The 72,089-nt window shown below is 43.6% G+C and overlaps 1 long non-coding RNA gene across 1 annotated transcript; it reads right to left on the bottom strand.

Moving 5' to 3' along the window:
• Positions 1-22,759: 22,759 nt before the first annotated feature.
• On the bottom strand, positions 22,760-71,455 carry LOC143659708 (uncharacterized). The gene is made up of 3 exons (XR_013163659.1): positions 71,242-71,455; positions 67,479-67,519; positions 22,760-22,879 (listed from the first exon to the last, which is right to left on the bottom strand). It is a non-coding gene; the product is annotated as an uncharacterized LOC143659708 (long non-coding RNA).
• Between the last annotated feature and the right edge of the window lie 634 nt (positions 71,456-72,089).

Genomic DNA, 72,089 nt, shown 5'->3' with positions numbered 1-72,089 from the left:
CACAGAGTTCCTGACCCATAGTTTCTGCTTCTATAAAATGGAGTGTATAATAACCATATTGCAGAATATCATGAGCATTATACGTATATAAAACACATGTACATAGTATGTATTTAATAAAAGTTATCTGCTATTGTCATGCCTATGAGTAGAAATAAATAAAGAACATACAGAATGAATAATGTCAGGATAAATTGAGACAAACAGCCAGGTTTACAAGATAAAGAAGCATCCCAAATTGTTTGTGAGATTAAAGCCCACCTCTTAACATTCTCCCCTCTTGCCACAGGCAGTACAATAGACTTAAAAAGTGAATACTTATCTCAGAGCAGATCTGGGCTCCAAAGACAAGTTTGGAGACTCAAGCGCTCTGTGCAATTCTCCACCTTTACATTAGTAAGGCACTCACTCACCCACAAAGCAACTGGTATAGACACTTGAGACAGGGGTTTTTAACCTTCCTTCTTGCCTTCTTTCTCACCTCTTAGCCCCTGCTCTGACTCAGCTTCTAAACAAAGTGACGGCTACGTGACTATCAATGAAAAGTCATTGAGTGTCTTTAAACAGAAATTTTTTAAGATCAACTTTGTACTTTCTCCCACTTTGAAAATTATTGCTTTTTTATTTCTTTGCTTTGTGTATATGCTATATTATACAATTAAAAATTTTAAATACATATATATCTCCAAAACTGCCACATGGAGGATGGTTTAGAGATGGGTAAAAGGTAGACTTGGAGGAGTGGGATAAGAGGCTATTAAAGTCATACAAGCAAGATTATGGTCCCTCAGACTAAAGTGGTCATGATAGAGCTGGGAATGGTGGGGAGATATGAGATATTGAGGAGGTGAAATTGGCAGGACTCAGAGATGGACTGGCGTGTGGAGTGAGAAGGAAGTTAGTGTAAAGAATAATTCTTGGGTTTTTTGCTCATGTAACCAGATAGTTGATGTCCCCTTTTACTGAATTAGGGAGCATCAGATGGCAATCAAGCTTGAGAGTAGGGTAGGATTATGAATTCTGTTTGGAACATAACCTCTTCTCTGAGTGGCCAGAATGAGTCACCGAAGAGACTTTTTCAATAGAGTCTGTGATATATATTAGAGTATAATGGAGTGTTACACAACTAGAGAAGGGTCCATCATTCCCCTCATGACAAGTTGGTCACCAGGAATGGACTGGAAAAGCAGCACCAAGAATAGTCACTTTAGATTCCTGGGGGCTGGGGATTTCCACAAACATCATGGAACCTCCAGAAGTAATCAATGTTCAGCACGTGGCCAGGGCTTGCATGAAAATTTCCATGAAGCAAAGGGGATGAAGAATAGATGACCCCAAGGTATAAAAAGATGGAGACTATAGCCATTCACAAGCAGATGAAACACACAGGAACCCCAATGAACTTGGAAGAAAACTTCTTTGAAAATTTTTCTAGTGGCAGGTAACCCAAGAGATTCCTGTATGTCTTATTCTCATACCTATGGTGCCATCCTGGACAGAATGTCATGGTCCTGGAGAAATTTTTCTTGCCCCTAAAGCCACAGTATTCTTATCTATAAGAGTTCAAACTTATTGAGTCATTTTGAGAATCAAATAGGGCAATGTATATTGAGGGACTAGTGTAGCTTCTGACATGTAGTAGGTAATCAATAAATGTTGGTTCCCATCCCCATCAGCCATCTTGGAAAGCTGATTTCAATTTAGCCCCTTCAATTAATCAGCATTGACAGAGCCTTTGGTAAGTGTTAAATGCAAGAGAAAGATCAAAATAAGCAACTGACAGGGTTTCCACCCCTAAGGAGCTCACAACCCAACAGGTAAAAAGGATATGTAAAAAAAGGGGGGGGAGGTATGTAAACAACCTTCTCCAATAAAGGTAATAAAAGGAAAACAGTATTATTGACTGACCACAGTCACTCTGTCTCTAAGAAAGGACATAGTTTCCTCTAGAGTGGATTGCTTTTTTAAAAAAATGTCTGGATAGGTACTTATGGGTGGGAAAGGTGGCCTCACCATACCACCATAGCTTGTGTCTGGGAAGGCGAATGTGAAACAGAGAGAGACAAGAAATGTTTAAGATTGCTTAAGAAATGATTAAGGATTATAAATGGTCCTTGGATATAAGGAAGAACTGCAAAAGAAGTGAGCAAAAAGTGCAAGGGGTGAGGGGAGCCAAGTAAGAAGAGACCAATATGACAACAGTAGAGTCTCTGGGTGGGTGGTGGCTGGTCCTTTTGGCCAGGGCACTTTCATAGAAATTAAATGCCTAATATCCACTTTCTAAAAAATATTTTTATTAAGAAATCTTCACACACCTACAGCCCTTCCACAGTATAGAATTAATGGCTCACAGTATCATCACTTAGTTGCATATTCATCACCATGATCATTTTTAGAGCATTTGCACCACTCCAGAAAAAGAAATAAAAAGGAAAAAATAAAAACACTCATACATCCCATACCCCTTATCCCTCCCTCTCGTTGACCACTAGCATTTCAATCTACCCAATTTTTACTTTTATCCCCCCCCAATTATTTATTTAACGTTTGTCTTTATTTTCTTACTCATCTATCCATACCCTGGATAAAAAGAGTATCAGACACAAGGTTTTCACAAACATACAGTCACATTGTAAAAGTTATATCATTGTATAATTATCTTCAAGAATCAAAGCTATTGGAACACAGCTCAGCAGTTTCAGGTACTTCCCTCCAGCCACTCCACTACACCATAAACTAAAAAGGGATATCTATATAATGTGTGAGAATAACCTTCAGGGTAATCTATCGACTCTCAAATCTCTCAGCCACTAACACTTTATTTTGTCTCATTTCTCTCTTCCCCTTTTTGGTCAAGAAGTCTTTCTCAACTCCTTGATTCTGGGTCCCAGCTCATCCCAGGAGTTCTATTCCATGTTACCAGGGAGATTTGCACCCTGGTATGGGGGAGGGCAGTGTGTACATCTGCTGAGATGGCTGAGAGAGAGAGGCCACAACTGAACAACAAAAGAGCTTCTCCGGAGGTGGCTCTTAGGCCTACTAATAACCACTTTTAAGTTCATTTCTGTGTCAACTTGTAACATAATCTCCCTACTCCAGCATTCTCTAAACGTCAGGCTGCCACACACAGTCTTGGTTGCTGGTTCTTTGGGGAAAGTGAAAGCACTGGGATGGGTCCAGTAAAGGCCCACTCAGCTTAGGAAGTATGTTCAAGATGGGAGAAACTGATTGGACTGAGGTGACTCTCTAGAAGAAGAAAAATGGAATCAGAAGTGAAAAAAAGAAGATAAAATCTCCCTAAAATCCTTGGGGATACTGGAAGCTGACTGGATTTCCCACCAGCTGAGCAATGGGGATCTTGAAGGCTAAGACGCTTAGAACCTGTTGGGTAACGACACTTGAGTTTACAAAGGATAACCACAACAACAATAATAATAAGTATGTGTGTGTTGACTGAATGGTAATCAGATGCCCAAGTCATGTACATGCTAACATGGGGATACTAATGCTATTACTGGACTCTTGGTAGCCCTGAGACAAGGCCAAGCCCCTTCATCTCCTGTTTTCAGCACCTGAGTAGAATGTTTCATGAGCGTCTTTAACACATCCACAGTCCAATTTGAGGGGCTTAACACACTGGTTAGGACTGCAGGCTTTAGAGCCAGACTGCCTGGGTTCTAATCCTAACTCTACCTCATATAAGCTGTGTGACCTGGAACAAGTTGCCTAACCTCTTGGTGCTGTGTTTTGCTCATCTATAAAATAAGAATCAGAGTATCTGTTACATAGAGGATTGTTGTGAGGATTGGGATGAGCTAGCCCACCCGAAAGGCTTAGAGCAGTGTTTGCCCTACAGTAAAGGCTTGATTAATATTACCTAGAAGTAGCAGTAATAGCAGCTGGAGGGAGAGTAATCAGAATAGCAGGAGACGAGACCCACTGACATGGTAACCTGGAGACCTGGACCCACACTCTCCAAGCACTGGCCTTGGCTCTTGCTGCCCCCTCAGAAGCCTCCAACCACGCCATCTTCACCATCTTGGGGAGCCCCCAAGATATAATCCAAACCCCTGGCTTTGCCAGGCAGGCAGTCTCACAGTCTCACACCTGTAAGGCCCAAACTCCCCTGGCTTTTAACCCCACCTCTCCTGAGGGCTCTGGGCCATCTCAAATATTCAATGGGAACAAGTCTGCTTGAGTTGTTCTGTCCGAACTTCTCTCCTCAAGGGGCCTCACTTCCACCACCAAGGGTGGCCACAGCGGGCACCAGCAGAGGCTGCTGCTTGGGGAAGCTGGGGCAGTGTGGAGCCTGGGCTGAGAAGAGGGGACGGGAGCAACCCCTTTACCTTCACTTGCCTCTGCATCATACTTTGCCCCGGACCTGGAGTAGTGCTGCCTGTACTCTCGAGTCTTACAACTCCTCCAGCTCCTGCTGTTATCCTCCATGAACACAGACAGCAGGGGACAGAAGCCAAGGAATCCTGCCATGCTTCTCTCCCCATCCACTCCCCTCCAGCTCAGACACCTACACACACACATGCACACACACACACACACACACACACGCATCACATACACACACAACCTCTCCCCTCAGCCTTCATCCAAATAAACTGAAGCCGTAGAGATAATGAGTGGGGTGATGTGGTAGCATCCTTTGCTCCCCACATGTACCTACATCTCACCTCTGGCCCAGGCAAGATGTGGGGCACAAAAGAAGGAGACCATTTTCGCTGGAAGATTAGGGAGGGCTTCATGAAGGAGGTGGCCTCTAGCCTCTGGTGTACAGATGTTGAGGAAAAGCCCGAGTGGTTTGGAGCATGGGTACTGTGAGGGAGAGTGGCGGGAAAGGCAGCTTGGAATTTAGGTGAGGACTAATCCTAGAGAAACTTCAAAACATGGTGGATCTAAATATTACCCTTCAGGATGGTATTTCTTAGCCAGGTTGGTTATCTGGGAAGAGCGTTCTAAAATACACATCCCTACCTCCCCTCTCCGTTCCCTCCTCACATCACTTCCAACAGTTTACATCTGGGGTGGAACCTGGAAGTCTGCATTGTGATCACACATCCATAAAATTCTGGCATGCACTCCTCACCTTCAACATCCTCCTGCGACACGGGGAGCCATAGAAGGTGTTTGAGGAAGGAGGGGGAATGACCCAACCTGTGTCCAAGGAAGATGCCTTTGGTATTTGGAGCAAAGTGTGGAGCAAATTATGCCTCAGTCTACAAGCCCACCATTAGCCTATATGGTCCATCTGTGCCATTTGGAACAGGGGTGCTACCCTCAGCAACATTGTTTCAAGTTAGTGTATTAACTTGCATGACCCTAAGAAACCTGGCTTTGGAATGGCAGGACACATGTGGGCAGATGGCTTCTCTAGCTGTTAGGTGCCCCTGGCAGGGCCCTCATGGGCAGAAGGGGATGGGGGGAGAAGGAAAGGGAGGGGCAGGGATAGGGTAGGGAAGCCCTGGCCCTGACTTGAATCAGCCTCATCAGCTAAAGCTCACTAACACAGACATTCCACATAGCCAATTTCTTTTTTAAAATCCAACTTCTTTTTCAATCGATGGTCAGCGTATGTATACCTTGTTAAGAATCGGGTGGATCTCTGCTGTAGAGGCTTGGCCCAGGGGAGATTTCAGAGGCCAGTGGGCCACCGCACCCATACCTTGTCACTCTCATGCCCACCGGGCACCTGTGTCTATGCTATGCATGCATGGCATAGACACAGCACATTCTCTGAGACCATTCTCCCATCTGTCAGATGAGGCGATGTTGTCAGGTTCAGAGAGAAAGAGGCTGGGAACCAGATACTCAAGAGCAAGAGGTAGATGAGCTCAGGAGTCATGCAAAATGCGGTCAGGACAGGGCAACCACGCATGTGTGCATTCACCTGTGTGTGTTATCTGAGGGCTAGCTGGGCGGCCTGGAGTCTCCATCACGTGAGCGTCATGTTGTGCGTGTTTAGCCTGCATCTGTGAGATGAATGGTGTTCCCTCAGATGTGTTGCCCTTTCTCAGTGCACAACTTGAACTTGTGCCTACAATGGCTCTGATTGTCCAACGAAGTGTCCTATGTATCTGCCTCTCTTCCAGGACTTTTGGGAGGATCAAATGATATGAGATGGAAAAGCAATTCGATTGTAGGTTTTAATATTATTATTTCTACTGTCCTAAAAATATGTCCCTCCTGGGTCTTTGAATTACCTAGACCATTTCTTCCTCTGCTCACATTGGATCCCCAAGACAGAATCATAATTTCAACAAGTTGTAGTTGCTATAGTTCATAAAATGATAGAATGGCAGAGCTGGAAGACACCCTAGGGATCTTCTAGTCCTACTTTCATTCAGATGGGGAGACAAAAGACACAGAGATGGAGCACCTGGCCCAAGGATAACCTGGCTACCTTAAGCCCCACACCTTGACCTACTTGCATAGCTCCATCCAATGGCTCTGAGGTGGGACTATTGCTCCAGAGGTCACAGGAAGTCCTGCTTCCCCATCAGTTTCCGGTCCTCGTGCATCCTCTCCTCTCTGAGGCTCTTTCCAAGGGAGCATTTGAGAGCTGAGCAGGGTGGGGACCCTCTCTCCCTGTCAGCAGCTGACGCAGCAAGCTTGAGTCCACTCAGAGCTTGCCCAAAAGGATGGACACAGATGTTCACAGGACAAGATTGTCCTTACACACCACCCTTCCCGCCTCCAGTGCTCAAACACAGTTAACACTTCACATGGAATGCAGACAGAAATACGCCATTTCATGCAGAGTTCCTGACAGGCTGCTGGGAGAGTCTCAAAAGAGACAAAGGGAGATTTATTAGAAAGAAAAGAGAAGACAGTTGGGATTGTATGAAGAGTAAAACAATTTAAAAGGAGGTGGTTCTCGTGAGTAGGTGTGCTGGCTAACAGGCAAAGAAAGCACCGACACTTTCGATCCTTCTTGCTCAACAAACTGCACCTCCATGATGCCTTTCTAAACAGAATGATTTAATTTTCCCATATTAAAGGCTCCCTGTCACTGCTGATTCCTAAAGAGAAGAGTGCAGTTATAGCTCTAGGCTGGGGATTAAGTCATGTGCATATTCAGGTCTCAACCCCTGGTCCCGTGGGTGTGAACTCACTTCTAAATAAGACCTTTGAAGATGTTAGAAGTTATGTTCTCTCCAAACTGATTGGAGGTGGGTTTTCCTCCAACATGGCTGAAGTCCTTATAAGCAAAGGAAATTGGACACGGTTTGGAGAAGTCACAGGAAAAGCAATGGAACCCAGAAGAGAAAGAAACCCAAATATTTTGGCCAGCCAGAAGATACTAACCCTGCAAGGAAGCAAGCCTTCTAACCTCCGAAACCATGAGCCAGTAAATTCCCACCTATTGATTGGTATTTGTTTAAGCTTCGAGAAACTGAAACACTTTTTTACCATAGAGGCGGCCTTTTGGTGACCGACTTTATGATCAGAAATATCCTTATTGGACTACTCTGCCTCATCCTAGTTTGTATTCATCTTGTCCCAAAAGCAGATGGTAAGCTTCTCCTCCTGCCGGTGCCAAATTATTGCAGGGACCTTTCCCAGCATCTAGCCCAGGACCGTGAATACAGTAGGCATTTAATATAATCTTGGAGGGACTTTATCTAAAAACAACACATTGGCTCATCAGATCTGAGACGTACAACTGTCCTTTGGAAAACCGAGATGGAATACTGGAGCTATTTGCTTGCCTACAATCTTGGGACATGTGAGCAAGGCATATGCATATTGATGCAAATATATTTATATATATAGTATATATTTATATTTTTTATGGATGGGAAATAATGGCAAACAAAATAATGTCAGCAATAGTACGTGCCTTTCTGCCCAGCAGATCATAAGGTTGCCTTCCTAATTTCCAAGTTTTCCAATATGGACTTAAGAATTTAATAAATATTTAATGAACACCTGCGGTAGGCCAAATATTTTGCCAGTCTTCTAGGAAACGATATACAAAAACAAAGAAGATATCATCTCTGCCCTCAAAGATATCAGATTCTAAGGCAGAGAGCTGGGGACAGATGCAGGAATAAAGAGAATCTATGCAGTGCAGCCATTGATATTGTCCTGGGCTAACTGAGCAATGGGCTCTGGGAGCAAAGAGGAGGGCCCCTAACTCTGCAGGGGGTACAACGGGGTTGGCTTCAGAGAAGAGAGGACTTTTGGGTTGAGTCTTGAAGGATGAGTAGAGGCTTGAGAGGTAGAGAAGGAGTCTGGAGGGATCTTCCAGACAAGAGAAAGCACAATATATAAAGGCAGAGAGAGCTTGGAGAGACCAGGGATATTGAAGCAGTGGCAGGAAGTTCAGTGGGGCTGGGGTATGGGGGGTGTGTGGTGAGGATGCAGCTGGAGACATTGGAGGGCCACGAGTACATGGCTGGAGAGTTGAGGCCTTGTCATGAGACCGTGGGAGAGGGGGTACGAACAGAACAGAACCCTGGCAGAAAGGACTAGGATTGCAGGAGACCCCCAGGCAGGAAGCCATTTTCTCACACCTGGAGAGATTTTGAGGGTTGCTGCCTTAACAACGAAACTTGAAAGCAGAGCTAGATTCAGGAGGTATCCCTAAGGGAAAAAAAATAACAAGACTTAATAACTATTTGGATGGAGAAATTTTTAAAAGGGGGTTCAAAAAGAGGAGGTTTCCAGCTTTTATAAGTAAGTAGCTACTGTAGATATTCACGAAATTTGGAAATAAGGATTGAGTGTCCAATTCAGGGGGAAAAAAGTGAGTACACACCTGCCCCCTTCCTTGGTTGAAGCCACTGGTGACTGACATTAAGGGGGTGCCCCATTATTAATTACTGTTACTGCCCACTAGAAATTTATATTCACTTTTAAGGAGGAAGAAATGGACATAAATAATGTGATACAAGGCAGATTGTAGTACCCTTGAAAATAGAGCCGTCTTATAAAGCAGAAGAAAGAAGAGGATTCTAGCTGAGGAAATCAGAAAAGGCTTCCTAGAAGAAGTGGCATTGGCTTGGGGCCTTCAAGGGCAAATAAGAGTTCAACCCACTGGGACCTGAGTCAAGGCAACGAGGAACAGTGGGTTAAGATAGTCTGGCAATAGTATAGGGGCATAGAAGGGAATTGTGAGGAAAAGCAGAGAATACTTAAAATGCCAGAAGGTGTTTGTGCCAAACTGGGAGCACTACAGAAAGCCACTGAAGGTTTTTGAGCAAGGAAAAGACCCCAGACTCAGAAAGTCACGGCCAGTAATAACAGAGGCCCCGTCTGGAGGAAGCTTGAAATGTGAAAGGAGAAAACGTCTTTCTGACCTGCCCATCCATCCTTGATGGGTTGTCAGTTCTTGGGCTCATGATAGCCCTCTTCGGGGACCAGCTCAAGGAAAGCTCTCAGAGCTAATAATTTTCCATCAAGTCTTGTGTAAAACCAGGTTGGATTAATTATTGATGCAAACTTAGGCAAATGAAGGCTTGCTCTGGCTTGGCAAGGTTCCCCTCAGCAAAATTAGCTTACGCAGATCTGGCTGCCTCTTGGGGAGAGTAAGGCCCGCCTGTCAGTGGCTTCCAACCCACAGGTGGAGGGACAGGAACTCGAGGGGCTCACACATGGAGGAGCTTTGAACCTCTGACTTCAGATCTGTGCCCAGAATCTCAGCCACTTCCCGACACCATCTGGGCTGGGGGGTGGGAAGCAGGCCAAGAACGAACAGGGAGCTCGCTCCCAGGCCTCCTGCGGATTCCCTCACAGCCGGTCCGTGTGCAGAAAACAATATCAGCGATAACAACCTTGCAGATCCAATTCCATTCCATTTAATTAAATGGCTTCAGCGCTCACAAATTGCAGCCATAGATGCTAGCTCATGCCAGACACACAGCTGCAGACCTGCAGCACAACGCACTTTGGAAGGGGCGGCAAAGGCCACTTCCCGCCGCTGGGAGAGCCCAGCACAGGCCATGTGAGTGACCAGCGTGAGGCCACCCCATCCACACCCCTCCAGGAAAGGAGGAGCTTCATTCATCTGTTCCCTTAACAGTCATTGATTGAGCTCCTGCTAGGTGCCAAGCCCTGTTCCAAGCATTAGAAATGCAGGTAAAGGAGGTGGTCTTGCCATCAAGGAATACAACGTGTCCTGGGTACGCAGAGGAGCAGACAGTGACACTCGGATGCAGTAGGAGTTTTGAAACGAGAGCCCAATCTTGGGGTTCCAGGGAAGACCTCCTGAGCAAAGAGGCTGCAATAAGTGATGGCACCCACTTGTGCACCCTCATCCCTGCCTTGTGAGCTATGCCAGGTATTGGGACATTATCTTGAGTAGATCAGAGTCACGGGGAGGGGAGGAGGTAAACAAAGAGCATATTTATGAAGCATAGCTCACGTTACAGGCACCACAAAAGGAACACTGAAGGGAACAAGACATTCACACTTCTTGCCTCTCTGCCAAGTGCATCTGTCCTTCCTCCCAGGCAAATGTCCAGCCTGTGGGAGTTATAGGAAGTGGATCCCCACACAGACCAGTAAAGAGGAGTAAATCCTGCAGTAGGTTAGCCAAGAGAAAAAAATATATTAAAGCAGCAGTAGAGGATCATGTAACTTGCCTCAGGCATTTTTTTCCCATATGAGAAGTGCGTACAATGCAATGCCTACTGACTACCCTTCAGGTTTGTTGCAAGATTCAAAGGTAAAAGGCCAGGCACACAGTAGGCACTCAATACGTGTGAGGTCTTGAATGCAATATGGTAGAAGTTCTTGGTCAACTGGAAAGCACTACAAAATATAAGAGTTCAGCCCTGTATTTTCTAGTCTGTTGCCTCATTTGTCAAGAGTGTGCAGTATCTGTTGTTCCTGCTAAGATCGACAATTAGTTGCACTTTACAGTCTACAAAAGAGACTATGGATTGGGAATAGCATTTACTGAGCATTCATTCATTCATTCATTCATTGAATATTTATGAGCCAGATATGGTCTTGGGCTTAGGATGAGCAAAACAGGCCTGTTGGACTTCATAGTCAGTGAAGAGGCGGATACCAATGGTTCAACAAGTGAAAACAAAGTTACCCATGATGGTGAGTGGGCCCTGAAAGAGAAATGTAAGGAAATGGAATAAAGGTAAGAAAACAGTGAGATGCCTTCCTGTCCCAGGCTTTTGCCTGTTTTCCTGTTCCCAACTCTGGACAAGGGTGTCTCCTCCCTGCTCTCAGACCTCACCTTGGATGCCATCTTCTCAGAATAGCCTTTCCTGACCACCCTCCAGGCACTCTTGAACATGTCTGCACTCATCATCATCTGATGTTTTCTTTCTCATGTGTTCCTTCATTTGTTTATTGCCTGGTTCTGCTGACCGAATGTAAGCTATGAGAGCTTCTCAGTCTTCCCGGTGTCCAGCCCAGGACACAGTCAGAGCCAACAAACATGACTCAATCCATGAAGCTACAATCAAAAATTTGAAGCTGACTTTGAACATTACCAGAGAGATTGATTAATTTTGTTGACGGCTTCTCAGCCTTGTTTTCCTTAGATGTGAAAATCAGTTAGAAGATTCCCATTCCTAGGTCCAATGAGGCTGCCCACTATTTCCCATTCATCACTGAGTAAAAAGTATGATCTGATAGAAAAAAAAAATCCAGGATTAGAAAACAGGCTGTCCTGGGTTCAAATTCTGTCTCTACTCTTTACCACTGACTAGAATCTGAAGAGCTACTTTGACCCTGAGCCTTACTGTCTTCATTAACAAAATGAGAACAAGAGCTGCTTTATGGGTCTTTTGAGAGGATTAAATGACACTTCCTAACATCGTACATACTATGGAGGGCAGTGCTTGGCACATAGTAGGTGCTCCACAAATATCAGTCACCTACTCTTGAGTTTGCTCAGATGGAGAAAGTTGCTGAAGTTCTACCCTGGATCCTAAATAACTTTCATCTCCCTAATTTATCCGTAATGTTCTGAGCTCCGTTGGCCATAAACCTACCCTGCTTGTGCCTTGGTTTCCCAGCTTCTAAAACTGGAGTAACCAATATTTTTTCTAACCTAACTAACTCCTCCGAGAAAGTGCCTCATGGCACATGTACTAAATTAAAACACGAGCTCAACAATGATTAAAATGGAAGAAGAAATATATAATAAAATAATTCCTATATATCTAAAGCACACCCCAGCCTTGGTCTTGAAGGTTTCTGGGCTCAAGGATGGCTTGAAAACTGACAACCAGGAGTTTCTTTCTCGAAATTGGGTTGAGTATTTGGGGGGGCTACAAGTATCCAAAAGATGTGCCTTTGAAATCTTTCAAGGTCAAAGTTCTGAAATATTGGCAGAATCCCAATTTTTTTCCAATCAATCATTCCAATATAAGTATCTGGTTTCATGCAGCTAGGTGCTGGGAATACAAAGAAAGAGCTTTCTTCTTTCATTAAACCCTCAGTTCTAATGTGCTACTCCATGTCAGTCCTTGTGCCAGACCCTGATGATGCAGAAGTGATGACGTGGTGCCCACCCTCTAAGGGAGCTTGGAGCGCAGTGGTCAGGCAAAGTGAAGCCAATGTAAAACGGAAGTCAAGAAAGCCCAGTGGCCTAGCTCCCACTCCCACTGATGCTTCACCCAAATGGTGAAGCGTCTTACACTCTTTTTCCCTGGGCCTTTACTGGGATCATTTCCCTTATTTTGTTCATTGCTTATCTACAAATTCTCCTCCTCCCTCAGGGTGCTCAGAGCCTTGAGCAGCCCACCCCAGCAGAATGCTTCCACCTCCCAACCATGTGCCCTGTTCCCTGGAAGCTGCACTCATTGCCCATGTTGATACATGTATTTTGATAAGTGAAGATTGCACAATAGGGAAAATTCAGAACCAAAAGCGATCTGAGAGATGATCTGGGCTGTTGCCTTTATTTTATACATGTGGGGCCTCAGAGAAGAACCAATAAGCTCGCAGCGACACATGAGATGTAATCTGTTAAAGGTTTAGCCCCCAGGCTCTTGGCTCCCAAGCCATGCTCTTTCTGTTCCTATTATCAAGGTACCCTGCCCCAGCCCCTTCACTGGTTGCCTTGTTCCTTCAGGTTTCTGGACTAATAAAAAGAGAGGGGCTGAAGTGGTGGCAAGATTTTGGGTGGCCAGATTTTATCCCCTAGCATCATTGCAGTAGCAGGCTGTGGCCATCTCTGGCCTACCTCAATGGCTTGTGTTTTGCAAATATCACCTTCTCTAGGAAGTCTTCCTTGTTATCCCAGTCTGTCCTGAACTCCCTTTTATGAGGCCTGTCACCCAGTTCAGCAGCTCCTAAAGAAGAGGTTCTGACAGATTCTTACATTCCTATGTTCCCCAACTTTGCTGATCCCAAGGTGGTTGATTGTCCGTGAATGAATGTCCTGTACATATGTGATAAATGGGACTTTGAGCAGAAATCAGACTCTCCTGTTCATTAGTTCTCTGACCTTAGGCTATAAAAGAAAGAAGAGTCAAATAGCCTGGGTTTGAGTTTCATTTCCGCTTCTTGCCTAAGCTTCTCTCTACTTTACTAGGTTCCCTCCTGGTTGGGTTTCTTCTCTTACCATCACCATAAGAGCCAGCATCCTTCGGTGGCAGGTGGTTAAAGCATTACAGGGTGGGATCAGAGGAGCAAGCCCGCCAATGGAGCACAAGCTCCCACTTGCAGCCACAGAGTTCTCCTTTCATTTTCTTGTGGCCCCTTGGAGGATGTTTCAAGAATCTGCCTATGAATACTGAAAAAAGGTCTATATAGCACCAGGTTTCATTTCACATCCTGACAAATTGAGAAAAGCCTCAAATGAATTTAGGGAGCTATTCTGGACTTTTAATTTAGGCAGCAGAGGTTCTGGAATCAAACCCTCTTTGGTTAATATAGCTCTTTGGTTCTTCCAAATCAGGAAAATTTACAGCCCTGGGTCAACCAGCCTATGCCTATCTATTCAGCTATACCTTCAGGTGATAACCTCTATTTGATTTTCTCTTAGAATATTTTGTCTTTACCCACATTGATATTGCAAGTCAATGTAAATTGGTCTGAACTTTCCTTGTGCCCTCCTACCTGAGCAATAAGTGCAGGTAGTGAAATAGTGTGAGGTTTAGCATTGAGCAAGCCTGCATTCAGGCACTTGGTCTATCCCCTCCTAGTTGTGGGATCCAGAGAAATCCTAGTATCTCAGGCCTCAGTATCTTCATCTGTAAGATGGGAATAACAATACTTACTCTCTCCTGAACTTGTAAAATACTTAGTAAAGTGTCTGGCATATAGTAAGTGCTCAATAAATACTTGCTATTTTAACTGGCTATATCATCATCACTATATCATGATCAGTGTTAGGAGTAGTTATTGTAGTATTAAGAATTATAATTAATTCAGTGTGCATACTGCTCCTGTCAAAGAGAATGCCAGCAGCAGAAATCCTTACCAAAGTCTAGATGTTCTTTCAGTATAATCTTCAGCATGTACAGGTTTCTATAGTTATAGAACATTTACTGGAGCTCATATGAGTTTCAAATTTGATTTAACATTTTTAAGCACTTACTGTGTGCCAAGCCCTATAATAGGTACCTACAAAGCTGCATAAGACAGCCTTTGCCCACACTCCTGGGAAACAAACAAAGATATATTTCAAAGTGTTAGATTCTTGTAGGATAGTCACTCATCCTTTATGGCATCAGCTCCAACCTCACCTCCTCCAGAAAGCCTTCCCTGATTACCCCAATATCCTGGATTCTTTCCTATAAGGTCTCCACTGTCAACAGGTCCTTGATAAATAGAAATGATCATTTCTTATATTTTATGCATTCAGGTCTCTGCTGATCTCAAGATGGGTGATATTTGGGAGCCCATTCCTTTTGTTTTTTTTTTGTATTTCATGATAAGTTCAATATTTGGCAGAAACTGGATTCCACTTCTGTTTCTTAGTTTCCTGGCCTCATAATCTAAAAGAAATGACTCAGTCTGGAGCCCAATAGCCTGGTTTGAATCTCAAGTCAGCCACATCTCACTTTTAAAAGACTCAGGAAAGTCACTTCCTTCTCTGGATCCAAAAATCCTCATCCCCAGAATGAGGTCTGCTAGGATGACTGCACACCACGAGCCATGATTGGTGGCACATAGAATGACTTTCAACGTGTCATTTCCATTCTTTCCTGGTCCTTATCTCCAGAAATGCCACTGACCAGCCACACATCTCTGCAGAGCCTCAACCCTAGGCAGGGCCGGACAAGTCTCATGCAATTAAAATTTCATTACCATGACCAAGCAGAGTACAGTACATTTACTAATATAATTACACTGAATTGTCAAAGTCAGTGAACAACGTGCGTTTACAATGTAGTGTCCTTGATAATCACAGCCCCCCCCCCCCTTCCTAATCCACAGTTTCTGGTCACTGTTGACCACTTCATACCACTCAGGGGAATAGTCTGACTTTCCTGGAAGATATATTGAGGAAGGGGGATCCTGAGGCTGCCTTATTTTTCCTCTTTGACTATTCCAGACATCCTGTTGTCAGAGAGAAGGGAGAGGAGAAGAAAAGGTCAAGACAACCTTTGCTTCTCTTCTAAATTCCACTGTCATGAAACTCCCTTCATCTTGTTGGGGTGAAAGCTCATGCACAAGAGTTTCTGGTGCTCTCTGCCAGTGGATATACCTAGCCTGAGCAAATGTCTTCTCTGTGTTTCCTATGTTGAGCTGCTATTGCTCAACAGAGGCCATCTCAGAATTAGGTACATTTTATAATATCTGAAGAAAAACGAGAGCTCCACCCAACCCAAGTTGCTTCCCTAGGAAAGCTGTGACAATACTGAAACCCCAACATCACACTACCGTATGACTAAGCAATGAAAGACTTTCATTCGTGTAATCATATCTATGATATGCAAGGAACTGCGGACTTTGCAAATTTTTCTCACGCATTACCTCATCTGATTCTCACACTGCTCAGTCAGGTGGGTGTTCTTCCCAATTCTCAAGCTTGGGAAAGAGGCCCAAAGAAGTGAACTGGCTGGTCCAGCCAGGAATTTGTAGAGTTGGGATTCAAACCAAGTCTCCTGTGGAACTTGTCCTCTCTGTGGTTGGAAATGGGAAGAGCCAAGGCTCTCCCAGCTCTGAGCTTCTCCAATGGGGGAAGCTGGTTTCCAGCCTTGGCACTGGCTCACTGGGAATTTTCTGCAAGTTACTTTACCAGTGCACCTGTCATAGTCCCCAAATCATAATTACAGGTTTACTGGCATGTTTATTGTTTATTATTTGGCTTCCCCATTAGATCATAAGCTTCCATGATTGCATTGATTTTGTTCACTCATATATCCTCAGTACCTAACAGAGTACTGGATCCACAGAGGTGTGTAATGAAAACTTATTAACCGACTGAGTGAATGAATAAATAGATGACCAAATAAATAACACTCATTAGCTGTGTAATATTGGGAAATATACTTTCTGATCTATAGTTTCTCCATTGTAAAATGTCAACTACCCATGTCCACTTTGCTAAGCTTTTGGAAGAATTAGAAATAAGGTATATTAAAGCATTCGACTTAGTGCCTGACACACAGTAGGTACTTAATAAGTGGGGGCCATTATAATTATATGTAATGAATTCAGACTTTAAGGCAAAGTCTCACACTCCCCGCGTCACCTCTACCCTCAAGAAAATGAGGGCTTCAGAAGCACTATTGAGGGGACGTGCATTGTATCACTGACATTTTCATACAGGGAAAGGAAGTCCATAGTGCCAGCCCCTGCATACTGGTAGCTGACCTGGTAAATTACTTTCAGCAGTCATGCTCAAACCAGGCCCCCGGTGCCCCAGTACTTGCAACAATGTGAGCTGAATTCTTCAGCTGTTAAGGAAGTACACAAAAATGTTCTTTGAATAAAGGTGATCTTTATTACAAAGGGAGCACTGTCCTAGGTGATACGGAGCCCAAGAGGCTGCCCCACAATTTGCTGAGTGCCCTTGGCTAAACCACTACTATTTCCGGGCTCAGTTTGTTCATCTGTAAAATGTATTACCATTCCCCTTTTTCAGATGAAAAACTTGTACAGTACAAGTCTACAAAGTGCTTTCACCCATTATCTTAAGTGATCCCTGCAACTCTGCAGGGGAGGAGAGGCTTAGAAAGGTTAAGAAACATGCCTGAAGTAGCCCCAAGGCAGGCAAGTAGCAGGACAAGGATTCAAACCCAGAATCGTAACCCAGGCTACACTGTATCCTGATCAAGATGGGGTTGGACAAGGTTAGCCGCAAGTGGACAGGTGACGCTAATGTTCTGTGACTTGGTTTCTAATTCTGCCATTAACTTGGACAAATCACATTCAGGGTCCCAGTTTCCCCAAGTGTGAATTTAAGGCGCTTAAGTGATAGCCAAAGCTATTTCCCATTTAAATAACGTGGACTGAGATGTTTGAGGTGTAGGGACTCCTATCAGACAGAGATGACTTATCTGGTTCCCGTAAGCCCTACTTAAAAGCAATACAACGTAATATAGCAAGTATGGTGCCCGAGTCAGGCCTGGGTTTGAATCCCAGCCTCGGTTCCTTCCTGGTGGGCAAACCCCACCACCATAACCTCAATTTCCCCATCTATAGAATGGAAATAATACAGCTGTCCTCATGGAGCACTGTGAGGATTAAAGCCAAAGTCCTCACACTAGCCTATGAGGTCCTAAACCTCCCTCTACCCCCACTTCTCTGACCTCATCTCCTCCGAGGCTGACTCTCGCCCACTCTGCTCTGGCCACATGCTCCTGCCTCAGGGCCTTTGCACCTGCTCATCCCTCTTCCTGGCCAACCTTCCCCCAGATAGCAGCTTGTTCACCCCCTTATCTCTAAGTCTTTGCTCAAATGCCACTTTTTCTTAAGGCTTTTGCTGGTCATCGTATTTAAAATCACAAACCTTTCTTCCTACCCATCTCATACTCTACCAAGCCCTTCTAACCCCTGATTCTGTTATATTTCTCTCTGTAACCCTATCATCATCCAACACACTATATATACTATATATGTAGTTTGTTTCTCCCCACTAAAACGTTGACTTCATGAAGGCAGTGTCTTTGTTTCACTGCTGTCACCCCAGGTCCTTTTAACAGTTCCTGGTATGTAGTTGGCATTCACTAAATAGTCACTGAATTACCAAATGAATGAGCAGCATTATTTGAGGAATAAATATCCATTCTTTTCCTTCTCCTTCATAATAAACCTTGCCATTTATTGAGCAATTATTATGAGCCAGACCCCATGCTAAGCATTCTACTAATAGTAGGTACATGTGACATCATTTCAGTATGCGGGGTTTCAAATGACTTGATCATCCAGTAATCAGAGATGTCCCATCCCTACCTGTCATTTTCCGCATCCCTGGTTCTTCCAAAACCAGTCTCCTAGCTGTGTTCAAGGAACCAGTGAGTCTTTTAATTAAAACAGTCTGCTATGATGAATCTGTTATTACAGAGCCTTACCTATGTAAAACATTAATAATACAAATTTCATTTGTTTATGTCAGTGCCAAGCATTAATTTTTAATAGCAAAATGTATGAGTTATGAAAGGCATTAATGCAAAACAAATCACCAGCTGAGGATGAAAAGGAAATCTATTTTTTAGGGTAAGCAATGGTGATGAAATATTGTGGTTTCCAAGGTGGTGGGGGAGGGGGGGAACAAAAATATTTCTTCACCCTTCAGCAGCAATTTACAAAAAAAAAAAAAAAAAGCCCAAGTGAAGAGAGGACTTTGTCATCACCCTAACATCCATTCTAAATTGCAGCAGCGAGCTGCCCCTTTTATCCTCCTGAATCTCTGGTGGCAATTTCAAAGCAAGAAATTTATATAAAATTGTCCTAATTACCCTCCTGGTCACATCAATACTACTGGAATAAATTATTAATAATAATTTGTTACATTTGTACAGAGCAAGTTTACAAAGCACTTTCATCCATTATCTGAAGTGAGCTCTGCAACTCTGCAGGAGAAGAGAATTTATCCCCATTTTTCAGATGAGTTTACTAAGGTGCAAAAAGTTTTGGTGGCAGGGATGGGAATCACCAAAAGTATTTAAAGAATGAGTGAAGGGATGTGGGCAGCCAAGAAGCCAGAAAGAAGAGGAGGAAGGATGGAGAAAAACAGATCCGCAGATCAGCAGGGGTGTCGGGGAAGCAGAAGGAAAAGGAGGAGATGGAGCCAGGAAGCTTAGTGTGCAGGTGATTTGCTACCTGACCCTACAGTTACCTGCTGCAACTGGAGGCAGGTGCTGCCATGGTGGAGGAAGAGATAAGAACCTAAAGATTCCATGAGAGCCCTCCTGACAAAGAGAGTTGGCAAACATGCTGTTTGGACACTCTATATTAAATTGTTTAAATATTTTATAGATTTGTATATGTATGCTATTGCTTGATGACATTTATACATTTGCATGTTGTACTTGTGAAATAGTTATTCGTATCCCTGTTTGTAGATGAGGAGATTGAAGTTCAGAGCCTGTGAACTAATCTGCTTTTCTAGGGACATGCAGTCATTAAAATTATCATTGTTATCTATACTTGCCTTTTATGGAATGCCGACTCTTGACCAGCATACTGGGCAATGATGTGTATCACCACGCTGAATCCACCCCACAATCCTAGCAGGTAGTTGCACTCAACATTCCCATTTTACAGGTGAGACAATTGGGGCTTACGTCAAAGGGCAATGTGTCCATTTGAACCCGGATTTGCTGACTCCAGAGCACACGCCGCTTTCGGTGATGACACAGTGAATCCCACTCAGCGACGTCACCGTGTTATGTTGGGCACCACATGCCACAGGCCCTCTCTATCCCACACTTGGCCCTGCCACGAGGTGACAGCAATGATTCATTCTCAGCCACCCTCCAACACTGCAGCACGTTTGCTCCAACAGTTCCCGGGGACGGATTAAAGGCCACGTCCTCCCTTAACCTCCTTCCCCACCCACATGTCACATCTCTGACGCTCATGCCTACTTTTAATCTCACTGAAGACTGAGATAAAAAGATAAAATTCAGAGATGTTCAAAATGATTATTCTGGGGAAGGAATTAATCCTGTCATCCTTTGGACCTGAGAGCATTTTTTGATTAATTTTGACTTTACGTTTTGAAGCTGTCGTTGTTACAATATCAAGTGGTAGAGAAGGGAGTAAAGTGAAAAGAGAACACTATCCCTCACCCCACCCAGCTCCCATCCCACTCCTCCGAAGTGGCCACGATGTATAATTTGTTTTACATTCCCTCCACCACCATCCTGGAAATTTTAATATATTTAATACAAACGGGGTTGTGCTAGACAAACTGTTCTGCAGCTTGGCTTTTCTGCCTCTGGCAATGTATTTATGCCAGAACCTATACTTCTTTCATCTATTCAGCAGATATGCACTGAACATTGCGCTGTGCCAGGCATGATGTGAGGTGCTGCGTATACACTGGTGAATGAAACAGCCTTAGCCATCGTCAGCATCGTCCTCGTCCCAAGCAGCTGCCATGCACTATGTGTACCACGCACCAGGAGCTATGCAAACCCCTCACTGAGCCCTCTTATTTTATTATTAGAATAACCTACAGCACAGGTGCTCCTAACATCTCTACTTTCGGAATCGGAAATTGAGGCCTAGGAAAGCTAGGTAGCTCAACTAAGGTCACTCTGGTAGTCTCTGGTTGACCTGGGATTTGACCCCTGGCAGTCTGATTCCAGAGCCCATATCTTTAAGAATCCCCCAAACTACCAAATCGCTTTGCTCTTCATTGAGTGTGCCATCTGGGAGGTGAAGGGTGGAGTAGCATACAATAAATATATATGGCAAGTGCTATTTAATGAAAACAAACAAGTTGCATAATATTCCTTTTACATTTTATCATCGTTTATTTAACCATTTTGCAGTCAAGAGACATTTGGACATATCCAATAGTTCATGTTTATGAACACACAGTAAACATTCCGGTGTACCTGCTGCTGGGCAGTTATATCCACAGGATAAATCCCTAAATGCAGAATTACAGAGGCAAACAGTATCTGCATTTTTTAAAATATTGATAGATATTTCTAAATTGCTCATTTGAGCTCCTACATGCTGTGTGCATGCATTCTCATTTCCACATCTTCACCAGGACTGACTATTAGGAATCATTTTAATCTTGGGTGAAAAATCAAATTTCATTCCTGTAGTCATTTTCATTTCTTTTCCTTTGAGCATACTCTATGTATTTGTGAACTTTGGTCTTCTCTTGATTTTGACTCATTGTCTCAGAAGATTGTATGACATAATGGAAAGAACATGAGATCAGGACTCAAGGAACATGGGATTTGGTCCCAGCAACAAAGCTTACTAGCTGGGTGATCATGGAGGTGTCAAAAGCCTCCAGGGATAGAGAAGAGCTTGGGGTTTGCAGACTCAGGGGCCACCATAGTGAGGCATCGAGGGGACCCCTCCCCCCCATCTGAGGGCTCTGGGTCAAAACTAGCCAAAGCAGATCTGCTAGAGAGCTGAGCCAAGCCATGCAAAGACTTGCAGTGCCTAGAGGACAGGCTTGGGTTAGTCTTTCAGCAGTGGGATTTGTTGGGGCCACCCATGTCCACTCTGAGCTTACAACACACAAATCTGATCTCTAATAACCCCCTGACATGAGAGAAACTTGCTCTCCATGGGTGAAACATCCTCTTTCTTCTTTTCCCTCTTCCCTCCTCCTACCTCAACACCAGAGGGGACCTTACAGGGCTGAGGGAGGGGTTCATGTGAGTGAATAGATCTCTCGTCCCAAGTGCCCCCAACCTAATCACTGAAATCTCACTTCTAGACTTGGCAGGGTGGTAAAGGGAGCTTGGAATCTAATATGAAATTGACATTTGAAAATAAACAGTTTTGAATATTAATCATCAAAAGACTATTTTAGTACCCAAATCTTGGAATCAGCCTGAGTTGTCATTGAGAGAGTCTCTACTCCATGGAAAAGTGGGGATGCAGCAGGCACAGTTGGAAGCAGATAAGAGGGGTTGAAATTTTAAGCATATCATGTTTATATTCCAAGCAGTTAAGGCTCTTCATTATTAGTAAATAACGAGAGGATTAACACAGCTGATCTTTTCTACTTCTCCAATTCTGAGATTACATGATTTATTCATTCATTCAGTACACATTTAAGAAGCACTATGTACCAAGGGTTGTGCCGAACTATGATACTACAGGCAGGAAAAAGTATTATCTTTACCCTCTTGAAACTTTACATTTGTGGAGAAGACAGAGGTGCAACAAAAGAAATTGCCACACTATGTGCTAAGTAAAGCAACAGAGCTGCGTGCAGGGAGGAATGGAAACAAGGAGCCAGAGACACTAACAAGAAGAGGTGACCTGAGTCTTGTATGATGAGAAGAACTTTGCTGGTATAAGAAGAGAGGAGTGAATACCACAGAGAAAAGGCCTGTGCTCAGGTACAATGGCATGGAAAGCTTGATGTACTGGAAGAATGGCAAAGAGTTCAGGGTGGCAGGAGCAGAAGCAAGCAGGTGGAGGGGGGGGAGGGTGGTGAGCCCAGAGAGTGCAGGGAAGGAGGGGGCCAAGGAGCTTGGACTTGATCCAGAAGGAAAGGGGGAGTTGTGGAAAGGTTTGGGGGCAGGCGCATGCCACAATTAGAATTGTGTTTTGGAAAGATGACTCTGGATCCTGTCTGGAAAAGGGGTGGGAGGAATTAAGGAGAGAATGGAGGCAGACTAGTCTCTGCTTCTGCCATCGTGGATCACTGAGTGCCCTGAGGAAGTGAGGCAAGAAACATCCCTGTTTGCCTTTTCTCCTGTTACCACAAAATTAAGCCAAAGCACAGCAATTTCCTTTCCTTTGCAAAGGTGCTACGCCAGCAGTGTTGGGTCCTGTCTACACCACCAACCTGAAACAGAAGAGATAGCAGAGAGCAATGAGGGGAGAGGCACTTGGATTTCACATCTATAAATTCTGTCATATTGGATTTCTCCCAGAATATCACATGCAGCAATGTTGACTGGACTCCCTGCATGCAATACAAACCCTAGACATGCCAAGCAACAGTGTTGGAATCTTCCATGAAGACTCACATCCAGCAGGGTACATGAGAAGTAAGAGCCAACCTTGGAATTCACAGCAAAACTTTGGAGAGAGAAGGAAAAAGAATTACCCTTTTGTGAACACTTTCTGCTCACAAATCAGTATCCTATCTCAATGACTTTAAACGTCCCCAACAATCTTGCAGAGCGTAAAAATTTATCCTTGTTTTATTAGTGAATAAACTGAGATTCAGAGAGTTTCACTGACATGCCTGATGTCTCCCAGGAACTGAGATACAGAGCCCAGATCCCAACCCAGGCTTGCTTCCTTCCAAAGTGAGAGCCTTCAATTTGCTGCCCTCCAAGACCACTGCAGGGGCAGAGCCGAAGCAGGCCCAGGCTGCTGCATGTTGGGAGAAGGGACAAAATAGGCTTCTCTGCTTGATCATTTGCAGCAGCTCAGCAACTGGCCAGACCTTAAATTCTCTTTGGTTTGACAGGCATCCAAAGTTCTTCCTATACTCATTCAATTCTGACTTACAGAGGCAGGAGAGCAGAGCAGTTAGGAGAGTGCCTGAGTTTGAATCTTGGCTGTATTACTTCCTAGATGAGCTTCTTTGGGCAATTTACTTCACCTCTCTGTGCTTCAATGTCCTGGAATGAGAACAGCATTACCTCTTAGGATTGCCATGGGGAATTAAATGAGTTAACTGGGTTAATGAGTAAATATAAAGGGCTTCAAAGAGTAAAGGACCTGGGCAGTGCAATGGTGGCTCAGCAGCAGAATTCTGTCCTGCCATGCTGGAGACCTGGGTTCGAATCCCAGAGCATGCCCATGCCAAACAAAAAAAAGAGTAAAGGGCCTGATCCATTCTGAAAGCCCAATGAGTGTTGGATTGTTACTAATCACACACCCAGTGGGAGCCCTGTCAGGCACCAAAAGGACACAGAAGAGAGTAAACGGAGCATCTGAGGCTAGAAAGAACTTAGTGTGTTCTAGAGCCCAAAGGGTAAGGTGATGCGTGGGGTGATGTGTGGGGAGGGTTACACGAGATGGAGTTGGGGCAGTGGGCAGGGTCTCTCGAAGGAACTTGGAATTTATTCCATGTGCCATAGAAAACCAGAGCAGGGGTTACCAGGGAGCAGCCTGACATGCTATAAACTGCACTCACTGGCTGCTGTGAGGAGAAAGGACAGGAGAGAGAAAAAGCAGAAGCAGGAACACCGGTTAGGAGACTACTGCAGAGTTCAAGTGGACAAAGACGGAGACTTGGAACCGGCAATGCCCATTTCCCAAGCTGGGCATTGCCGAGCAGCTGGCTTAGCCGGTTTCTGGCTTTATCTTCTGCCAGAAGTTTGCCAGAGCTGCAGTAACAAAGAATAACAGACAAGTTGATTTAACAGGAATTTATTATATCACTCAGATCATGCTTTCTCTGAAGTCTGTAGCATTCTGGTGCGACCTGCCGGCCACCCACCCTCGGTCTCTGCCTCTGTCACATGGCCCTCTGTCTCCTTCCATCTCCTGCTCCTCCTCCTGTGTCCAGACCTCCCCTGCTTATGAGTCTAGTCCTATTGGGTTAAGGTCCACCCCGATTTGGTTTGGCTTCATCTTAGCTAATAGCATCTTCAAAGATCCTAATTACAAATGAGCTCACACCCACAGGACCAAGGATTAGGACTCAAACATGCCCTTGTGGGAGACATGATCCAGTTCACAGCACCTCGGATGAAGCCTGCTGCCCACCCAGGGCCAGGAAATCTACTGCTGCTCCCCACACCAGGACTACACACAGCCAAATACTCTCGAAGGGAGAAAAACAAATAAGCTAAGAAAAAATGTCCCATACAATGGGATGAGCCTTTTCAGACAAAATCACCCATCAGTACAGCAAACACCCATCAGTACAGCAAAATATGTACTGTAGAAACTATTGAACTTGATGAGCTGTAGAAAAAGGCAAAAAGTACAGCAACTTCCCAATGGATGTTAATGACTAGATTCCCACACTGCAGATGAGCAAGTCGAGGCGCAGAGAGGCTGCAAGGCTAGTATTATACCTATATACATTAGCATTATCCTTGATCTTTTAACTCCAGATCCACACCTACTGGGTTGAAGGCAGAAGCTTCCAGCCAGGTCCCCGTCACTGTAAAGGAAATCATCCTTGGCTTTTGTGTATGGAGCCAGCAACGTGGCCCTCTCTAGTGACAACCCAAAGAAGGAAGCAGGCTTTGTCCTCCACGCTGTTTGGTGTCCCCTGCCTCATTTTGCATGTAAACCCAGCACAACACCCTGTATGACGGGAGGGATGGGTGGTGCAGCCCTCAACACAGCTGTTATTTATTATTTGCTATCAATACACACACAACGTCCCACAGAGATCTGGGGAATATCGAATGTGGCCCCTTCCTTCAGTTTTTAGCAGTTAAGTAACAACTCATAAAGAGTCCCCTGGATGACAGAAATATGGACGTGGCTTCTGTGACATCCTCACGCTGTGGTCCCCTCTCTGTTCACAGGAACGAGGCCTTAGTCCCACACTCCCGGAGAGCTCCATGTAGCGCTCTCCTCCGGTTAACACAGACCCTGCTTGCATCCTCTCTCTCTTTTTCCTTGGTCCTTTTCTATTAACTACACACACACACACACACACACACACACACACACAATAATCCCTGCTTTATCTTGGGCCCATGATTGTCAATAATTTTTATCAACATCTGGTTCTTTTTCAGGATATGATATTTAGATCATGAGGCAGAAAAGAGGGGGTAGGAGCCTTTGGGAAGATACAGCTAAAAGAAAATCAGACCATTTTCCCTACGAAAATTTGCTAGAATTTCTCCAGCACTTAATAATGTTAAGGCCCTAAACCTAGCTGACCCTGAGTTTCTGTTAACTTCACTATAAGAAGTGCCAGTCTCAAGAAAAATGGCTGGAAGGGGGTAGGGAGAGGTTGGAGAGAACACCTGTACTTCTACATATAGTTGAGGAAACAGGCCCAGAGAGAAGGGGGTGAAACCTATTCAGAGGACCTACCAGGCAGGTCTCCTAACCCCACACTGGGGCTCTCTCCACTCCACCACACTCCACAGGAAAAACGGTGCATGTCTTGATGTAGCTAAACACTGGGTCCCTAAGGGGACAGGGCCAATGACCCAAAGATAATTATACAGCAGGATTTTGGTTTCTCAGGGCCACCAATGCCTAAAGCCTGGGACTGGCCTTCCAAGGTGCAGAGCTGAGCCCTGGTGCTGCCAAGGACAGCTCTGGCTTCTTTCTCAGCTTCTAGACTCTTCTACCTCCTATCAGGACACATCAGCAGCAAGTCACACCTTGCTCTTGAATTGCAAAACGCCTCCTACGGCGTTTATAAAACATTTTCTAGTCAAGTCTCGCAGGTTTTAATCCTTGTACATCAGGGATAGGAAGGAAAATGAATGTTTTTTAGTGCCTGAGAATGTCAAAGAGGCTTTTTAACCAACTCGGGTGAGCCTTGATGTGGTCCATGCTAGGAACAGTGACAGTTCCAGGGTGTAACTCAGCCCCTCCAAGATGTGAGTCTATATAGTCCCCAAAAGACCAGAGAGATATAGAGAGAGGAAAAGAGAGGGAGCAGAATTAGATGGACTTGCATATAAAATTGCCAAGTTATTCCACCTGCCATAAGTTCCAGGATGGATGCAAAGGGATGTCAAAGCCATGAAGATGACTGGAGAGTGGATGAGGAGATGCAGAATGGGGCTTGGACTGTGGCCGTGCAGCGTGGCTGAGCTTACTGTTACTAGTCTGAAATAGGATCCTGTCCGCGACTTCTCACTCAGCTCAGGGCCTGGCTGCCGTCCCGTGCCTTGCCTCGCTGGTGCAACGAAGAGCTCCCGGGTCGACGGGCCCAGGCGCCGCGCTCCTCCCGCCCGGCGGCCTCCAGTCCGCTCCAGGCAGCGGGTCTCCGGCCCGACCCCGCCTGCAGACGTCCGGCAGGACCCACCATGGGCCCCAGGGCGGCGAGCCGCGCGGAGGACACAGGTAGAGGCGCTGCGCTCCGAAAGGAAACGCTGACCCAGAAAGAAAAGGAACTGGCCTCAGGACCGCACGACGCCTCAGCTGTTCGGCAGACCGACACACCAGGAGGCCCAACCGGCGAGAGCCGGGCCGGAGAGAGAGAGAGAGAGAGATAGACGCAGACAGACTAACCTTGGTGAAGACACGAGTCCGGAACACGCAGCGGTTGTGAGTACAGATCTTTACTGGGGTTAAGCAAGCTTCCTCTAATACTGGCTCCACGCGGGGGAAGACACCCCACGGGGGAACAACCTCTATGCGGCCGTCAGGTACGGCTCCTTGTGGGTTATTCCCCTCCCCGTCCGGGTAACGCCTTTATATACAAAATCCAGACCCAATGGGCTAATGCCACGTATACAAGGGTGATTGGTAGACAGGGCAGGCGGGCGCGTACGTCATACGCGGAGGCAGGATGCGGGCGCCATCTTGGCTCACTCGATGGGCGGGGGGAACTCTAGGGCAGGCTGCGGCGTGTCCACTAGGCCCGACCCGGGAGGCGGCTCTCCACAGGATCCTAAACCTGAAGTCACCTGCTGGGAAATCTCCAGCAAAGCACACTCCCCTTGGCCTCAGTATCCTAACCTGGGGTAACTAGAGGGACATCCATGTGATTCTGAGGAATGAATGAGGCAAGGTGCTTTCAGAATGTATTCACACACCCATCTTCTTCCAGAAAGGATTTGAGGTACTTACAAGATAATATAGATACAGCACTTTCAGCATACTGCTTAGCATGTAATAGGTCCTCAATCAACGTTAGCCTTCCTTCCTAAAGAAAACTTCAGCAATACAGTCTAATTCAATGTGGAGAAAATGCAAAGGCCAAAATGAATTAGGGAAATGTAACTATTTTTAGAGAAATGTTGTCTTAATAAGAAGATCCCCTACCCTTCCAATAAAAAAGAGATAATTGTGAAAATTAGGTAGCAATATGAAAAAACGTTCCAACGTAAGTAAAAAGACAGTAAATAACACAGCAGATGCATGAGACTTTATAAAATATGTTAATCGAACAAGATGGAGACATCATTTTTAACTCCCCAGAATTCCCTTCGTAAGGAAATGACATTTGAGCAAGTTATTTGGGAAGAAGTTATTTAAATGTGAAAACTCATCTGAATGAGACAAGGGAAAGTTTGCCTGTTTCCAGAAAAGGATGGTCATGGGGGAGAAATTGAGGTAGGAGAAGGGCAAGGAGCTACAGCAGGGAAAAAGGCAGAGAACCTGGCGCTATAGGATGTGTGAGACCTTTCAGCAACCCCTCACTTCCACCCCACCTCTTCATTCAAGTTATCAACTCATGCTCTATAGGTGGTAAGGAGCTTCCTGGGTCATCAAGTGAAGTGGCTGGATTTTGCGTTCAGAACGATGCAAAGAAAAAGAAAAATAACACAGACAGGATCACAGAGAGGGTAGCGAGATAGAAATTCTCAGACATTAGGAGAAGATTCCAAACACTCTCAGACCTTTAGGGCGGCAAACCAGGGGAAATCTCTGCAACATCCGGGTTACATTTTTATGCATGAATGAAGATGTAAACATAGCAGAAAGAGATAAAAACAGGTTCTGCATTATGATGGGAAGATACTGGTTGATTTTTAACATTTTTTTTTATGATGGCAAAGTTGGACATGTGTATTGCGAAAAAACTTTTAAATACAGAAAAGCATAAAGGAGAAAAATACAGTTAATATTTTGCTAAATATCACTTCAGTCATCCTCTCATGTAAACGCATACTTGCATGCACACTTGTGCACACACACACATTCACACTCACACGTATAGGATCACATGCCTCAGATTTCCTGTCCTTGACTTTTTCTATATAGAACACAAACACTTCTCCCTGACCTAAAATGTCTCCTTTTGCATCATTTTTAATGGCTACACAGCATTCCCTCATATGGGGATACATAATTTAATCAGTCCTTTAATGTCGGAATTCACTATTCTTAAAAAATCCCCAATACATGCTCTTATACATGAACCTTTGCATGATTATTTCTTTGGGTTCTATTTCTAGAAATAGAACCACTGGGTCAAAGATATGCACATATTAAGGCTTTTGTCAAGTTTGGCCAGATTTTCTTCCACAAATCTTGTTCTCTTCTACATGCCACCAGCAGCCCATCAAAGTACTTATTTCCTCCACATCTTCACTTAACAATGGGGATTGGCATTTCTTTCATCAATGCCAGTGTAATGGGCAAATGGCATGGTGATTTTGAGTTTTATGTTCAGTGACATTATTTCCTCTTGTTAATCAAGTATTTCACATTTGAACTTCAATTTTTAGGTATTATATATTTAATGTAATTTGCCTATTTTCTTACCATAGCTTCATTTTTCCTATACATTTAACCTTTAAGCATTTGTCTGCTACATATGTAGCAAATATTTCTTTGGCTTATGCTTACTTTTTTTGGCTTGTTTATGGAGTTTTGGGAGCATGTAGTATTTTTAAAATTTAGCTATATCTGTCAATATTTTCTCCTGTGATATTTTCTTTTTTTAAAATCCTTAGAAAGGTTTTATCTATTCTACAACCAAGTATGTATTTATTTTTCTAATCCTGACATGCTTTGTTTGTTTTTTTTCCTGTCTTCTGTCTACCTGGAATTAAGTAATTTATATGAGACAGTGATCTAAATTTATGTGTTTTATGAATAGTCAGTCACTCCAATATCATTTATTGACTGACCCATTCTTTTTCACTAACACAAAATGTCACCCTTACATAGCTGAGGGAATCTTTCTTTCAACTGTACTTTTGAATGGGTATAAATATCTTCAGCACACCTTTTTCTTTCAACGCTCGGTAGAAATTCCTACATTGTCTTGAATATTTAGTTTTGTTATCCATATCTTTCCATGCCCTGAAAAGCATAGAAACTTTAGGCAGAATAGAAGTTGTTTTATGAATGTTTAAAAGAATTTGCTTACTAACCACTAGGATTTCACCATTTATGGAGATAGTTCTTTGATCTCTCCTCACCCCTGATTTCTCATATTTATTTATTGTTGTATTTATATCACGCACATGCAAGTCATTTTTATTTTTCTAGAAAATTATTCAGTTTATCCAGATTTTCAAATTCATTAACACGAAGTTTAACATGACATTTTTGTAAATTTCTGCTTTATTAGTGGTTCAATTCCCTTTCTTTTAACCAAGGTTGAATACTTGTGTGTCATCCCTGTTAATAATTCAAATTGTCACAGATTGTTTTGTATTCATTTTTTCAAAAATTAACTCATATTCATTTACCAATTCTACTATTTTTATCTTTGTAAATGTATTACTTTCTGGTCTTAAATGTATTCTGTTCTTCTTTTCTTGGGCTCACTTTGTGATTCTCTCCCTCACTTCTTAAATTGAATGCCTAATTTATAGATTTTGTTCTTACTTGCCTGATAAGAAAATTGTTAAAGACTATGGATATTCTTTAGGTCATGTCTTTGGCAACATTCCATCAGTGTGGATAAGTTGTAGTCTCATTGTTACAGTGTTCTACCCAGTCTGTAATGATAATTTTGACATAATCATTGACTAAAGAATAATTACAATTCTTCTTTATCTCATCCAATATATTTCTCAGCTTAGCTTGTCTCTCTTTTGGTTTTTTGCTTCTTTTTTAAGAAGACCATGTCTTAATGTCTGCAAAGAGACCTGATAATTTCCTGAATTTTTCTTCTAGATTCTGAAGAAATTTATCTTCATCATGTGTCTCTCCTCTTGAACTGTAATACTTTTACATGGACTTTTTATTGGCCTTTTTCCTTGTTGTTCATCATCAAGAAAGTCAAAGTCTAACAAAAACCCTATAAAAATGCAGTGTACAAGAAATGTATTGGCGCCATTCTTTGTTTACATGAGTGATGGCTAAATCCACCTTTCAGATCTTCCTCAAGACAGATTGAAGTATACAATTCATAGCTCAGTTCTCAGTTTATAGCAGATAACTCTGCTTGACCAAGGGGACCTCTTCTCTTACACTGATGATTAGTCCTTGTTCTAGTTTGCTAGCTGCCGGAATGCAATATACCAGAAATGGAATGGCTTTTAAAAAGGGGGAATTTAATAAGTTGCTAGTTTATAGTTCTAAGGCCAAGATAATGTCCCAGTTAAAGCAAGTCTATAGAAATGTCCAATCGAAGGCATCCAGAGAAAGATACCTTGGTTCAAGAAGGCCGATGAAGTTCAGGGTTTCTCTCTCAAGTGAGAAGGCTCATGGCAAACACAGTCAAGGATTTCTTTCTCATCTGGAAAGGCACATGGCAAACACGCGGCATCTGCTAGCTTTCTCTCCTGGCTTCCTGTTTCATGAAGCTCCCTGGGAGGCATTTTCCTGCTTCATCTCCAGAGGTCGCTGGCTGGTAGATTCTCTGCTTCTTGTTGTCATGTCATTCTCTGCAATCTCGGAAATTTCTCTTTCTCCAAAATGTTTCCTCTTTTATAGAACTTCAGAAACTAATCAAGACCCACCCAAATGGGTGGAGACATGCCTCCAGCTAATCCAGTTTAACAACCACTCTTAATTAAATCACATCTCCAGGGAGATGATCTGATTGCAGCTTCAAGCATTTAATACTGAATAGGGATTAGAAGAAATGGCTGCCTTTACAAAATGGGATTAGGATTAAAATATGGCTTTTCTAGGGTACATACATCATTTCAAACCAGCACAGTCTTCTAATTCTCTGAACAGGTGAGATAGATGGAAAAAATTTAACTCTCAGCATGCAATGATAATTGTGGCTCTTTTGTCTCCATTCTTCTGCCTACAGCAATTTATCTGTGGGCATGAATCTCAAGTGATGGACTATGGCACCATCTGCATGTGCATACACACACACATTTCCTTCCTTTGTTGATTCTGGAAGTTACTGTCTCTGATTGAATGTAGACAGTGTGCTTGGGGAGGTGGGAGGTAGATACGGGGTAAAAGAGAGGGAGGAGAGGGGAAAGAGCAATACAGTAGAAAAGTGGCTTCCCTATGGATCTCAGGATCCCAGAGTCAAGAAAGACAGTAAAATATCCCTTCTTACCTCTTTTCAGATTGTCCCCCTTTGAAAAGGTAATTGTAAGGCAGTGTGTTCATTTCCTAGGGCCGCTATAAAAATGTGCCACAAACTGGGCAGCATAAAATAATGAAAGTACTTAGAGATAAGAATGATTTACTATAGTAAATCAGAATACAGGGTAAAGGATGATAATGTCTTTATTTTAGAATTTCACCTACTGTATGTGACCAAAAGAAGAGAGCTTTATTTTGTCCAAATTTTCTGCAGTACACAATCTAACTCAATCTGTCTATATAGTTCATTTAAACAACTCAAACACATAGAGCCCAGAATGGAAAAAGAGACTTGTAATTCTTTATAGTTTAATGAAATACCCAGGTACATCCCAGAGTATGTTGGGCAGATAATCAAAAAGTATTGGCAAAGTCCCTTGAAGGACTGGAAAAATATGCAACTATTAAACTTTCCCACCTGGGAAACCCTTAATACTCTCTCAAACATTAGGGGCTCCCAAGTTAATAGGCCATGTCCCCTGATCTTGAGGCTTGCTCCTACGAAACTTGTTTCTGTTAAATTATTTATAGGTAGAAGCTAAGCCTACCTATAATTATGCCTAAGGGTTACTTCCAGAGAACCTCTTTTATTTCTCAGATATGGCCACTCTCTAAGCCCAACTCTGCAAGGGGAAAATCATTACCCTCCCCACTACATAGGACATGACTTTCAGAGGTGCGAGTCTCCCTGGCAACATGGGACATGAGTCCTAAGGATGAACCTGGTCCTGGTACCATGAGAGAAACAATGCCTTCTTGACCAAAAAGGAGAAAAGAAATGTAACAAAATAAGGTATCAGTGGGTAAGAGAGTTCAAATAGAGTTGAGTGGCTATTCCAGAGGCTACTTTTATCCAAGCTTCAGCTAGATATTGCTAATTGTCATGGTTTGCCAACCCCAACCAAGAACATTCCTGTTAACCCTCAAGAACACCCAGGGGTCTATCTGAGAGCCTTCAAAAACTGCACACACTAAGTTAACTTTTCAGAAACCTAAACCCTTCAGATGGTTCCTAGGTCAGGTAAGTCCTGAAACCTAGAGGTACCGGTTTCTCTACGAAAATCAGCCTGTTCTATCCTCTATCCCATATTGTCAACACCCCTTTCTAACATGTAAAAGTTAAAAGGGGCATAACCCAAATATCCCTAAAGATTGGGAGAAGGATCAAATGAGGAGTTATAACAGATTTAACAAATGAATATGACTATTGAATCACTGTATTGATATTTCTTTTTTCAGTCTCTAGTGTCTTAGAGCAGCTAGAAGGAAAAACCTAAAATCGTGGAACTCTAACCCATATTAAACTTTGAAATCTGTTCTGTACTTGTTAAAAAGTACTCGGAAATTTATTGCTTTTTTGTATATATGTTATATCCCACAATAAAATGCTTTTAAGATATAGATTTTAGAGTTAAACAGTAATTGGATTCAACCTGGCTACACGATTTGACTTTGGCAAATCACTTAACTCCTCTGAGCCTTAGTTTTCTCATGTGTAAAATAGAAATAATATCCAGCCATTAGAAATTCGTAAAAATTAAATAATAGAATAATCTAGGATACAGCTTGACAACCACTGAGTAAGTGGCAGCTGTTTATAATAAAATATTATACACACACACAAAAAAAAACCAAGCATTTATTCTCACAGTTCCAGAGGCCAGACATCCCAAATCAAATGTCAGTACCTTGCTCCATCTAGAGAAGCGTCCTTCCTTGCCTGTTTCAGTTTCTGATAACTCCAGGCATTCCTTGGCTTTTGGCAGCATAATTCTAGTCTCTGACTCCATCCACATGGACATCGTCCCTCTGGGTCTGTGTCTCTTCTTCCCTTCTTGTAAGGACACCAGTCATACTGGATTAGGAGCCACCCTAATTTGGTATGTACTTATCCTAACTTGATTACATCCACAAATACCCTCTTTCCATACAAGGCCACATTCACAGGTACTAGGGGTTAGGGCATCGACATATCCTTTGAGGGGGGCCCAATTCAACTCACAACAGGCAGATTTCTCTCGATGCCACTCCATCTGCTTTGAAGTTCCAGAAATCCCTCTCTGATTCTGTATTAGGTTGCTTATTAATCTTAGTTCAGATGAATTTTGGAGCTTCTCCTGTATTTCCATGGGTATTTGGTGGAAAAGTTAGAGGCTGTATCAGGCCCTGAGAGCAAATGTCATTTTAATGAGCATTTTTTTCATTAACTGCTATAATTTTGCTTGTGCAATAAATTCCAGTCTTGATGCCACCTCTACTGGGTCCCCATTAATTATTGCTGGGAGCATTGGAAACATTTCCCAACTCTTCTCCCTGCCTCCAATCTCATCCTTTACATTCCATCCCCCACCCTAGTCATGAAGGCTGTTCTTCTAAAGCCAAATCTATGATGTCCATTCCTCCATTCAGCTGTTCTGACATTCATTGAACACCTATTCAGTTGTAGGGTCTGTGTTAGGCCTTGAGAATATGGGCATGAACAAAACCTGGTACCTATCCTCAAGAAACACACAGTCTTCTTTTAAAGAGGAAGAACTTATCATTCAGTATGATTAATAATGTGCAATTGAGAAATCAGTGTGCAGTGGGCGCACAGAGTAAGAGCTTCGCCAATCTGGGACATTTCTAAGAAGAGGAGATGTCAGGACAATGGGTAGTCAGCTGAGGAAGGAGCATATTCCAGAACACAGAGGATAAGGTAAAAAGAAAGATACCTCAACAATCAGGCAGAGCTGGAACATAGCAGGTAAGAACAAGCATGGCAAGAGATGGCGCTCATGAAATCATCAAGGCCTGGGCCATGGAAAGCTCTAGGTGTAAGGCTAAGGAGCTTGTTATTTAAATCTGAGGGCAGTGGGAATCCAGGAAAGGGTTCTTACCCAGAGAGCCACATGCCAAGCATGCCTGTTACAATGTTCTTTATGTCACTAGAAGAGGGATGAGAGAGGGAAAGATGCTAGGCACGGAGACAGATTGCTGTGCAACAGTCCCAGTGAGAGATGTTGCTGAAGATTTGAAATCCAGAGATGTTAGGAAGCAAACCTACTGGATTTTCTGACTAAGCAGCATCCACACATGTTTTCATGGAACTAAGCCCTCTTGTTCAGGTCTAAATAAGGAGGTGGTAAAGAGCATAATAGGTCCGAGAACAATCAGCCACTCAGTGTGGCTGGAGCACAAGAGGTCTGTGGTCTGTACTCTTGGACCAAACTCACAAGTCTCCTGTCTTCCAGCAGACCAGAAAGATGGCAAAGAGGACAGTGAACTGTGCAAAGCCAACACAGTTCCCAAGTCTACAGGAGGAGTGACCATCTGTCCAGCACTTGGCTAGGCATTTCAGGGGAGAATAGAAAACTGCAAATGAAGCAAATAGTTTCTACCTTCCGGTATCAAACAACAAATTATGCTAAAATGTGTGGAACCTTCCAGAGGGAAGCATTCAGAATATAGATGGAAGGAGGGGCTGTTTTTGATCCTCTGTCTTACTGTTGGATGTTTATTTTGAAGCCTGTTTAATGCAATGGTCAAGGGGCTGAGTGGGGGCAGCTGCAGCCTGTAGTTATGGAGTGTGATAGAAAAGGTTCTTCTGCCTGGCTTAAGTGGGGTCAGCAGGGCATGTATGAGGAGCCAGAGGAAGGAGGAAGTTCCAGGGAGAGAAGAGCCCATTAGGAAATGATTAGAAGAATGGAATGAGCAAGTACAACAAATAGCTTCCAGTTCCTCTGGGGAAATGGAGAGGAGGAGTTCAGCCCAGTGCTTTCTGCTTGGGCCACCCAGCTACAGTCTGGCTAGGAGAATGCTTGGCAACCAAAATTTGCCCTTCAACTTCCTCTGTTTTATCCTCCTAAGAATAGTATTGTCAAGATCAGCTACACAGTTTATGGGGCCCAGTGAAAAATGAAAATACAGGGCCCTTTGTTCAAAAATTATTAAGATGAAATAAGATGTTGAAATAGTTGACAACAGAACAGCCTTAAACCAAACACCAGGCCCTTCTAAGTGTGGGGCCCAGAGCAGCTGCACATGCACCAGAGGTATTGTACTTAGATTAACCATCAGTTAGTTATCAGATGGCTGGAGTTGGAAGAGTCCTTAGAGATAACCCAATCTGAATATAGCCCCTTCAGTCTTACTGGGAGGGCTGCATCTGAAGCTCATGGCCAATTTAGGAACTGGGTTTCTCATCTCCAGATTAAGGGCTCTTTGCCCTTCTGTACTGTCCTATGAAGCTCTTTCACTCATCGAACCACAATACACAATGCTGAAGGACTCACAACTTGCCAGGCATTGGGCCTTAGTATGTAGTTCCATTTTCTCATAGCACAGAGGCAGTATGGTCTAGGGAGAGAGTGCCCTAGGTTAGGTGCAGGGACTCAAGACTTTATTCCACCAAAAACCTGTGGGTAACCTGAGCATGTCAATTGTTCTCTCTGGTATTTAGTTTCCTCTTTTGAAATAGGAAGGAATTGAACCAACTGATCTCCTGCACCTAAACGGTGTTGGAAACAGCAGGTAAGAAAGCATTCCAATGGAGACCAAGGGGACCTCCCACCCCCATCAAGAAGGTAGCTCTGGACTAAGCAGTCCTTGGGTGAAATTAAACTCTGCTTTCAATTGACTTTGCCAGTTTTTCAGCCAATAAAAATAATAATAATAAGTATCACAACTACAAGCTGTTCCAAGCCAAGCTGCCCTTAAACAGATAATCGGATTTGCATAATTGGGTGCTGCTAAGGTTTAAATAATTCATCAACATGGCAGGCTCCTTTTTAATAGCCAAACATAACTTCCAGCCTTGAGGAAAGAATCAATGGCAAGCCATGTCTCAGGGATGTGAGCTGCACCCTCAGGGTAGCTGGAGCTGCTGGGGTGAGTTTGGAGACAGGGCTCTCTGCTGGCTGGTTCTGCACTCAAACAAGGATTTGGACAAAGTATTTGCTTTTCTTATTCCATGGTACAGATGCATGCAACAAAGCTTGTTCACAGAATGGGGGCAAAGGGAAACATCTAAGTTCCTTTTGGAAAAAAAAAAAAACAAACATAAACTAGAGATCTCATATTCTAACAGATCCAAGGAATATGAGTGGGATAAAGGTCTATGATTAATTAATGGGAGATAGAAATGGGAAAGTTTGGGGAAGAAGGTCTGAGTCATGGGAGACAATTTTACTGCCTTCAAATCTCTGAAAGACTTAAAGGATTGTTCTGGTAAGTCCCAAAACCAGAGTCAACAGGAACTTACTGGGAAAGAGATGTCAGGCTATCACAAGACTCAATTTCCAGCTGTCCCTCAATAGTTTGTGTTGCTATAATTGTCAATGCCACCCCCCAACCCCCAACCAAAAGATCACCAGAAACATACCTGTAGACAAGGGTCATTACTCGCTGCCTTGAGGGAGAGTGCATACCATGATGAGCCTCAGTAAGAGACTGTTAAGCATGACTTCTTACAGGATTTGATCCTCTGTTAGGTGATTTGGGGAGGGTTTAAGAAAGCAGGGTTCCCTTGATCAGATGCTTTCAGGAAGTGTGGGGACTTTTACAAATGAGCACCTTAATAAATCTCATAAAAGGAGGGAAGAATTGAGTAAGTCTATAGCTGTATTAGGTAAGAGTCACTCATATTACCTGCAAGAGGGGGTGTTTGGTGCTTCATATTTCACACAGCAGCCTTGTTTCTCTCCATATCTGGACAAGATAAAGAAAGGGTCTTTTTTCTTGTCTTACTTTCTCACAGGCCCAGAGCAGCCTTGTCTAGCATTGGTGTCCTGCAAGGTTGCTCCTGCTGAACAGACAAACACCAGACCCTAGCATGCATGCCACACTGGCTCCTAACAATGCCAAGACCTAAATGCACCAAACTAGTTCCGGGTATCAAAGGTATTTCGGCCATACAAGAAAATCTGTTTTATTTCTGTATCTTGCATGAATTCTGACTCAGAATGCTCAATGTTGATTTTGTTATCTTCCCCTAAAACATGTTCCTTCCCTGATGAACCACTCCTGGATAAATTGAACCATGATCCATGTGGGAATCCAACTGAGAAATGTGAGTAGCATCTTAGCTTCTGCTCTATCCATAATCTCCCACACACAATCCTGTTGATTTTGTTTTGGGATTAACCTCAAGCTCCTAGAGGTTTTGTTCTTGCTACCTTTTGACTGTCGCTATGGAAGTCCAGGGAGAAGACCATGGAGATGCAAACAATGAAGGTGACGGAATGGTGGTAGCCTCTTCCACCTTCCCTATTTTTACTGCTTTGGATGGGTTTGGAGTCCCAGGGGAGGCAGGGTTAGGAGAAAAGCCAGAGCAGGTGTGTTGGTGAAATACTGATGGGAACCTAGGGCCCAAGCAGTGTGACTTTGGGGACCAGGTCACTGTGAATGGTACAGGAGCAGAGAGACTAACTTTCTTTCCCCACTCCAGCAAACATTGCCATGTGCCTTGGCCATTGTCTAAATGAGGGTCTAAGGGCAAGTGTGTCTAAGGGAGCTGAAATCTCAAGAAGGGCCTGGGAAACAGAGGCAAAGGCCTTAATAGAGGAAACCAGAGCAGATAAGCAAAAGTGATATTTTTTTTTATAAGCATCTATAAGCAAAGACTTAATCTGGAAGCTTCAGGTCAGCAAAATATGAAATTTGAAACTGTTGTGTTCCCCAGAAAAGCCATGTTCTTTAATCCTGATTCAGTATGTTTGGGTGCGTTCTTTTTGATCAATTTGTTTCCTTGGAGATGTGGCCCATCCAATTATGGGCGGCACCATTTGATTAGGTGGTTTCCATGGAGATGTGTCTCCATCCATTCAAGGTGGGTCTTAGTCCACTTACTAGAGTCCTTTAAGAGGGAAACATTTTGGAAAAATCTTCAGAGCCAACACAGTAAAAGATATTTAGAGATGCAAGTAGAAACCCCCCCAGGGAATCCATCTGAAATGAGAAACTAGGAAAGAAATCTAGCAGACCTCACCACGTGCCTTCCCAGATGACAGAGAAACCTCAAACATCATCGGCCCTTTCTTGAGTCAAGGTATCTTTCCCAGGATGCCCTAGTTTGGATGTTTTAATGGTGTTAGAATTGTAAACTTGGAGTTTAATAAATTCCCTTTATAAAAGCCAATCTATTTCTGGTATATTGCATTCTGGCAGCATTTAACAAACTGAAACAGTATCCATAGGCTCATAAAGAAATGGAGACATTTGGATCTCACAAAGTCTATGCCCATATAATTTTTAGGGCCCCAGACCAGTGCTTCTCAAACTTTTCTGTGGTGAAGGACCAACAGCTGTTGTTGCTGTTGTCATTGTGCATTGTGGATCTACTGCATGTGACAAGAGGAAATAAACAAAAAGGTAATAATTCAGTTGCATCTCTTATCAGAAGTGTCATGTGTATCAGGTTCCAGAGCTGCTATGACAAATCATCACGAAGTCAGTGGCTTGAAACAACACAAATAAATTCTCTTAGAGTTCTGGAGGTCAGAAGCCCAAAATAAGTTTTAATGGGCTAAAATCAAGGTTTTTGCAGGGCTGGTTCCTTTTGGAGGCTCCAAGGGAGAATTTGTTCCTTGCCTCTTATAGCTTTCTGGAGGCTGAGACAGTCCTTGGCTCCTGGCCATGTCACTCCAATTTCTGCTCCTGCCATCTCATCAATTTCTCCAGACTTTGGCCTTTTTACATCTCTCTTATAAGGGCCCTTGGGATTATATTTGGGGTCCACCCAGATAATCCAGAATAATCTCCCCATCTAACATCCCTCAACACGATCACATATGCAAAATCCCTTCTGACATATAAGGTAGCATTCACACGTCCTTTGGAACATCTTTGGGTGGGCCACTATTCAGCCTACCATGATATATGCACATTTTCTTTGGATTTGTTCTTCCTATATCAGGCCTGATTCAGTAAAAGAGGACTGGCTTTAGCACCTCATAAACTTGAGCTCAAAATCCATCCCTGATGCTTCTTTGTTGTGTGACTGCAACATGTTACTTCATCTTGCCCCTAGATGAAGTCTCAACTAGTCCATCTATAAAATGGGCTCATCAGCCCACCTCAAGGGCTGCTATGAAAATAAATATGAATGTGTTTTTAAAAGGCTGAGCATCCAGTAGGTGTTCTTAAATGCTATTTAGCTTTATCTGGACATAGATCTGTGCCTTCCTTATCTGTCCCCAAGGAGCATCAATGTTCCAGGACTTCTTTCCTGCTAACACCCAGGGGATCCATGTTGTTGTGATTTGACACACATCTCTCCTTTGCTTGTCTTTTATCTTTGAAAGATCTCCCCTTGACACCTCCCAGCCAATGCCTGTGACAGCAAAGGCATTTTTCCAGCCTTGGACCACACAGAGCTGAGACGATGGGCAGCACACAGAGGGATGGCCACACAAAGATCCACAGCCAGGACTGCCTCCTCCCTGTCTGCTTTGAGCCCAGACATGAAAGGCCTTTTTAGAGAGATGCGGGGAATTGTCATTAGAGCCTTTCTTCTCTGGATAATGGTCCTGCCAGAACCAGAAGAAAAAAAATACTGATGTGCTATTTATTATAATATGTGAGCTGCAGGGTATATATAATCATGAAAGTCATTCTTTGACCAAAACCACTGCTTAATTTGTGCCAGTTTTAGTACTGAGTACTATCTAAAATTTTTCTATTGGTGGTCTGAAAGAAAACTTATAGAATTTCAGCATCTTAGGGGAACTAAAAGCCATTGAATTCATTCTCAAAAAAAAACCAATATTCTGTCATTCAGCCTCTACTTGCACATCTCTAGAGACAGTAAACTCACTACCTCTTTCAATCAAAGTTCTTTGGGGCGTTAAGGGTGATAAGTAATCATGCCCCTCTCACCTCATTTTTTTTTTTTTTTTTTGCATGGGCAGGCACTGGGAATTGAACCCAGGTCCCAAGTATGGCAGGTGAGAACTCTGCCTGCTGAGCCACCATGGCCCGCCCACCCCTCCTATTTTGAGTCAGTAATGAAATAGACGTATGAGCCAGCTAGGAATCACATATCAGTCTAATCACAATAAAGCTGGATTGGAGACAGGCAACTTGAACATGAGAACGGAATGGATTTTCTAGGCCCCCAGAAATGGAATCCAGGACCAGGTTATAGTGAGAGTTGGGACTGCAGCACAGCATTTCCCCCACCCAGCCAGGGGATCCTGGCTGCCTCACACCCTTCTTGGGCACAAAGAGCCCAGAACACAGCACTGTCATGCCATGAAAGCAAGTGACATGTGGGCCCTTATTCCACCCAGCATGCAGGAACAAAGAAATGCCAGACTCTCACTATCTCACCAACTGGATAAATCACCCCTCCTCCTAAACATGGAGCTAGCAAGGGGTAAAGGCAGGACAGAAACTTTCTCCCTTCTGAGAACTCCTGTTGTGAGCTCTAGCAGAAACATGGTGAAGGAGAACATGGTTGCAACCTGTGTGACTGCTAGAATGTTTTCCTGTGTTGAGCTAAACTCTGCTTCCACTCAAATTCTACCCACTCTTCGCAGTTCTGCCCTCCATCATTATACAGAATGAGAAGCCAAGAACTATAACCAGCACGGACTTCACAATCCAGCAAAACTCAGTTCAAATTTCAGCTCTCTGCTGGCTTGCCCTGTCTCCTTGAGCAAACTATTGTCTAAATTTCTGTTTCCTCATCTGTGAGATGCATGTGGCACCAGTTGCTCTCTCATGGGGGTGATAATCCCATTGATGAGATAATCCATGTGAAGCACTTAGCCTGGCCTATGGTAATAGTTTCATATATGGCTGTTGCTGACACCATTGTCATATAGGGTTAGAATTAACATCACATACAAGGATACACCAGAAAGAGCTTTGCCCATCCTATGAGGTTCCTACAGGTAGCTGCTCTGGGGAGATAAAGAAAAAATACAGGACCCAACCCCTACCTTTATCAGCTATCTTGTTGAGGGAGAAATTGCCAAAGAGTACTGTAGCATGCATTTATGAGTTCATTCACTCATATCTGGAACATATTCATCCATTAATCAAACATTTTTCCAGCCCTTCCTCTGGGTCTGTGTTAGGTGCTGAGAACACAGAAGCTACTCAGACTGTTCCTTTCCTTACAAGAGCCCACAGACCTAGGGATAACAAATGCTCCAGTGTGTAGCAAATGGAATATGTCCCTTAAGAGTTTGAGAAGGGATGGTTCACTTGCTGGTGGAATCCCTGGGAATGCTTTCTGGAGGACTGGGAATTTGAATTCAGCTTTGAAAGACAGATAGATCTTGGATGAGTAGTATATCAGTATTTATGCTAAAATAAATGCTGTGTAACAAAGTGCTCCAAACAGTGAGCATTTAAAACCTGTAAGCATTTCTGTTTGCTCATAAGAGCCTGGCTGGCTCTTTAACGACTCTTGGTGCCAGCTGGCACTCAAGTGGTCAAGAATGACCTCAACTGGGATGACTGGCATGACTCAGCTTTTTTCCAAGTGCTGCTTATCCTACTACAGGATTGTCTAGGCAGAGTTTCATGGGGAGCACCAAGAAACAGGAGTGAGAGCAAACCCAAATGCGCACATGTTTTCCAAGACTTGGCTTTTGTTGCAATCACCAACATCTCATTGGCCATTGGAAGTCACATAGCCTCATGCTGACTAGAGTCAGAGAATCCTGCAAGGTTACAGAGCACAGGTAAGGAAGAATGGGAACCATTCCCACAGTCAGTGTCCACAGGAGTGAAGAGTGTAGGCAGAGGGAAAGCTGAATGAAACATGAGCCTGGGGACAGGGAGGAGACCATCCTTTCCCATTTGGATCAGAGGATGCAGCAACAATGACATTTCCTGAGCATCCACAGTGTGTCAAGCTGGGAGTCAGACACTCAGTGCCCATTCATCTCAGCTGCACAACACCCAGACAAGGCAGATATTGCCATTTTACAGATGAGGAAATGAAGGTTCAGACAAAATAAGTCAAATGCTTAAGGAATGAAAGAGTCAGGATTCAAACTTGGATCAGTCAGAAAGGAAACACTGTGATCTTTCCATCATGTTCCATTGTCTTTCATACCCATTGGGAATCCATGAGGGAATGAAAGAAGATTGGACCCAGATGGCCAAGAACTAGAGAGCCACCCTTATTTCCACCTTTTGTAGTGGTCCAGACCCTTTCTATTAAACCTCACTTTGTTCTGGAGCTTGTTTTCCTCACTGCCCTCCCTGCACTCGTTCCCTTCACTTAGGCATCCCTATTTGAGCTTAATTAGGTTTGCACTAAGTTCATGAGTTTCCATAAACTTAATGGGCTCTAAAGAGAAAATAGAGATCTTTCTCACCAGGTGTTTATTTCCTTCCCAAGTTGTCCCCATTGCTCTCACAGATTCATTTCCTAGTTCCATCTGGCTAATGGGCACAGGTGAGATTGAACAAGGCACTGAATACTTCCCCACCATGCCCCCACCTCAGTCCCAACCACAATGCAGCCAGATGTTCACTACTTCCCTGGAAAGAACATGGAAATGAGAACAGAAACTTTAGGAACCAGGCCCAGTCCCAAAGGAGCCAAATCCGACCCTCAGATCTGGCCCTAGCCATCTTCACAAAAGGCAGGAAGGACCTGATGTTTCTTGAGCACCTACTCTATGCTAAGCATTATACCAAAACTGTCTCATCTCATCCACTGAGTGACCTGATAGAGCCTGGATTCTGGGGCCAGATCACCTGGCTGGGCTAGCTGTTCCGGATCGCTCTGTTCCTCAGTTTGCTCATCCAAACTTGGGGATAAAAATGATCTCAAAGGTCATTGTGAGGTTTACATGAATTAATGTTTGTAAAGAACCTTGAATTGCACCTGGCTCATGGTAAGGACTCAATAAAGGTTTGCCACTACTATTATAATCATTATTTCCATTATCTTCTCAACAATTCTGGAAGACACTTGCCTCATTTAGAGCTCAGAAACTCTATTTGCAGAGATAAAGCAATTCAGCTGCAGCTCACACAACTTTACAGATAATAACGAGTAATCAATCTTGCTCTGCCAGCAAAGTCCTTTCCCTGTCTGCTGTCCAACCAACCACTGCCCCTCTGTGGAATAGGTGAGCATAAAGAAAGTGGTCTCTAATGGAACAAACACAATCTTCTTAAGGCAAAGGCTGAAAAGAGCTTCTAGGAGAAGATGAACACAGTCTTTCTTGAGCCCATGCACTTTCTCTTCGCATTTGTTCTCCCTGTTCTCAATAAGTCTCAAGCCCAGGACTCAGGGCTGAAGCCCAGGACATGCTACTCCCCCTTTTCTCCTTGGTCTGAACCCAAATAAAATATAACTCTCACCTGGATACCCCGCCCATATACAGAGGTGGTTGTCACTTCTGCCTGGAGGTCAGGGAAGGAATCCTAGCCAAGAAGCCTTTGGAATTGGGCTTTAAGAGATGAGCAGAAGCCCACAGAGTGGACAGAGAAGAGGAGACAAGGCCACAAAACAGAAAATGCGAAGAATCAGAAACATGAGAGCTTTGGGCTTGTCCCTCAAGTATGTCAGGGATATGATTAGTCTGGAGGGTAAAATGCTTAGTTAGGGTTGGCTGTGGAAATGGTGAGTGATTTGGAAGGGCCTAGAATGCCAAGCCAAGGCATTTAGACTCCATCCTGTGAGCAGCAGGAAGCCACTGAGGGCTTCTAAGCAGGGAAGCGGCATGATCCTGGCTGGGATTTAGAAAGGTCAGTTCAAGGACCACATGGAGATTGATTTGAGGGGCCAGATATTAAGATGAAAGGTAACTTCTGAAGACCAATGGCAGGGCAAGTAACAAAGTGAAAGGTCACACATGTAATCCCACTGAGCTTTCCAACGATGTAAGAATGAGAATCGACAAAGTATAGCCCATGGGCCAAATGCTGCCTGCTGTCTATTTTTGTAAATAACATTTTTTGCAGTGTTGTTTTTTTAATACAGCCACAGCCTGTTTTTTTAACATGTTGTCTAGGACTGCTTTCATGCTACAACTGCAGAGCTGAGTAATTGCTACACAGAATCTCTGGCCCTTGAAACCTAAAATATTTACTATGTGGCCCCTTATAGAAAAAGTTTGCTGATCCCTGTCTTAGAAGGAGTGATTGTAATTCCCATTTTATGCATGAGAAAACAGACTCTGAGAGATGAGTGACTTGTCCAAGGTCACAGATCTTGTAAGTGGGGACAAGGGGGGTGGAAAAAGAAGCCTGTGACAACCCTAGAGTGAGACAAGGAAGGTGGCCCCAAAACGCCTGACTCCAATTCCATCGCAACAATCCCTTTGGCACCATCCATCCCCTTCTGCCCAGCCCACCCTGAGGTCAGCCGCAGGACTCAGGCGCCTCTTTGCCAGCCAGATCCCTTGCCCTGGTTCCCAAATCAGCATCAAATGACTCATTTAAAATCTAATGCTTCTACCATGTCCACCCTGGCTGCCCCTTCTTCAGCTTATCGCAGCCTATTCAAATCCAAAATAAATTATTTCAGCTCTGCAGCCTTTGGATAAAGAAAAAAAATGAAATTAAAAAATAAAAAGGAAGAAGGAAAAGCTTTGAAGGGGCAGCCTGCCTGCCTCCCTCGCCTGCAGTTGCAGACTTTTTTCTAATCCTACATTGATAACCTCCGGGAAATGCTAAGCCCTGGAGGTTGAGGACCGAGCCCCACCCCCAGACCCCAGACCTTCCACAGGCGACAGGACAGAGAGATGCAAAGGTTTGAGGCACAAGCTTGCCCCTTGTCTCTCCCTGACTTGACAGAGCACTGTCTTCTTCCATAGATCAGAATCTTGTGTCTTTAGGGAGATGGGATTGCTGGGGAGCGGAGTAGGTGACACCAATTGATTCATTTTTTTCTTTAGGTAAATAGTATTTACCTACTGTATATATACCAGGCACTAGGCTACAAGGACCCTCCGTCCCATTCCTCATTCTCACTGAGGATGAGTGAAGAGCCAAGAAGCTCCCTGTGTTTTAGTTTGCAAAGCCCTTTCGCCTCCATTTTCACTTGAGCCTCACAATAAACCTATAAGTCAAGACAGAAACAATATTATTAAAAGCCCCATTTTATAGAAGGGGAAACTGAGGCTCAGAGAGTTAAAGTGACTTATCCAAGGTCACACGGCAGGTCACACAGCTAGCCCTCAAATTCTTCACGCATCAGAGAAGATGGTGAGTAATCTAGTGGTTAAAAGTCTGTCCCAGCAGACCTGGGTTTGCCAGCTGTGTGATGCAGGTAAACATTTCTTACTCTTAAACCTCACTTTAGCTATCTTTGAAACAGGAAGAAAAAAAATCTATCTCATGGGGCCACTATGGGGAGCAATATAAAGAACCTAATGGAATGCCTGATGGCGCCATGAACAATTGCTACATCTGCTATTGTTGGTAATGATGATGATATTGGAAGATGGTGGAAGAGACGACCTGGCAGCACCCCTCACAGCTTCCTCCCAGTGGCCTTTCCCCACAGCCTTTACACCCCCTCAATGAGATGAAAAAGACCCAGGTGGTTGTCCTGATACTACCAAGGACTTAATGCCATGTAATAGTTAGGTTCATGCGTCAACTCTGCCCGGTGACGGGACCCAGTTCTGTTGCTATGGATTTAAATCATCAGTATGTGAATTTCATCTGTGGCTGATTACATCTGCGATCGGCTAAGGGGAGTGCCTTCGGCAGTGAGTGAGGCTTAAAAGGAAAAGTCCGAAGAGAGAGAAACAACTCACTACAGCTCAGCAGCCCAACATACCAGCACACTTTAACTCAGCTCTCAGAGCAGCTCAGACCCATACATTTGGAGATGAAGAAAAGAACTGCCCCAGGGAAAGCCCTCGAACTGTAGAAGCCAGGAAAGGCCGACAGACGATGCTACGTGCCTTCCCATGTGACAGAGAAATTCAGATGAAAGCTAGCTGCCTTTCTTCCAAGGAACTGTAGATCTGTAACTAAATAAGCCCCCTTACTAAAAGCCAGTCCATCTCTGGTGTGTTGTATTCCAGCAGCTTTAGCAAACTAAAACACTGGGTGAACTTGGTCAAAGCCTCTCTCAGGTCTCTAGTTAGTCTCAGTTTCCAATCAGAGGTGAGGGAGATAGATAAGACAATCTGCCTGAATCTAAATCTATCTCTAATCTAAAGTCCCCTTCTTGATCTAACTTGCTGGGGATTTTAATATCAAAGAGAAGAGGAACCTAGATCCCTGCTGGGAGGATGTCTGGAGAGAAAGCTTGGGCAGGACAGGTACCTTGTAAATTTAATGCCTCAAATAAAGAAAACATGCCCCGCCAGGGGCATAGGGGTCTCTCTTCTGCCTTACTTGATGCAACAGAGATGGTTATCAGCACAGAAAATTGGCAAGAACAATCAGAAATGTGCCCCAGGTTTCCTGAGCATCTTAAAGAGTGAGTTTATGTGCTTGGTAGTCGCTGAGCATCCTTGAGAGGGGATTTGTTTGAGGAAATTGCTCGGGAGCCTTTCCAGGAACGCACCTGGCAGCAGCTGTGATTTGGCCCACACCTGGAGCTGAGGCTGGCTACTCCTGGCCCGGCTGAGACCCGGCACCCTGCAGTCTCCACACCCACGTGGGTGGGCCAGCCTCAGAAGCCTCTGCAATCAGACCGGACAGTCGGGGTGGGGAGGGCTTTTGAGACACACCCAAAAGTTTTGCCATTATACCCCATCCAGGCTCCTGAATTAAGCACATCCACCAGCGAGTGGGAGGTGAGGAGATTGCAAACAAGACTCAAAGGTGCAAGGACAGGTTAGTGTCCTGCATTTGTAAAACGAGGATAAGAAGGTAAGTTTGTCCACCTCTCCAAGCTTCACTTTCAGTATGCCTATGCCTCCCAGCACTGTTTCTGGGACATAATAAATGGTCAGTAAATAGCATCTTTTGTATTATTCTATTTCCTGACTTCCCCAAACTGATGCCGAAAGCCCTGGAGGATTCCAGTGCTGGGCTTAATTTTTCTTAGAGTAAGTCACCCCTTGGCCTTCCTGTCAGGATGGCCCTTCCCTGCAGCTTGATGTCAGAGCAAGATAATCAGTGCTTCCTCATCTCGGGGAAACAGTCTGCATACCTGAGGCCGCCTGTTGGGTGTGTCCCGGTCTCCTGTAGCTTTGCCTCCCTTTGTAGTAGAAAGGAAAGAAAAGCATTACTGGGTCCAACCGCCTGGGCTTGAATCTCAATTCTGCCCTCAGGAGCTGTGTGACCTTGGGCGAATTCGTGAAACTCCTTCATCTGGGCTCTAGAGATTACAATGCCTGATGCACCGGGCTGTCACAAGGATGGAAAACCCCAGGTTGTTTTCGTTAGTTTGTTTCACTTGCTGATCACGTGCCAGGAAATATACTAAGAGCTCTCACGTGAATTTGCTCATTAAATCCCCTCCTCAGTCTTATGAGAAAGATCCTTTTGTCCCTTTTTACATCACAGGAATACTGAAGTCCCTTGGGAATGCGTGGTTTGCCCTGGGTCACTTAGCTAGTGAGTGACAGAGCCACGCTTCGGGAACAGACATGGGCTCTTAGCTCCTCTGCTCTTCAGCTTTCCCTTATGAACACTTTCTTAACATCAGGACTGATATGGTAGGAATTATAATCTCCCACTTGTAAATATGGACTCTGAGGCTAGAGAGGTAAAGAGACTTGCTCAAAGTCACACAGCTCAACACCTACGTGGCCCAGCTGGAGACAGAGCCGGTCTGCCTGACCCCAATGTGCAGCCCTCACCATGTCCCCCGGCTGTTTCTCTTTGTAAAGCTCTGTTATTTAAAAGTAAGAAAAATCTACACTGAATGCTTAGCAGAGATGAAGCTGATCAAAGACATCATATTGGTATTAAATTATGCATCAGGCCAGGAGTGCAGCCCTCTCCCTCCCCCTGCCACGTGCCTGCCTCCTTGCCCGCCTCTGGGGCAGCCTCTGACAGCTTGTCAGGAAAGGTTTCACTGCACTTCGGGTGACTTGCCAACAAGCTGATTATAGTGCTGGTGTGTCAGGGTAGGGAAGCACCTTGGCTTAAGTTCCAAACCTCTGTAAGGAAATTTTACTTAAGCCGGGGAAGAGCTAAGCCCCCTGGGAGGGACAGGGAGTGGGGGTGTCTGTGTGAACTTCCCCACCCACTGTCCTTTCATTCCTAGCACTGACCCATAAGGCAGGCAGCCTGGTATAGGAAAAAGGCCTGGGTTTGGGTTCAGAGAGACCAATTCCAGCTCTGACACTTGACTAGCTATGTGACCCTGGATAAGTGGCTTACCCTCTCTGAGCCTTGGTCTCCTTCTCTGTAAAACAGTAAAAAGAATAATGGCACCTACTGCATAAAATTGTCATCAGACACAGGTGAGAGAAGAGAGGCGTGGGCTTGGAAATAGAGACTTGAATTTTATTTCAGACATGTAGAGTCTGGTGGTTCATCCAGCTAGAGGTGACAGGCAGTAGTCAGTAATAAAAACAAAGTGAACAAATAAATCATTTAAAAATAGGAATTAAATTCTGGAGAAGATCCAGTCAGGAAAAAAAAGGAGGTGAATTGATGAATGAGGTCCTCAGCTTCCCTTTCTGACACTCAGGACTCTGGCCTCTGCCCATGCCCCAAATAAAAAGTTATAAATGACACAGGGAGGAACTAAGGAATCCAGGCAAGAGGAAGCGGCTCACAGGTAAGGAATCTTCTTTTACTAGATGTTTACTCTGAGCCAAGCATTCTCCAGGAGCACCATGTTCAGTCTTCTCAGCAGCCCAGGAAGCAGGTTTTACCATCTCTATTTTGCCATTCTGGTAAGTAAGGATCAGAGAAGTGAGAGTGGCCTGCCAAGTATCCCAGAGCTAGACCCAAGATTCAAGCCCAAATCCACCCAACTGCAAAACCCAAACTTTCTTCATGTGGCCAGTGGGTCATCAGATCAGTGCAGCTACCATAGGATCCCAAGGTGGGGACATCAGTGATGCCCTAGAAGGCCAAGCTGTGGCCAAAGAGGTGGGGAGCCAGGGAAAGGGGCCCCGGCTGCCCAGCGAGGGAAAAGGAACTAGGAAGGGGATAGTCAATGGATGCACTATTCGGAGGTCAGTGGAAAGGGAGTAGCAAGTTGGCTGAGCTTGGCCTTCCTCTTCTTAGAGTTAGGACTCACAATGCCTCATTTTCTGCAGAGAGCCAGGCACACAGGAGGCACTCAATAAATACGAGCTGCTCCCCAATGGGAATTTTGCTCATAGCTGCCTGGATGAGAACACCTGTGGGGTGGGGGGATCTTCCAGATCAGTGCATCTGTCTGTGCATGTACATGAGTCTGAGCGCCATGTGTGAGCATGAAGTGTGAATGCCAGTGTATGTTTTGGTGTATATATACCTTAAGAGAAAGTAGAAAAAGAGTATCCAGAAGGGAAAAGAGAAAATGGAGAGAATGTCAGACAGAAAAAAGGAAGAGAAGAACATTCAAGAGCACTCTGTCTCTCACATAACACCCACCCTTATCCACCTAGCCCAGCCAGTTCTCCTGTGCTTGTCCATCCATACAACTCTCCTCTGTGTAGAGCCACTTCCTTTTGGAAGCATTCCTTGACTTCTCCAAACATCCACCCTCCGACGCCATCACCCCTACCAATCACTCATGCGCCTGTCCATCCAGCCAATTCCTGCACCTGCTGCTGCTACCCACTCCTACAGCCCCAGGCACACCCTCACGAGGCATCCATAGAACCCTCTGCACACGCACACTATCCGCCATACTGACATGCACACATCACACATCTCCCTACAAGCTAACTACCCTCTCACCTTCATTCTCTTGCAATGGCCCAGAATGGGACACCTCCTAGGGGTCAGGTACTGTGCTGGGCGCTGAGCATGAGGCAGGGGTGGGGCTCACAATCCGTACATGTGATTGCAGGGAACACTTCTTCTCTTCCCAGCCCCTGGGTTTCCTCCCAGTGGTGGGAGCACAGTTGGTGTAACTCCTGGCCCCTCTCTCCCCTCATCTTCTCTCACCCGGGGGAGGGGGATAGGCTTCTGGCATCAGATTTGCATATTGGGGAAAGAACACCAAGCATGCTCAGCTCAGCTTTCCTTCTTCTTGGTAACAAGCTTGAGCTCCAAGAGCACAGTTCGCTGCTCCTCTGTGCCCTACCTGGGACATGTGGGGAGGCATGCCCCCTCCCAGGCACCTGCGATTGGGTGGGCAAGACTTCCTAAATCTAAGATTCAAGGAACAGGGCCGGTTAGTGGTCACAATGAGCTGTTTGCTCCCTCAGAAACTCCTACACTATACACATTTGTACCTCCAAATAGTTTACATCCACCCACCACCTCACATACACACATCTCCATTCTCAACCAAAACCCACGCCAATGTCCAATCCATCCCACTTGTTAACCCCATGATACTTGTACATATACCCACCCATGCTCCATGCACGCGAACCCACATGCCTCTCTACATTTCCTTCCCTAACCCCATTCCCACACCCTTCCCAACAAGCCTCTCCCCACTCCTCTCAAAAGCTTCCCAGCTCCACCATCTTCATTCTCACTGCAAGTTCTTCCTTCTGCCTACACAGGAAAAACCAGGTCATGTGACAAAGCAAATCTGCCCAGCCTGCCGGATTTTTCACTCAGCTTGCAGATAAGTAGAAGGACCATCCTCCTAACTAATAGGGAAAGAAATCTGGTGGGCTCAATTGCTGACGACGTGCATTTAAATGGCTGTATCTAGGAGGGAAATCTAAATGAAAACTGAAGGGAGGCTGGGACACTGGGGGAAATCTCACTGTAATAACTGTGTGAGGTGAAGTAAATCAATGGAAAGCTGCACACTCACTTGGAAAGAGAAAAGATTCTACCGTAACACGTGCTCAGAAACTTATTGGAATCTTCGTACTTTTAATATAATGGCATTAGTGTCATGGTTCCTTATGTATAAACTTCGCCAGCCACACATAATAACTGCAGAGCTATTGCCCAGCGCGTGTGATGTTGGATGTGGGCTCAAGGAAAAGTCATGTGCTTCAAGATCCCCTTCTGAATCTGAATGATGTTGTACAGCCCTGAAGTGCAGAAAAACTTGTGTTTGAAGGCAGAGCAGCCCTAGCTCAAAGCCTGGCTCTGCCACTTACAAATTAAGTGACCTTGGGCAGATTACTTACCTCTGAGAATGTCCATCTTCTTATCCATAAAGCGGAGACAATGATGCATACCTCTCAGGTTGGAACTGGAAATTCAGTATTATATAAAAGTGCTTGACAAAGTATAGGCATTTATTCCATAAATGTTATCATTGGCCTTGGGTTTGAATCCTGCAGTCAGTATTTACTAGTTGAATGATATGGAGAAGTTACCTAATTTCGCGGTACCTCAGTTTCCTCATTGTAATATAGGGATAATAACAGTGCTTACCTCATAGGGCTGAGAAGAGGATTAAATTAATAAACACATGGAAAGTGTTAGAATAGTGTCTGCACTTTGAAGCGCTCAATTGTGTGCACCTTCATCATCATCATAAGTCAAAGGTGCTGAAGTTTATTGAGCATCTATTATGTGGTGTCTGGAGGGCTAGAAGAGAGAGGATGTTGAGTGCAATTCTGAGTCTAGCTCATTAAGCACTCCAAACTACATGTCAATGAGCTGCCCCTGAAATCATATTTCTGAGAAATGGATGAAAGAAGTAGAGGTGTTAACCAAGAGAAGAGGAAACTCAGAGGCTTGTCGCGTGCAAATTCCTTGAGGTTATCACAGAGCAAAGGAATGCCAGGAGACAGAACCAGGACTGAGGTAGCGACAGAGTCCAAATTTAGCTCCACTCAAAGAAGTATTCTCAAATGAATTTGGATTATTTAATAGTGGGTGACCAGAAAGGTAAAAACAAAATAAAAAAAAAAGAAGCTAAAAATTCTCTCTTACAGGCAAAATTAGGTAAATCTTGGCAATTTTATTGTAGGGATGTCGTGAAAGAGAGTGAAACATCACATGTAGGATTGGGTCAGAGTTAGGGACCCCTTTGAGTTTCATGATTTGACAGGAAATTGTGATCATCACCTACCACTAACAGGGCAAGCAGCTCACCCACACCTGTTTGAGAAGAGCCCACCAACTGCTTCTTGTCTGGTTTCAAAGCCTAATTACACTTGATTGATAGTTTTCCACTAAAGCAGGTCCATCGGGATGTCTATTTGATAGTATCTTACTTTCCTGGCTGTTATGAATTCAACCTGCAACCTTGAGAAGCTTATGCATAATCTTACCTTGGAAGTGTCACCTCCTCCTCTAGACATGGGGTGGCCTCTGAATTAATGGTACCAGGTCTTAGATCAGGTTTGCGATGCATGGTATGCAGGCCATGTTGCAGAGCACAGAAGTATTTAGGGGAAAGCATTCCAGGCAGAGAAAACGGTGAGACTGACGCCGTAGGGAAGGAAGAGCAAAGCATTTCCTTGTGTCTGGAGCTCAACAAATAGGCAAGGAGCAATAGGAGATGAAGTCAGAGGGCTACTGGGAGGCCAGATCATGAAGGGTCTTAGAGGTCATTATTAGGACAGTAGATTTTGTCTTGAGAGCATGAGATGCCATGAGCAGGATTTGAGGGGAGGAATGCCAGGATCTGATTTATATTTTTAAAGGATCATTCCAGCCACTGTACTGTACTGTAGGGGAGCAAGTGAAAGTGAGTCCAGCTTTGTAATAGTCCAGGTACCCCATGGCTTTGATTTAGGGTGGTAGGGATGAGGTGATGAAATGTGATCAGACTCACGTTACAGTTTGAAAGTAGAGCCAATAGGATTTGCTGCTTAGACATAAATTGAGAGACAAAGAGAAAAATCAAGGGTAAGAAAACATTGACTAAAGAGACAGGAAACACTAACCAAGGAGAAGGTAGAATCAGTTTGAAGGGGAGAAAACCAGAGAGGTGGTAAGGGTTTGAGCACCACTGATGTGGTCAGTGAGAAAGCTTGGGGACAGAGTGGCCAAAAGAATAACACACAGATTTGGATTATGTTCTCAACTTGTAACACATCACAGCTGGGCTGGCTGTCCACACAGACACTTAAGTACCACAGGCATGTGCTGGGTCTTCACCCCATCTCTCTCCATCCCAAACCTGTGCTGCTGATGTTTTAGATCTAAGCACGGGATTTATACTTACCCTCCCTGTCTATCATTTTGTATGATCTGTTCTTTGATCATAAATTGAAACCTTTTTTTGAGTTCTGAGTCTAGTTTCCAAAACATCCCCTGACCCTACCAGCTTCTTGTCCCTGGGAGTCCTGGTATGCCTGCCTTCTGAATCTCTTTTCTTTCATTCAGTTACAATGTCTAACATTTACTGAGCATGTTCCATGTTTCAGGCACTGTTTTAAGCTTATACGTATTAACTTGTTTAATCCTCACAATAACCTTATGAGATACGTGCTATCATCCTACCCACTTTACAGATGAAGAAAATGAGACATCTAATGGTTAAATATCTTGCCAAATATACCCTTCAACACACTGCCCAGTCTCTCAAGTAGTTGTTGAGGGTCTATTATAGGCCAGACTCTGTAATAACTGGTACAGCTCTGGAGATGAATAAGCATCTGCCCTTGGAGAGCCTAGGGGGTGCTAGAGTTAAATCAGGCACTATATGTACAATACTGATTTCCCCACTGTGTGACCTTGGACAAGTTACTTAAACACTCTGTGCTTCTTCATCCATAAAAGGGAGTAGAATATAATTCATGAAAATGCTATCAGGGTTAGATGAGTTAACACAAGCAAGATACTGCCTGTGCCTGGCACATATTAAATATTCAGTTAATGTTTATTATTATTATTAATTATTATTATTATTGCATAGTATTTAATGAGGATGAGAAAAGGGGTGCTCAGTTTTTTTCTAGATAGGTCAAAAAACTTCAGAGATGTGCTGACACCTGAGTATTGAAGGAGTAAACCTTCACTGGAAGCAGTGAAGAAAGAGCGTGGGGCACTCCTAGCAATGGGACAGCAGGAGCCAAAGCCTAGCAGCATGAAATAGCACTTGCATCCTTACTCCTCGTGATGATTTAAACACAGTGTGTTGTTTTCCCCCCACCCATAAATGGGAGCAGACTCCACTGCTGGCCTGGACAAATAGCCTTAATCTGTAGCCTCTGGGGTGAGAAGGCCACTGAAGATATTCCAGGTCTTAGCTCTGTTTAGTGCTAGAAGAGCTCAAACTTCTACTTCAAAGAGAAAAGGCATTCGGAAGGCTTATGAAAGACTTATGAGCCTTCTTGTACATCAAACGTGCCTTACAAAGCAACATTTTGATGAGTTAAGTACAAATGAATCAGAAACACAAGGATTAAATTTCCCTTGAAATACGTATTCCCTTTAAACATAGGTTTAAAGATTAAGGGGAAATTGCCTGACAAAACGTGTTTTGGGTTGAACATTGCAAAGTAGTTCAAGTTGGTTCTTGTCTGCTACTCCCCTCTATTATTAGTGTAAATAACAACAATAATAATAGTATCAACACTGCCTGATATACTTTTAGCTCACCCAGAGACTGTGGGAGTCTTCTAGACTGGTGGACAAAAAATTAAAATGTAATAACAGAAACAAAAACCCATGTAGAACTAAGATGGTGCAGCAGAGACAGCCTTGCTGTCTGCTAAGCCAGCTTCCTCGTTCCTTCCTAGCTCACAACTGGACTACATCTCCCAGGCTGTGTTCTGGCCCATGGACTATGGACCAAAGTGAGGTACGTCATGACTAAGTCTGCCCCATAATAAAACGTCCCCTGTGTTCCTCTCTTCTCTTTATTTCCCTATCTGCCAACTGCACACTGGTGCCCAAGGCAACTTGGGGAACCCATGTTGAAGATCACAGAGTCACTGTCAATTCCCGTGCTAGACGAACACTATGTGAACACAAAATAAACTTCTATCGTGTGAATCCACTAAGATTTCAGGGCTTCTGTGTTACAGCAGCTCATGTCACTGAACCAAGATGGACAGAAAAAAGGCCACATGGGAAAGTAAGAAAGGCTTTAGATCATGAATTAGGAGATGTGAGTTCTAGTCTTCTGCCTCAAACATGCTGTGTAGGGCTCTGGGCAAACCTGTTGCACCCTTTCTCTCTCAGTATCTCTGTTAGTAAAATGAGGGCATTAGACTAGGTGATTGTGGAAGTCTAGGTCTAATTTTTAAGATTAAACAATTCTAAATAACAAATTGCTAATGGAATTTGATACTAGTCAACAAAAGTTTATTAAACACCTACGATTTTTCAGGCATGGGACTACAAAGATTATAAATCCAGGCATTTAAAAGACAAATGATGGTGCATGAGTAGTTCAGTGGTAGAATTCTTACCTGCCAATCAGGAGACCTGGGCTTGATTCCTTGTCAATGTACCCCAAAAAGAAAACCAGTCGTGAACAAAATGCCCTATGCTACGCATATCATATATCTACCTCTATGTGTATGTATGCATAGAAATGACATTTGAACTGAGGCTTCAAAAGTGAGATGGCAACTGCCAGGCTGACAAAGTAAGGAGACTATTACAGATAGATCCAAGGATTTCATATCTGAAAAGACTCTTACCTCACACATGGGGAAATGAAGGCCCATCAAAGTTATTTATACACACAACTGATTAGATACAAACTTGGGGGGTTATAAGGCAGTTTCTCAGGGTCCCAGTCTTAGTTCAGATTGAAAAAAACAAACACACAACTCTAGAACAGATAAGATTCAAAAATTGGGTATAGGCTACCCTGCCGATGTCTGAGGCCATTCTGTTCCATATCACCAAATGGCCATCCATGGACAAAGCTGCCTTCAAAACTCTACTGACTTCTCTCAAAATCATGAGCTTCCAGTTGGTTTTATTTTTGAGGCATGGAAATTTACAATTGCCCCAATTAATTTCATATTTAAAAAATTCAACCCATAATTCCAGTCTGACCAATATGGAGCTTGTACCTCTTCCAGTCTCATAGCACCCATAGATTGAATCACATATTATGATCAATGACCTTGCCAAGTCATTAATACAAACCATAAGCTGGAGAGCCCCAAATACCAAACCTGGAACCTGCTCCTAGGTGCTTTCCTACAGGTGAGCATATCAGAGATTCCAAGGGGAACAGAACATCCTCCTGGAGGATGGGATGAGAGAGGTATATTCAAACTTAGTGGCTTAAACCATTTATTATCTTATAGTTCTGCAGATTAGCAGCCCAACAAGAGTCTCACTAGGCTAAAATCAGGATTAGCAGGGCTGCATTTCTTCCTGCAGTTTCTAGAGTTTCTGTATTGTTGCCTTTTCGGCTTCTAGAAGTCACCTGCATTTGTTGGCCCCAGCCCTCTTCTTCCATCTCTAAAACCAGCAACAGCAGGTCAAGTCCTTCTCATATTGCATCCCATTGACCTCCCTCTTCCACTTTTAAGGATACCTGTGATCACACTGGACCCACCCAGACAATCCAAGATCATCTCCCTATCTTAAGGTGAGCCGATTAACTTTAATTCCCCTTGGCCAGGTAACCTAACATAGTCACGGATTCCAGGGATTAGGATCTGGACATCTTTGAGAGGCCTTTATTTTGCTTCCCACAGGAGGAAGGTGTCAATTCATTGTTTCACTCTTTATTAAGTGAGAAACACTTACTGTTTGCTAGTCACTGCGCTGGGCCGAGGATGCAGTGAGTAACAGGACAGACGTTGCACTTGCCTTCATGGAACGTATGGTCTAGGGACTAAGACACTGAGCAGGGTAACAAGTGATGGCATCAAATCAGAGGTAGTTTAGGAAAATATCTCCTAACAGAAAACATGTGTCTCCTTTTGCCTAGTTTTGTCCTTAAAGCCCCAGGCTAAGAGGCAGGAAGCCTGCCCCAAATAGGCTAGTTGAAAGAAAGAGAGAAAGAAGGAAGGAGAGAAAGAGAAAGAAAAAAACAAAGAGAAAGAGAGAGAGGGAGTAAGTGAGAAAGAAGGGAGGGAGCAGAAAGGTTATTTTTAACTAACCTGTCTTGGCTCCAAATGACCACTACTTCCTTTTAGTTTTACTTTATTATAGCTTAGTCTGGACTCTTGTTTGGGTGAAAGAACATCTATGTGTTGCAGGCACTGAGGAGACAATGATGTGAGAAGATTGGTCCCTGTCCTGAAGGATCACAGAGTCAGGCGGTGCAGGAATAGGGAAGCAGGAAGACCAGTGTGCAGGCAATCACAACAGTGTGGCAGACAGCGTCTTTACTCGTCAATGTGTGGTCATGTGTAGCAGAAGAGAGTGGGCCAGACAGACATAGCAGATATTGGCACAGACAAGAGTTCAGTCACTGTATCAGAAGGGTGTGCCTGAGAATCCAGATTGAGGCTGAGGGCTCCCTCCCACCCAGGTGCTATGGCAAGGAGGAAAGGAAGAGCACAGCAATGAGGCTGCTTTGAAATGCGCAGAGGTCTACACTAGAGAGAGTCTAAGTCCAAACACATGGATGGGATTCCGAGAATCAAGCCAGTTCATGGAGGCAGGTAGAGGAGAGGCAGAAGGGCACAGGGAATGGAATTTCTTGGAACCAATCCCTGGAAGGTACTTCTACTCAATAATACAAGCATAAGATGGGGTTCAACTAGGAAAACTCCTCTGTGTCCTTCACAGGTGGTTAAGTATTGCCAGGTGTGTCCCAGGGAGGGCAGGTCCTATGAAGGCTGCTGATGGCAGGTGCTGGCCCGGCATCAAGGGAAGCTTTGGGGTCTGGTAAGAACTTTTCTGACCCAAATATTTCTCTGCTTTGAAGTCTCATAGAGTGCAGCATTGGGTTTCCAGCCATCAGGGCTTCTTCAAGGAAGCAGTGCTGTATCAGAAAATCAGAGTCCCTGCTATCAGGGCCACCACTGTGCAGGACGCTGGACAGTTTCTGCTTCTTCATATCCTTACCTTCTCATTTAAAATCTGGTGTGAGTGTGAGCATTTAGGTCATGGGCCTGGCATCACTGCCAGGGAGACTGGGAATGCAAACCTTCAGCAAATCCAGAATCGATTGTTTCAATCTCTCCTCATAACATGGGGGACACTCCATAAGGGGAAAAGAGAGGGCCCAAACCCTGGATTTCCATAGCAGTTAGGAATGCTTTCAGCTGCAAGTTATGGAATAGCAATGTTTTTAAGTGACTTAATCAATGCAAGCAATATTTTTGAGTGACTTAATCAATGCAAACTTAAACAATATTGTCTCACATGACAAGATGTCCACGGTAATGGTTCTAGGCTTGGCTCAGTGTTGATTATGACGTCAAGGACTCAAGCTCTTCCCAATTTCCCACTTTGTTATTCTCAGTACATTGGCCTACTTATTAGGCTTGTTCCCTCATGGTTGCAAGATGGATGCCACATTGTTTATCAGGATTAGACCACATGCGGTGATTGGTTGATTGCATACTGGCACAAATTCTTCACTATTTTCATAACTCTATTCCCACCAGTAGTATAAGACAATATTTTTCTCACCCAGAAGCAGATGCTATTTCTCCAGTCCTTGAATCTAGGCTTGATTTGTGACTTACTTTGGCTAACTGAATGTGGGCAAAGTGATGATGTGTTAGCTTGTGTATTTTCATTTCTTAATCATCTGCAATGGTCATAAGAGCATGCCTGGGCTACAATAATGGATGCAGAGACACATGGCTCAGTCACTCCATTTGCCCCATGTAACAGCCAGTCATCCACCAGACATGTGAGGAGCATAGCTAAAACTGAAAGAACCATGCAACTAAGCCCAGGCTAAATCAACAATGCTGAATTCTTGTGCTAAATAAATACTTATTATTTTAAGCCAGTAAATTTTGTGGAACTTTATTACACAGTATTTGGTGGCAACAGAAAACTGGTACACATGCCTATGCTGCAAGGGCAATGGGGAAAGTAATATTTGATATTTTTGCCTCAGTAATAAGAAAAAATGGCTACTGGGTAGGAACCACCAGAATCTGCCACAGCAATCAAGAGGAATGATAAATATCCACAATGCCAGGAAAAAGGGAAGAGGATGCCACATCCTTCTATGCAATTCTTCAAATGGGACTTGCCAGTGGATGAAGGGTTAAGCAAGGAATGAGAAGAAAGTAGCCAAGTCCTTATGCAGCCAAGATTTATCATCTCTTTCTTTCTGAGTTGTGATGATAAATACATCAGGTACCATGTTATCAGTAAGACAATTGCAGAATCATGGGATGGTTCCCTATAATACAGAATTCATGAGCTTCTGGAAATAGTCCATACTAAGGCACTTCTCCCACGTCATTTACGTAGAGTTTAGAAATTCACATTCTAACACATGGTCCATCTGTGAGCTAAGTGTAAATGCCTGGCAAATCCCCCAAGAGAGCTCAGGCTACTTCACCCCAGGGCAGAGTCCAAACCAAACCCCACATCAAAAACTGGCTGAATCTCCCACAATCCCTTGCATTGGTGCTGCATTTCTATTTCTAAAGCACCTCCACAATCTCTTGGAAATAGACATTTCGTCCATAATCCTAGATGAGGACCAAGACTCTAGAGGCTGTCCCTTCCCTGGGGTCACAAGCAAGATGGGAGACAAGCTCTTATTTTCTCTGCCTGGGACCTCTTCCTCAAATCTCCCTATGTCTTGCTCCTTTACTTAATTTCAGTCTCCTTTTAAATGCCATCTCCTCAGGGAGGGCTTTCTGAACCGCCCTTTTAAAACTGCCATCTGTTTCTCTCCCTTACTCTACTTTGTTTTTATTAGTAATTCATCACTTTAGAACATAGTATTACATATTTATTTTCTATTGATTAAGAGTCTGTCTCCTCGAAAAAAATGCAAACTCTCTGAAGTGCCTAGGACAGTGACTGACACACAGAAGACACTTAATAAATATTTGATGAATGAATGGGGATTATAATCAGGTAAGTTTTTCATTCCACATCTGCGGAGAAACAAAACCTTCCAGAGTCATCCTGACTCTGACCTCCTACTTCTGCAGACCTTGCTCTGTTAAGGGAGCATCTCCCTTAACAAGCAATTTTATATCAAACATTAGACACTGCTGTTGTTAATATGTCCTTTGGTCTCACCAGCATCAAGGAATTTTTACCAGCCCCTTCTCTCAGTACTATTCAACCCCCTCACCACCTCAAGTTCTCTCTCCCTCCCCTTCCCTCTCTCTCCTCCCCCTTCCTCCCCATTCACATTTCCTTCTGCCTCCCCCAGCCCCCCCAGCTCCCTCCCCTACCCCCATGGCTTGGGTGAAACAGAGCACTTGGGACACCTCTTTCCAATGTTTATCTCCTCTGGTCCAAATGCTCCACAAAGGTATCTTCATAAACAAAGACAATACCTTTCCCCAAAGAAAGTCAGGTTCCAATTTTTAACTATTTTACTCTGCTACACTGGGGAAAACAAGGGAGGTGTGGCGCTCATTAAGGTATAGGCCCAAAGCAAATTGGGGAGAACTGCCCTTTCTGGTATGCCTACTACATGCGTTCTATTATTTAGGCCTCCAGATATAACATGACAGAGGCATTATCTTCTCACTTCAGAAATTAGAGAGCTGAGGCTTAAGGAATATGTAATCTGCCTAGTAACCAACAAAAAGTAATTGAATGGGATTCCTATTTAGGTCTATTAAAGTCTTAATGACAACAGGGCTTGTTCTCCCCTCTATGTGGCTGAGAAGCTCATGAAATAATTTCATGATGATGTTAGAAGGGAAAAGAAGAGTCTCCTGGTCTCTCTTCCGAACCTTAGATCCATTGCCAATGTCCAATGAGCATCTCAAGCTCAACCTGAACAAAATCTGCTCCAAAACTGCACCCCACTCACCTTACACCTTAGCACTTGTTCCTTTCAGTTCTGATGTCAGCAAATGGCATTCAAGCCAGGAATCTAGAAGTTTTCCTGGTGTTTCTCCTCCTCCTTCACTTCCCATACATAATCTCTACTTAGTCTGCCTAGATATCACTCAGCCCGGCCACTCCATTCCAGCCTCCACTGCTGCAGTCTTGGCCAGCACCATTTGCCCCTGATGGTGGCAGCAGCCCCCGCCCCACCTCCTTGCTCTCCCCATTCCCTGAATTGCTTCCTCCAGTCCACCCGCAGCACAAACTGCTGCCAGAGGCATCGTTCTAAACCCGATTATGTCACTGCCTTGTTTACAAACCCTCCATGGCTCCCTACTACCTTCAGGAAATGAAACAAATTCCTCAATTTTGTCTACATAGCCTGTTCAGATATGGTCCTGTAACAGGTATACCCCCCAACCCCCAGCCCTCATTCTCCAGTCAGGGTGAACTACTGGTGGCTCTTATTATGCATTCTTCTCAATTTCCACCCTTTGCATGCGCCTTCCTCTCTGCCTAGAGCCTCCTTCCCCACTTTTTCCCTGCCTGAAAATTCTAATTCTTCCTTCACAGCTCAGTTCAGAAATTACCTTCCTACTATCCATGGTCTCCCCACATACCCAGATCTACCTTTCTCTGGGCCCACCCTGTGCTAGTCCAGCATAGTCCTTATCATAAGGACTTGTCCAACTTCCCCACTGAGCCAAGATGCTCTGGAAGGCAGAAGCTGAGTAATTGGTTTCTGTCTCCCCAGTGCTTTACGGGGGCCACACTCTGAATGTTGAATGAATGAACGAATAAATGAATGAATGAATGAAAATACTTCCTGCCTCCCCTCCAACCCAAACAATGACACACAGAACCACAATCACTACATCACCACATTGCTTGCCAGGTAGCATTTTATTCTTATTCCTGGCATTTCATGAATCACATATTTTTCATCTTCTCTTGTGACTCGACTCTATGTTGACATACATAAGCTAACCAGTGTTTCTAGAGTTTGGATGATATTTAAATCCCCTTTAAAAGAAAACGTTTCTTATGGGCCATCCCAGCTCCTCCACATCCTCAGAGCCCAGCTTGAAAAATACTGACTTAAGAAAATTAACACTTATTTCTACGAAAATGTCTTTCAACTATGAATTGCTGCTGCTAGAAGAACTTAAAAAAAAAAGAAAAGAAAAATGAAAGCCAAAAAAACCCTCAAAACTCAAGGAGCTTCAAGAATATGTTTGTATACCCCAGAGTTTCAGAAGCTCAGTTTGGGAAATACTGGACTAAGGTCACCGGGCAAAGGCAGACTTGAACCTGGAATTCCTGACTCTTGGTTCTTCTTTAATCTACTTTGTATCCTGAATTATCATCTTGACACCTATCTACACCCTTTCCATGTAACTGTCAAACTTCTACCTAATTTTTTGCTGTATGTCTTGGTTTATTTGTAGGAAATAGATAAAACACACACAAAACCTCTTTTCCTGGGAAATCTAATTCCTAAGACTTAATAAAGAACCAAGTATCCATCCAAAGCTTTCCAAGAACCTACATCCTCTCCTTATCACTGGTGAAGAAATGGCAGATGGATGAACAGTACAGGAAGAGATATTCAATCTACCTTCCTCTAGGAAGTAACAGAACACCTTGATGTAACCTTGGCAAACTAAAGCCTTTCCCACAGTCAAACAAAAGTCTTTACTTTTCACCTTTTTCAGTAATTCCTTTATTCCTTCATCAATATTAATTGAGCACATTTTGGATGCCAAACTCTGCTTCAGTTTGGGAAACTGAGTCTCACAGAGAGTAAGAGGCATGTCCAAGGATACAATGCTAGTAAGTGACAGAGCCTAGACACAATTTGAATAAAATGACTCAATTTGAATAAAATTCAAAGATCCCATGCAAAACAGGTCAACGGAGCTGAAGGGAAACATACACTTTAAAATAATAAACAAGAAACCATTTATAAGGAAAGAAAAATTGAAGGGCAGAAAGTAATGAATCACCATTGCAAGTCGGCACAAAAAGAAAAATTAGTTCATAAAAATGCAGTTGGATAAATAATAGGTTATTTCATCATGTAAATATATCCCAAAAATAACTTTATTAAAACGAAAACATCTATTGCAGGCTAAACTATTCATCATACTAACGTATATCTAGAATCCTAACAAATTTATGAAAATGTTATATCCCGTAATCTTCCTTGATCCAATGCAAATAAATAGTAGTGCTTCGACTGTCTCGTTACAAAATGATTAATCACAGATGCCAAAAGCAGCCAAGAAGCTAATTTTGACTTCTCACATTGTGGGTGGCATTTGGGGGGAGTCTCCAGGGATTGTCTCTGAGTATTGGACGTTCTAGAAAGGCAACCTGGGGAAGAATTATCCTTCTATCTTTTAAGCTGACTACAGCTAACAAAATTCAAGAGCTGCTTGTTGGACAGAATAAATCAGGAGAGAGAAGAATGGAATAATATTCACTCTTGTGATTTTTTTCTTTTTTTTTTTTTTGCATGGGCAGGCACTGGGAAGCGAACCCGGGTCTCCGGCATGGCAGGCGAGAACTCTGCCATTGAGTCATCCTCACACCACCCTACTCTTGTGATTTTATTTGATCCTTTACAACAGCCTATGAGATGAGCTGTTACTGACCACAGTTAAGGAAGTTGCTGCCCAGAAATTGCCCCAAATCACTTAGAGATTGGCTTAGCAGTAGGGTGATCAATCTTTCTCCAGATTTTCCTGGTTTGGGCACTGAAAGTCCTGTGTCCAGAATATCCTCAAATCCTAGGCAAACAGGAATGATTGGTCACTGTGAGGTTAGATAGGGAAAGAGGGAGGGGGAAGTGACCCTAAGACCCATAACAAGAAGTTCCTTTTGGCATGCACACATCTAGCCCACACTCTGGTTGCTGTCCTGAAAGAACTAATAAAAAGAGCAGTTCATCAATTCCTCATTAGAGGGGCAGGGGCCCTTCAAAGCCCTTATAATGCTGGAATCCCAACCTCAAAGCACCTTTCCTCCTTTGGAGAATGCTCGCACTCACCCTCTTTGAGCATGTACTTTCTTTGCATTTAAGTATCGGGTGTACACACAGATTAGTCCTTGAATTCTTTCTTGAGACTGAGTCAAGACCCTTACAGCTCTGGTTGAAATCTAGACCTCTCTGAAAACCTCCTGGAGCTCTCCAACATCAACTGGACCTGATTTCAAAACTCAGTGCTCCTGATACTGTACTTCGTAAATTTTGGTGGCAAGAGCCCTTTGGGCTTGTAGATAGAGGACAGGGCTTGAATCACACTTTTGTTTCTAATCCAAGCAGTTGTGTGCCCTGGGGTAAGGCTGTAAAATCTCAATCCTTCTGTTCCCTCAACTGTAAAATAGAGGGGAAAGAAAGTGGAGATTAGACTAAATTATCTCTATGGGTTCCTCCACCTCTAACATTCTGTGATACTAATGGGTTCTACCTACTCTTTCACTCCCAGGTCCCTATGTATAGACCATCCTGGAAAGAAAGGGTAGGGGCAGTGAACCCTCTTCCAACTTTGTTTAAAATCCTGTTCAATTACCTTTATAATTAGAAGAAAAAAGAAATTTACTTTACTTTAGAAACGCTCCACTGTTTTTCACATTTTTTAGAGTTTGTGTTGGAAGAGAAGCTGGCTTCTAAAGAAAAAAAGTTTCTGGTTGAAACTGAGAATTTGTAACTGCAAGCTCTTTTGAAGGCAAGAAGGCAGACTGTGAAAGACGGTTGCTAAGGAGACAATTGTATTTAAATTATCAGCTCACAATAGACCCAGCAAGGATATTGATTGGATGTGAGAGGGGAAAATTATTTTCTTTAAACTGGCAAAAAACTGAGGATCTGGCTAGAGGTTCACCCTTCCTGGAGTGGAGAGAGACTCATGGTGTGATTGTACAGCCTTTCTTTGTTTAATTGGAGGTGCTAAGAACTGAAGAAAAGATGCTTGTTTTATGTACTTTATAATAGTCTCTTCCTCCAGTTAAATGAATCTGGGAGAAAAGAATACCACAAGGGAAACTTGTTGAGCTCACTGAGAAAACTAATGATTTGAAGGGAAGTTTTTCTAATAATCCTGAAGCCAGCACATATGAGAAACTAGTAATGGTGAGAACATTCATATACTACCTTCTACCCACAAGAGCATTCTTCTAAGTCCCTGCTTTCACGTTTAAGACTTGCAGTATACCACTGAGGTCATCATTATCGTTCCCATTTTCTGAACGAGGAAACTGAGAAGGATTAAACAAATTGCTCAAGGTCACAGCACTTGCAAGTGATGGAGTCATGTGAGCCCAGGCAGCCTGGGACCAGAATTTACACATCCTTTCCACATCATGCTATTTTGAGTCCACCCCACATCTTGTGGGCAAAAGTCAGAAAAAGTTCAAGTAAAGGTATCAAATAGAGATAGAAAGACATGCATTACCCACGCCTGGAGAGAAAACCAGGATTTGATTAAGCCATCACTGACAACATTTAAAAACTAGTGAAGAAATGAACACATTGTATCTGGATGTGATACCAGCCACTTTAAACCTCATGGTAAGGGAAAAACACCTTTACTCTACTGTTTGACTTAGGTGTGCCTCAAAAGCAAAGGAACAAGATGCCTTCCCTGGACTGCAGGGAATCAGGAGCAGTAAAGTATTAGGAGCTGAGTCTACCTGCTCCATAGGTATCTGCTTCTCTTGGTGCCATCTCTCAGCTAGAGTCCTCTCCTTGCCACAGGCCAATGTAGCAAGAAGCTCTGAGTCTGTAACAATCCAGTGCCCACTACTGGGTCCCTTTGTTCAAACAGCCTTGAGAGAATTGGTCATAGGCTCCCCGATTGGTGGATGAGAAGACAATTGTGGTCTGAACATCCATAAGGTCTTGAGTTGAGGTGCAGGGTGAAGGAGGAGAGGTCCTGTTTCTATTTAATGGGGCTGTTACTTAATGTGATTGCACAGTTGAGTTCATACTTACTTCTGTCCCCATAATAGTAGTGAGTTCAGCCAGGATACCAACATCACTGACTATAAATTTGATATGTGTATTTTTTTAATCTATTATTTCAGATCAGTGTAAACCCTTACTGGCAATCAAAATAAAGGGGATAAAATAAATCAATCAAAATAAAGGGGATATCAATGACCCCTTCAAATCATCAGTAAAGACCAAGTGAATCGACAGAACCTATCTCAAGAAATAAAAGATTAATACATAAGGTAAAGTTATAATTTCATAGGTAACCATTAAAAGGACACATTGCAAAATAGGGAAAACAACCTAAACATTCATTAAAAGATCAGTTAAATGTACTGTACTGGTGAAAGCTGTTATGTACCCCAGAAAAGCCATGTTCTTTTAATATAATCTTGTGGAGGCAGACTCATTGTTGGGTGGGATCTCTCCGTAGGTTGTTTCCATGGAGATGTGACCTCACCCATTCGATGTGGGACTTAATTCTGCACAGGTGGTTCAGTGGTAGAATGCTCACCTTCCATGCAGGAGACCCGGTTCAATTCTCAGAACATGTACCTTTTAAAAAAAAAAAAGTTAGTTTACTGGAATCTTTAAAAAAGCTCATGGAGGAAGAGTTCAGAGCTGACACAGAGAGCAAAGAGATTAAACCAAGTGAAAGATGTTTGGAGATTCTTGGAGATAGACAGAAGCTCAGAGAGGAAGCCACTGGAATCAGGAGCTGAAAGCAATGAAACCTAACAGCAAAGGCCAGCAAACATCACCATGTGACAGAGAAACCCTGGATGTGTTCAGTCTTTCTTGAGTGAAGGTATCCTCTTGTTAATGCCTTAATTTGGACATTTCATGGCCTTTGAAAAGGAAATTTGTAATCCAATAAATCTCTTTTGTAAAAGCCAATCCATTTCAGGTATATTACATTCCATCAGCATTAGCAAACCAAAACGTGTACTATGATATATACACATGATAAAAGAGCACCCAGCCATTAAAAAATATGGTAGATCCAAAGATACTGACATGGACTGTTGGCCAGGGTGCTATATGTGAAAAACCAAGCATGTACAACAGTATGCTTTAAGGAAAAGAGTTAACGAGACTCTTGCTTAGAGTGCCTGTGAAGAGTGCAGAAAACACAGTTAATAGTGGTTAATTTTGGAGATTTTGCAACTGGGGGTCAGGATAAAAAGAATGGCTTACTTTTTACTGCTTCACTTTACCCTTGCTCTCACTTCCAGTCTTCTGCTCAGATCTTAGATGAGTTTTGTGAAGCCTTATGTGGCTTGCAAGATGCTTTCACATCTCTTTGATCCTCACAACAGCCCACTGAATGGGGAAACCAGGGTATTTTTCTTCTCATTTTACAGATGAGGAAACAGATGGATTTCAATACGACAGGACTGAATCCCAGCCCCATGTTCCTTCCACTGGATCGGGATACTTGTGGAGCAGAAATTTCCTTTGACTCACCCCTGGAGGCTCAGTGTGGGGCCACCTCCTCTAAAAAGCCCTCCCAGATCTCTGCCTTGTGCAGCCCCCTGTGCTCTATGCTTCCCTTTAGACCAGGACTCACCAGGTGCAGGCTGTGTCTACTTACTTGTCTGATCTGCCTCCCACCCTGCAAACATGAGCTTCTCCATCAAGCACCTTGTATTCCCCTCTCTACCCCATGCCCAGCCCTATGCCTGGCACATAGAAAATGCTCAGTAAAAGTTTGTCAAATAAAAAATGATTCCATGAAGGATCATTCCAGAGCCCAGTGGCTTCATGTGATTTGAGTTACTGCATTTTTCTCACCATCTAGAAAGAAAAGCTCCCAGATGACCCTTGGGCTGTGTTCAGATATTGTAAATAATTGATCATAAAGATGAAACACGCAGGCTGAACAGAGACCAAGGAAACTGTCAATATCATGGGAATAAATCTCCCCCTGCAGTGGGCCAGCGCCTGCATTGGCTTTCGAAGGCCATTAAACTATCACTGTGGCTCAGGCATTAGTTGGAATAAAGTGTTTGTGTTTGTTTGTTATCATTTCTTAGTAAAACTAATTAAGGAACTAATTGATTGTTTTGTTGTTCTACTAATTAACTCCATATGGTGCCCATTTCCATGGAGATAGACTATGAGTTATGGGAAGAACACTGATTTAATGTGTTGTTTCTGGGTTTGGGGACAATCCTTTAAAATTAAGTATCCTTTCCAATCTCATTTCCCCTCATTTCTGCAGCCATGTTCTGGCTCTTTGAAGATGGGGATATGGGGCCTGCCAAGACCCGCCAGAAAACAGCTGAGAAGAGCCAACAGCATCAAGGCTGGAGCAGGTAGTACAGAAGGCCCTGGGCTAAGACAATTCATTAGAGAAGCTACCATTTTTAGCACCTACTATGTACCAAGCAATAGGCTGGACACTGTACATACTGTATTCCAAATCCTTCCAATGGCATTAGTGGCCCCACTTTGCAGAAAAAGAAACTGAGTTCTCAGGGTCACTTGCATAAGGTTATCTAGCTAGTTCATTTTTTTCATTCATTTATTCAATGAATATTTATTGAACACCCATGCACATGTGCCAGACACAGTCTGAGGTTATGAAAATAGCTCTGAATTAGGCAGATTAGATCCTTTCCCTCACAGAACTTACTTTATAGAAGAGAGATACATCATAAAGGAGAAAACAAACAAATTAGGTTATTTTAGATCATGACAAGGGCAAGAAAGAAAATAAGGTCATATATGGTAAGCAAGCGAGTGATAGGGGATGCTATTTTAAATCAGTTGGTTAGAGATGTCTTCTGTGAGCAAGTGGTCTCCAAATTCCAGTGAATCCATGAGAATATTTTAGGTAAGAACTTCTAGGTCAAGGGAACAGCAAGAAGAAAGTTGAGGCAGAAGGGAGTTTGCTGTGTTTCAGGAACCCAGGGAGCCAGAGGAACTCTAAGATAGGGAGCCAGGGGAAGGAAGAAAAGGAGAGGAGGTCAGAGACGGGAGCAAAACCAGGTCTTACGGGCTTTGGATGTCCCGGTGACATTTGGCTTCTATCTTATGTGGAGGTTTCAGTCTACCTGACTCTAGAGTTCATTTCTTTTTACTGCCCTATGCTACCTACATAATTCCACAGACACCTGCAGGGAACTTACTCAGCATGCAACTGAGAGGATCCTTGGATTCTGACTTGATCATGCTTCCAGACCTGTGACCCCAAATTCTCAAGAATCAGAGAAATTAGTTTTAAGATTCCTGACCCAGCTGCCATTGACCCAAGGTGAGGCCCCATAGGTCAATGTTTCTTGAAGGCCTAGGTCATAGTGTAGATTATTGTTCAGTAAATATCTACTCTTCCCGCCCCTCATGTGAGTGGGGTATACTTCTCTGTCCGTTAATGCTGGAATGAGCCATGGACTTGCTTTGGCTAATAGAATTCCAGTAGATGTGATACAAGCAGAGGGCTTGCATGTGCTTCAGTGGACTGGTCAGGCTTTTGTGTGCTGGTGGCCCATCATGGAACAAACTACCCAGATAGCTGCTGTCTTTCATTCTAGTCCCCAAAACAAACCCATAGTCAGATGCCAAGCCTAGATAGCCACAGCCTGATGCAGAGCTGCACAGCAAAGCCCAGGTTATATCAGATGAATCATAGTTAATCTGCAGACAAGTGAGCCTGAGAACAAATGCTTGTATAAACAACCGAGGTTTAAGGAGTTCTGTTATGCAATGTTATTGTAGCAATAGCTGCTTAGTATACCTACTATGTGTCAACCCCTTAACTAGATGCTAAGGGTGCAGAAATGAGTAAAGTTAAGTAATAGTGCCTGCCCTTGAGTTGCTGACTGTCTAATATGACTATTTTTTAGGTCATAATTACATTAACTCATTTTAGAAACACTAATAGTTTCTCAATAATTAGAAGCTCAAATTGGCAGTGACATAATTAAGAATTTTAAAGGGACAAAATGAATTAATTGTAAAGTGATACAAGTAGAGGCTTATGGTGGTGAGTGGACTAATAAAAGGAAGTCATGGTGTGATGGAAGCATACATCCTGTCAGGCCAGGTGTACTGGGTTCAAATACTGTTTCTGCAGCTTAGTAACTAGATGACTTTTGAAAAGAGACTTGACCTCTCTGAAGCCTAGTTTTAACATCTCTATAATGAAGAAAAATGCCCTCTCTTAGTAAGGTTTTTCAGGCTGGTTTAGCAAAGTGGCTGGCAAAGGGCTCTCTAAAAAGTGGCATATAGTTGATATACGAAACAAGAGTAGACAACCAGACAAGGATACTAACAATTCAAGGTCCATGACACAGGAACGAAGTTATGCTGCTCAAAGGGAATGAGGTTGAGACCCCATCCTAGACACCTTGTAAGCCATAAAAAGGAGTTGAAATTATCATCTAATTACAGCAGAAATCTTGGAGAAGGAAATGTACCATGGAGACCGTGTAAAATGGTAGAATTAAGACCTCCAGGACATACTGATGGATTTAATGGAGGGTGTGAAAGAACTGAGAGAATTAAGAATGATGTCAAGGCTCTGACCTGAGGAAGTGAGTAAATAATGGAAGCATTCTAGGTATGCCATGACAGATTTGAGTTGCTTGTTAAATATCTAAGTGGACACACTCAAACAGATCTTTGAATATAAAGATTCAAAGCTCATTGTAGAAGCTCAGACACAAGATATAAAATAGAATCTTCAGCATTTTAAACAATAGTATTTGATAAGATCATCAAAGGAACAAATGTACTTATCAAAGAGAAGAGAGTTTAGGACAGGGCGCTGGGGTCTTCCAACATTGAAAGGTTTGATAAATCCAGCAAAAAAAGACTGAGGGGAGGGCGCACCTTGGTGGCTCAGCAGGCAGAGTTCACGCCTGCCATGCCAGAGACCCGGGTTAATTCCCAGTGCCTGCCCATGCAAAATAAATAAATAAATAAAATTTAAAAAGAAAGGGGAGTGGCCAAGGTGGGCCAGGGAGGTAGACAGAAGGCCAGGTGAATGGAGCGCAAGAGAAAACACAGAAGTTCATCAAGAGTTAGGAAGTGGGTGGCCGTGTCCAGTTCTGAAAAGAACTCATCAGTGATGCCAAGAGTCAGCCTTGGCTTTGACAAGACATGGGTCATCTGTGACCTT

Source organism: Tamandua tetradactyla, chromosome 2, assembly GCF_023851605.1.
Source record: "Tamandua tetradactyla isolate mTamTet1 chromosome 2, mTamTet1.pri, whole genome shotgun sequence".
Classification (NCBI taxonomy): Eukaryota; Metazoa; Chordata; class Mammalia; order Pilosa; family Myrmecophagidae; genus Tamandua; species Tamandua tetradactyla.
Note: the sequence above shows the minus strand (reverse complement) of the source record. Positions and strands in the feature narration are given on the sequence as shown.